The 72089-nt window shown below is 39.1% G+C and overlaps 5 protein-coding genes and 2 pseudogenes across 5 annotated transcripts; 2 read left to right on the top strand and 5 right to left on the bottom strand.

The window, feature by feature from the left end:
- Positions 1-11493: 11493 nt before the first annotated feature.
- Positions 11494-12429, bottom strand: LOC109260018 (olfactory receptor 51B2). Its single transcript, XM_019438005.2, has one exon. It carries the CDS (start codon positions 12427-12429, stop codon positions 11494-11496), a length of 936 nt encoding a protein of 311 aa, XP_019293550.2.
- A 7107-nt stretch (positions 12430-19536) lies between these two features.
- LOC109260020 (olfactory receptor 51B2-like) lies at positions 19537-20430 on the bottom strand (annotated as a pseudogene).
- A 9036-nt stretch (positions 20431-29466) lies between these two features.
- Positions 29467-30399, bottom strand: LOC109260017 (olfactory receptor 51B2-like). The gene has a single exon (XM_019438004.2). It carries the CDS (start codon positions 30397-30399, stop codon positions 29467-29469), a length of 933 nt encoding a protein of 310 aa, XP_019293549.2.
- A 6963-nt stretch (positions 30400-37362) lies between these two features.
- On the bottom strand, positions 37363-38331 carry LOC109259995 (olfactory receptor 51B5-like). The gene has a single exon (XM_019437988.2). It carries the CDS (start codon positions 38329-38331, stop codon positions 37363-37365), a length of 969 nt encoding a protein of 322 aa, XP_019293533.2.
- Positions 38332-54775: 16444 nt separating this feature from the next.
- On the top strand, positions 54776-55714 carry LOC109260019 (olfactory receptor 51B6). The gene has a single exon (XM_019438007.2). The coding sequence runs from the start codon at positions 54776-54778 to the stop codon at positions 55712-55714; it is 939 nt and encodes a 312-aa protein (XP_019293552.2).
- A 6497-nt stretch (positions 55715-62211) lies between these two features.
- LOC109259994 (olfactory receptor 51B6-like) lies at positions 62212-63185 on the top strand (annotated as a pseudogene).
- A 5611-nt stretch (positions 63186-68796) lies between these two features.
- On the bottom strand, positions 68797-69744 carry LOC109260037 (olfactory receptor 51Q1-like). The gene has a single exon (XM_019438024.2). It carries the CDS (start codon positions 69742-69744, stop codon positions 68797-68799), a length of 948 nt encoding a protein of 315 aa, XP_019293569.2.
- Positions 69745-72089: the final 2345 nt, after the last annotated feature.

Here is a 72089-nt window from a genome sequence, read left to right as displayed (position 1 = left end):
TCTAAAGAGGAATTGAGGAAGAATGAGGTGATAGTGATCTTTGGACTACCTCCATTTCACAAAAACCTATAAAAACGAGAACAGATTTTTTTTTTTTTAGAATTTGGCACATGGTGATATCTGTGACTGGGGCACCTGGGTGGCTCAGTCGGTTGTTGAGCATCTGACTTCGCGGTTCATGAGTTCGAGTCCCGCTTTGGGCTCTGTGCTGACAGCTCAGAGCCTGGAGCCTGCTTCACATTCTGTGTGTGTCTTTCTCTCTCTGCCCCTCCCTCACTCACACTCTGCCTCTCTCTCTCTCTCTGTCAAAAATAAATCAACATTAAAAAATAAAAAATAATATCTGTGATAATGAGCAGTGGATGGTGGAGGGAGATAAATAAAGAAAAGATGAATGTGCTGTGGAAGTGACCATCCCATCTGGGGGATACTGTCAGCGACAGAAAGGTTAATCTGGGCACCAAAGTGGCAGGTACTCTGTTAATGTGAATACTGATAAGATTGCTTAATAACTTGATCCACTGAACTATAACCGACGTGGGGCTCACTTTGCACTTATCTACCTCCACACAGGATGAGTGTGTATATCATTATAAATCATAATTCCTACCAGCCATATACCCTTAACCTTCCAGCACTGCCTTTCTAAATGGGGAGATAGAGACTGGATAAATGGTACAATTTATTATATGGTATAGGGACAAATGACCTCTTTGGACCAGCTGTCACCTAGAAAGTGGACCAGAGGGAGGAAGCAGGAGAAAATTCAAAGTTGTTTAAAATGTATGGTGTTGTAAAAGTCTGAGTTTGGATTTTGAGCGGGTTTTTGGAATTTGGGCTCAGCAGGCTTTAGGTTCCAAACCTGTGTGGTAATCCCTTTGTAAATGACTATTACAATTTACTAATATTTTTTATTAACCCAGTTTAGAAGTGTACCTTATTCATTATCTGTACTCCCTAGTGGCAGCCACAATGGCATTTAATTATGGCAAATTTCTCAGTGCCAGGAACCATCCACATCTCCCAAATATTTCAGGAGGAGAGCTGTCCAGTTAAAGGATTCTCTTGATATGCGCTACATGACATTAGTACCAGTGGTAACTTCAGTGGAAATTCTCATCACCATCAGGTGAGCCTACAAGCTCAATCAGGAATGCAGAGATGGCTGGGGTTCACTGTCTCCTCACCCCACTCTGAGGGTCTTCTTTGGATTGTTGCTCTGAAAGCAGCTAATCCTGAGTCCTCAGCAGTTTCCAAGGGTCACACAGATATATCACTCAGTGTCTGCAACTTGCCATACTGACAAGGGGCTGGGAACTGTTCCAGAAAACAACTATAAAGACCTTTTGAGAAGGGGAAGAAGAGAGCACATTAGGATCATATTGACAAAACAGGAAAATCTTCTCTTTTCTTCTGGATAATCTGCAAGCACCCCATACAACCAGTGTCTCCTGATTCCATTTCTTCACACTTAACTATTGCCTGACAATCTGTGCTTTATATACATACATATATATATATATATATATATATATATATATATATATATACATATATATATATACATATGTATATACATATATATATATAGCATACATATATGTTATGTGCTTATATATATGTGTATGTGTCACATATACACCCCTCACACACACACACACACACACACACACACACACACACACACATATATATATATATATATATATATAGTATATTATACACAGTGTATATAGTACTATACTTATAATGGGAAGCCATGGGCTGGAGGCAGCACTCAGAAAGGTTTTAGATTTTAAGTGATTGTTTAAATCTTACCTGAGGTATGAATTACTATATGAAAATAGATATGGAGAGAAAAGTTGTGAACCTAGAAAAGCCTCCATTTTAGGATAAAATAAAAAAGATCTCAAAGGATATGGACAAAGAAGTAAGCAGATATATAAAAGGACAATAAAGGTGATCTGTAATTATAAAAGCCAGTAACAAAGAAATTTTATAGAAGTAAGTAGTGCTGTAGTTTAACAGTGCAAAATGTCATAGAATTTCCAGGTAAGATAAAAATGGAAAATACCCATTGTTTTTGACAAATAGGCCCTTGATGCTCTTAACAATTTCAGTAGAATGGTAGGAATCAATGCCTAATGACTGTGAAATGGAAAGTAAATAACCAGAAAGTAATAAAAATATATTTTTCACATTCTTTGGATGAGAGCACCGGGCCTTCACGAGGTTAAATAATTTGTCTAAGGTCATACAATTAATATGTGACATATAGGAATTCAAACTCAGATTTATCTGACCTCCAACCTCAAGTCCTCAACTGACATCCGTTGATTATAAACGGTAGTTCTCCTGTCCAAGACTGTCTTTCCATAAGGTATCCCCTCTCGTTAATTTTTCATTTCATTAACAACAATGAAAACAATGAAAAGTAAATGCTTTCTTGTTCTTTACAGAACTGCATAAGCCAGGTAGAAGAGATACTTTCAAAGCATCCCTGCTGTGTTCGAATCCCTGTGCTTCCTCACCTGAGCCACAGCTTTGACTTTATGGGTCCTGAGCACCATTGAGGAGGGGTTTATGGCTGCTTCCTCAGTGTGTATTCAGAGTCCCAAGGAGAGATACATTTGTTAAAGAATCAACTCCCATGGGAGACATTCTAGCTCATTTCCATGTCCATTTGGGAATACTAAATAATCCTCTTTTCTTTACTAATCTGAGAAAGGTCTGGGCCACGGATGTTGTTCCCAGTGCACTCCATTTCCTCCCTGGATGGAAACTCTCTTAAGAGAATCACTGTCTCCAATGCCAGATGAAGCACGGCCTATCTAAGTCACTCTCAAGTGTTCTATGGGTCCCTGAATAGAAGGATCGGCCCCTGGTTCTTCTTAAATGTTGGCATTTGGGGAACAACATTCCATTCCTCTCTTTGTAAACTGTTCATGAATTATATTGTCACACAGCATAATGTTTTTAGAAATAACAATCTGAAAAGGCCATCCAATCCACCTTTTTACCAAATCCTTGAGCTAACATCTAATAATTTCATTAGACATTTATTTGTTGTTTCCATGATTGTAATGGAAATAATTATATAAAAATAAATATATGTATTTATTTATTATTATTTACTTATGTATTTTATATGATATATATTTATATATGAAATGTAAATCTACTTTTCTGAAATATCTACCCCTTATTTCTAGTCCTGATCTCCACAATCTGACTGATCAGATCTAAACAAACATACTCATATATTCTCTCTAAATGCTGTAAATACACCATAGGGGCCCAGGGCAGACTGCCCCCAAATGCACCATTTTGGCATTGCGATTATTTTAAATAAAGTTATTTAAGAAACAGCCAGTGCAAGGACACTCAGACCCTTCTCTGTGTCCCTGAGAGCAGAAAATGAAACTCCCCCGGGAAAAAATACTGTCCCTATACTAAGAAGAAAACACACATCCTTATCACTAGAGATAGAGATAGAACTCTAAGGTGGAGAAAGCTGTAGAAACACACTGTTACTTTTTTTCTAATCTATTATTTCAGCCCAAATTCTGCTTACGATTCCATAGTTTAATTAAAGCATCTGTTTCCTTTATTCTGTCAGTTTCTAACAATTTATTGTCTTTGTATAAAATGTATAAAAACTGCCTTTCCTCAGTCATTTCTTTAGGTTTAAATTTCATTATTCGGTCTCTGTGTGAATTTAATAAAGCTCTGTTTTTTTCTATTAGCCTGTGGGATATCAGTTTAATTCTTAGTCTAGCTGGAAGAAGAAGGGTAAAGGAAGACTTTTTCCTTCCCTTCCACATCTACATTAGTATTTCTGAGACTTTTTTCTTGATGGCTAAACACCCACTAGTATGTTAACCATTTACCACATAATGGCTCCTAGTCCTGATTTATTTCCAATCATCCTGCTCCTAATTAGACATCATAATCCAGGTGTTGACACATAAACCTCATAACACATAACAGAATTCAGCCTTCCAGTTTTAAAAAAAGTAATAAAATGTATATTCTATATAATATATATGTCCTTCCCACCAGGTTGTACTTTGTAACACCCTATAAACTACCACCTGCTTATATTAAGAGAGTAAAGAAAGACTAAATAACCTCTCATGTGTTCAGGTCAGATTTGACCACATTGTGATTTTAGGTCATATCAGATTTTGCCAATAAATACATTTCATAATTAATTTTCTAGAACCTTTTGGTTTCAGAATTATAGTTAAAGGGTTGTGACTTTTTAATAACTTTATTATCAAATCAATCCATATTGCACCCATAATAAACTAAAATCTCTGAAAGATATTTTTTAAGTTATTTATTTATTTATTTTTGAGAGAGAGAAAGAATGCGGGAGGGGCAGAGATAGAGGGAGAGAGACAGAATCCCAAGCAGGTTCTGCACTGTCAGTGCAGAGCCTAATGTGGGGCTCAAACTCACAAACCATGAGATCACGATCTGAGTGTAAGCCAAGTGTCAGACATTTAATGGACTAAACCATCCAGGTGCCCCGTAAAATCTCTGAAAGATTTTTAAAGGTTTGCATTTTCAGTGCATGCCAGAGAGATGAGCACGGTTGGTGCTCAGTTAAGTATTAGTCTAGTGAATGAATCCAAAATCATGTTATCAAGCATTAAGTTTTATGGCCAAATTATAGAGTTTTTACTCTTATTTGAAATAAGATAAAGAGTTTTAGATTCAGTCCCTTACTCCAGCATGTCAAATCATGATATCTCCTTTCCTTTATTGGTTATCATTTATGTATCTTCAATTTTTATATCAACCAAACTACAAAAGAAAATGCATAACATGACAGGATCAAGAAGTCTGTGTCTTTTTCCTTCTGAGCTCTTTGATCAGTGAGGCTTAAGGTAAGAATTTTCAACCACCTGTTCTAGAACTTATATTTCCATCCTGACTGAAAGTCTGCTTTGAAAAATGTTATGTGTAAATACACTAAGTCTGTAAGCCTACCTATTCATATAATCTACACAATTAAGTGACCGGACCAATACCCATGAAAGAGAGTTTTAGTTTCAATAAAGCACTCTACCCAGCTGATACTATGCCACACATTAAACTTATTTTCTTTCTCTTTCTATAATCTCTGTCACTGTCACCATATAGGTATAGTCATAAAGCCATAATTGAAATCACGAGTAGAGCCTCACATATGGGCCAGGTAACTGAGCCTAATGGTTCAGGGCCAAGGCTGAAAAGAGACATATCAGCGAGCTGAGGATCTAGCGTGTGGAGGATTTGTAAAGGTGATTTTCCTCTGGAGACAATGGTGAAAGATGGGGTTACAGTAGATCTGATCTGACTAGATTATGGAAGGTAGAACGAATAAACACTGCTCCTGCTGTTGGGATGATGTCCGGGAAACCTATCTCCATCATCTTATTTGTACCCAAGCTGAATAAGAATTTGTGTCAACTAAACACAATGCTAAGGAATTGTAATCTCAAAGAATCATTTTGAAAAAGTTCTTCTTCAGCACTAATCGTAACACCTGAAAGTAAGTACTCAATCTCTAACACAAAGTTTGGGGACAGCTTCACCAAAGAACTACACCTTCCTACAATCCTCTTCCTCCATCTTTCCCCTGTTTTGTCCAACAGTGAGAAGCCTTCTTTAACCTCTTCAGCAGCAAATACTGTCAGATAAACACAAGCCACTGTGTGCCCAACAAGCATACTAATGATGCTGGTCCACTATGGCTTGAGTCTTCCATTTTTCTCGGACATAAGTTATAGGTGATTGAATAAATTTTAAGTTGAAAGTCCATGCCACGTGGTTGAGATCTTTCTCACATAGCATGAAGGAACTAATAGTGTTTTAACTTGAAGGGCCTTGGCCAGTTTTACTGGGGTTCCTTCGATCAAATGTAACATTCTAAAAGAGGTAGCCCATCCCTAAAATTTAACTATCAGAGTTGGGTACAATATCACAGTAACTGGCTCACAGGAGCCATAGGTTTCCCACAGTTTTTGTGCTTCAAACATGACTTGCAAAGCCAGACTTTGCTCAGCCATAAAAACCTCTGCACCAAGGTCATCAAGTCAAGACGGGAACAATCTGGAGTGGGGTTTTCTAGTAAGACACTTATAAACGCTAAACGAGATTTAGGAGTTTGGTTTATATTCGACATATATAAATGGCTTGAGCAGGGCACTCAGGGGCACACGATTCATGGAAACTGTGGAGGAATAATTCAGTTTCATAATTAAATAAGAAAACAGTTTTCTTACATAGCCATACAGAAAACTTCTTCCCCAAACTATTTCTTACATGTTTCAAGGATTGGATTCTACTCCTCTCCACATTTTCCTATCTTCGCAAGATAGAGTTTTACCCAGAGTAGGCCAGAGCCAATATTGGTTGCATAGAAATCACCAGTTGTAACCTTTCTTCCTGACGATGTGCCTATAAAATGTGGAGGTATTATATTTCTAGTTTTAGAATAGTTGTATTTTCTTTTTTCTATGTTGCCTTGCCACACCGTTCTCAGTCAAGTGAAAAGTTTATTTAAATAATCTGAAATGCAAACATCTTTCTTCCAGGAAGCTTGTCTAGTTTTCTCAGTCAAGGGATGAGTTTGGACAGTATAATATTCAAAGTGAGAGGAGGTGGAGATGTACATTTAGGTAAATTTAGGGCATAAGTAAGGGAAAGCATGAGTAATTTACTAATGATTTTATGAAATAATCTGTTTGTGAGGGATTTATGTCTTCTTCAGGAAAACATGAAATGCAAAGTAGGGGTTCAAGGAGTCTCTAGACTCAGACTAGAGAAGTATTTAAAAGAACATTTGGAAACTCTGATTTAAAAATAATTCAGTAGACATTTCTCCAAAAAAGATACATAGGTGGTCAATACGCTTATGAAAAGATGTTAAATATGATTAGTCATTAGGAAAAAAGCAAATCAAAACTACAATGAGATACCATATCATACCTCTAAGACAGCTATAATCAAAATAACAGAAAACAACAAGTATTGTGAGAAATCGGAGCCCTTGTGCATCGCTGCTGGGAATGTAAAATGGTGCCAGTGCCGAGGACAACAGTTTGACAGTTCCTCAAAAAAATTAAATCTAAAATGATAATATGGCCTTAGCAATTCCATTCCTGGCTATAAATCCAAAATCAGTACAAGCAAATATTCAAACTGATTCTTACAGTCCAGTATCCATTGCAGCTTTATTTGTAGTAGCGGCAAGACAGAAATGATCCACCCCTTTCCTACCCCAGGTGTTCTCGACTATAGAGCTGATCCTAATTCCCCGGGCTCCTGGGGCGCATCCTCCCCTCTCTGCACCCGGTCCTCTCTGCCTGCCCCTCCAGGCGCCCCTGCCCTCTCCTCCCTCCCTGCCTCCATCTTGCCCACTACCTGGTCGGACTCTCACACTGCTCATGGGGTCAAGTGAGTACCCATGCCCCTTACCCTTCCCATCCTCCTCCAACCTCGATCACCTCTCCCCTTGGCCTTCCCCGTGGCCCACCATCAGGGAGATGGTGGAGCCCACAGGGGTTTCTGAGCCAGGGGGTGGTGGAGGGGGTCTATGGGCTTCCCAGGTAGTGAGCTACTCAGTGTGTCCAACTGGGGACTGAGCTGCCCCTGGGCTGCCCTGGTGGGGTGTTTAGGAAGGAGGCTGTTGGGATGGAATACACAATGCTGTAGGTCTGCCAGAATTTTTTTTAAATACAAGAATAATTCAGTGTCCCTCAGCAGGTGAATAAACATAATGTACTATATTGATATATGTAGAACAGAATATCATTCAGCCATAAAATAAATGAATTTCTGGTACCTGCCATGACATGGGCAAACCTTGAAAACATTGTGCTAAGTGAAAGAAGCCAGACACAGAAGGGCAAATATTATATAGAATTGAAGTCTATATGATAGGCATATTCATTGAGACATAAAGTAGATTAGACGTTATCAGGGGCTAGAAGGATGGTAGAACGGGGAGTTATCAATGAATGGATGAGGAGTTTCTGTTGGGATAATGAAAAATTTTGGAAATAGTGGTGTTGGCTGAACCACATTGTGAATGTAATTAATTTCACAGAACTGTATACTTAAAAATGGTAAAATGGCGAATTTTCGTAAGATAGATGTATCATAATACATGTAAGCCATATATAAACCACAAAAAAATAATTCAGTACACTTATTTCACCTCATTAAATTTACTGAGACAATTACAACAGGCAAGTTTTAAGGTCAGAAATAATAATATAAAACACTAAAAGATTTATCATTGTTTTATACGCATGTGCACATACACAAGTACACAAGTTCACAGCTGTAGAAAGTCTCCCATCCTAGAGATGACTTGAGTTCACCAAAAAGAGGCGGAGCTAACATAAAACAAGCATTTGTTTGGGGTCTCAGAATTGCAGTTCAGGGAGCACAGATCTGGGCAGCAACCCAGTGTCCCTCCAGGGGAACAAAAGTCAAGGATTTTTAAAGACAAAAGGGAATGCTTGTAAATGTTGTTTAGAAAGAAATCTGATTGTTGATGGTGGCAGAAAACTAATCTTGGCTGAACATAATTGGTTGTCAAGGCTATCTCGTACCGTAGCAAGTTACAGGTATTCAGACTGAGTCCTTGGAATACTTTGGTTTGGCCCAGTTCAGAAGTGCTTGGTTCCACCTGGTGAGGACCTTTCACAGTTAACTTTGCTTTTATACATTGAAAAGGGTGATTCAGTTAACAAGTTCATTTGAGAGAAAGAATTAAGTGTGGCCTTTTTAAAACTGTACATGTTTCTTCTCAGAGACTGGTGGCTGGGAATCTGTGAAGCTATGGTGTAACTGTGCAGTAATTTACATAACCCATTATGGAAGAACTTCATTTTCTAATATATCATTATTTGCTCAGAGAGTAATCCGGGTTTCAGTTCTCCATGCCATCTTCACATTTAAAGTTGTATCAGACCTTCTGTCTCTAACCCATTGTATCACCTCATAATTTATGTACATCTCATATCTGGAAGTATGTTTTCACTGCTTTGTTAGAATTGGCTCCACTCCAGTAAAAATCCCCATGAAAGTTCTGGTCTGTCCTGTTTTCTCCCTGGATAGGAACCAGGTCTTCATTTGACATCATTAGCTTCAGTCTGTTTCTCGAATATTCTCACACATGCCTGGCTTTCACCATGACTCTTAATGATTGGGCAAAATGAACAGTGTACTAAATGTGACATCAGTGAATGACTATTTAATTAATGTTTTGTTTTAAAAAGTCCAGTCCTACAGCCTGGCGTATTTCCTTTGGTCATTTTATTGAATCACAACCTCATCATTTGGGTTCATTCCCCAAATCCCAGATTTTTAAAAAACATATTACTATTCTTATTTATAAACTGTAACAGAACCAAAAATTGCTTTCCCATTGGTACTGCCATTCTTCAGATAGCATAAGATAGAACTTAAGGTTATCTTTGCTTGCTCCCAAGCCTTCCTTCTTTCTGCTTTTCTAAAAAACCTATTAATCTCATTAAATGTAGATTACAAATATGTCTCATATCATTCCATTACCTTACATCTCCACTTTCTTAAAATGAACTATTATCTCTTCTTCAAACTCCTCTAATATCCTCCTGTTGGTTCTTCTGTTTGTCTCCTGCTACTTCAAATCCATTTCATACATAATGCTGCAATGATGACTTTAAAACCTCAATGAAATCATGCTACTTCCTTAAGTAGATTTTCACATCTCTTTGAGTAGCTACTCAAACCCTCACTATGAGCAACAGGTGCTTTGAGATCTGGCCTCCTCTTCTATCTTCAACTTTCCTTCAAAGTAATCACCCTCTTCAAATAGCCATGCTATCAGTCTGGTTTATTCCATAATCTATCCCACCAGAAGTCTCCACACATACTATCACCTTCTTAGAATATTCTCACTCCTGTTTTCACTAGTCATTTTCTAACTTTTTTTTTTTTGAAATCTCAACTGATGGCTACTTTCTCAGGGAAACTTACTTTGACCTCAAGCCTGAATGTGGTCTCTTTTGAGACCCACAGTTTCAAAGCGCTTTCTTATTAGTCACAAAATTTATTTCCAATTTGGGTTTATTTGAATTTTGACTCTCCAATTGTTTAAAAAGTCTAGGAGTGAAAGCGTTTTATATGTCTATTTTGTTGCTATTACATCAGTTTTGCTTAGCAAAGTTCCTGTCCCATACTCATGCCTTTAAAAAAATCAGCCAAATAAATAATTCAATATTACCGTTACTCCCATGAAAACAGACAAATGAGGACTGATTTAAATTCTGTACCCTCCTCCAAACACAAATCTTTCATATAAGGTCTGTGAAAATAAATTATGTAAAAGTATAAGAACAGATATAAGTAAACCTGGAAACAGGAAGACTCCTGGAAGTATGGCCCTTATATTTCAAGAGATAAAGTAAGTTATAGAATTATTTACACATAAGCTTTTAAATTATGTACCTGAAAGACAAACAAAACTGGAAAAATATTTATAATATAAATAAAACATTGGGGGATAATACACAATGAACTCCTACAAATCAATGAGAAAAAGTGAAAATTAGCCAAAAAAAATTTGGATCTGACAAGTCTAAAATGAGACTCCCAAATGGCTGCAGCAAACCAAAAATTTTTGTGTTTTATAACAATAAAAAAACTAATTGAAAACACAAAATCTATAATACCAGACTATATTAAGATTATCAGACTGATCAAAAGTGTTTTCATTTATCCAGTATTTAGAGAAAACACTAGATAAAAAGAAAACAGATCATTTCATGAAATTAATTAATGGTGAATTCATGAACTCAGGGAGAGTCTAGGGCAAAGCTTCATAAATGACACATTATCACTCGAAAAGCAAATCATGCTCTGCAATATAGTAATTATGAGGTATAGTAGAGTTCTATGGTCCTCAATCCATATGTCCAGTTTATTTTTGTGTCAGGCCACAAAATGGAGCTCCAAATGAAGACCTTCCTTGTATAGGCTATGGTTGATCCAGGCTGGACATTTAATTTGACCTTGCCTGAAATACAACTTGTACTTGTTATTGGTATAGAATTGGAGTTACCCTATATTCTCTGCTTATTAGAGTATTTGTCTAAATTTTTACTTACAAATTATACTACCTTATATTCTTTCGCCATATCTATACCTGTAGAAATATAGATATATAGATTAGATATATAGATATAGATGTAGATATACAGATATATAAATATATAGATATATATATAGATATATATATGTATACGTATATATGTATACATATATACTTTTATTACTCTCTCTATATATATATTCATTGCATTCCTGCTCAACTAAGTTTGTAGCTTTATGTAATAATTAAAATTTCATGTAACACTGATAAAAGAAGATTAGGTATAAAATTCAGGTCCCTTCTAATTATGAAAAGGTCCAGGAGTCCTGGAGTTCCCAAGATTCCGAAATAAAACCTCAAGTTCTCCTATGCATAGAAAATAAGCAAATGATGTTTCTCTGAATTTGCTTGGTCTTGATGCTATATATAATGGGGTTCATGAATGGAGGAAAGAGAAAGTAGACATAGCTCATGGTAATGTGGATCACACGTGGTGCATGTTTCCCAAACCTGTGGATGAAGGTCAGGCCAATCACAGTAATATAAAAGACCAGAACACAGCTAATATGGGAGACACAGGTGTTAAGGGCCTTAGCTCGCTCTTCTCCAGAGGCGATGCCCATAACTGTCTTCAAGATTAAAATATAAGAGAAGAGAATAATCAGAGCATCTAAGAAGAAAGTCAAAACAACCAGAATAACTGGATATACACGATTAAATGTAATATCAGCACAAGCGAGTTTCATGACATCTTGGTGGAGGCAAAAGGCATGGGAAAGAACATGGGAACGGCAATATGGGAACCAATAGAGTGGCACGATTGGGGGCACAAGGGATAAAAAGCCCCTCATTAGTACCCCCAGGCCTACCTTCATCACCCGGGAATTGGTAAGAATGGAGTTATACCTCAGAGGGGTGCGGATGGCGATGAATCGGTCATAGGCCATGGCAAGCAAGACACCAGATTCCACAATGGAAAGGGAGTGAATGAAGTAGGCCTGTAGGAAGCAGGCTCCATGGCTCATCTGCCGGTGATTCATCCACAAGACACCCATCACAGTTGGCATCGTGGTCAATGTCACCATCAGATCTGTGCCTGCCAGCATGGCAAGGAAATAATACATGGGTTCATGGAGGCTGTGGTCATCCTTGATGAGGTAGAGGAGAGTACCATTGCCAAGAAGCACAGAGATGTAGACAGCAAAGAAGGGGATGGAGATCCAGTGATGAGCAGCTTCCAGACCTGGGAAGCCAGTCAGCAAAAAGGGGGCAGCACTAATATTGGGCCACATAGTATGTCCACAGTTAGCAAATTTATGGAAGCTATGAACCCAGAATTCCAGATTTTTTAGTTTTCACTACCTCCTCATGGGAATATATTACAGCAGCCTCAATCACAATCTTTACACTTAGGATAATTAATTTGTATATATATGTTTTTACAATGATTTTCTCTTAGCAGAGTACTAGAGATTTCTAGGCTATACTAAAGGAGAAGAATCTACTTTTTTCTTAACTTATATATAATAGTAGGTTAATGCTTAACATTTTCTCAATTAAAAAATGTTTAACACATTAGGCCACACCATATGCATATGCTAGAAAATGTTTGACGCAATAAAGGTTAAAAAAAAGGAAGAAGAAGCAGAAGGTAAACGTATACATATGGATAATCACATTGCTTAGTTACACAGCCTCTTGGTTTTATTGTAAATACATTGATATACTTGATATATTTAAACTTGATTTAATTTTATATTTGCAATTATGATGGAGTCTTTTTTTTGTTATTAGAAAACTTTGTTCTGTTTTGAAATTGAAATTCAGCATTCTATGGAATTCTTACAAAAGTCAGAAGCCCCTTGTTGGAAAAAAATGGCCAAGAGCAGACAATGTCACACTTTGTCTAAACACATTCAGTTTCCTGCAGCCCATCCATGGGTCCCCCATTAAAAACTTCAAACCTGCTGTGATACATTTGTCCAAAGGGAGTCTCTGCTATTTTGTTGCTCACCCCAGGTGGGATATGTCCTTGATGCAGGCCCCTGCAAATTCTTTCTATCTTCTCTAGACCGCATCTAACATCAGAAGGGCAAGAATTCATTCCATATTTCTGTTCCTGGCACTCACACACTACACACTCTAACTGCTGGAATGGTTACTTCTTTCTGTCTTATTTGAGGGCTTATTCCAGACTTACCTTCTCAGAAAACCTTTGAAGAGGCCAGGTTAAAGACTTTCTGTTTGTAGAAATCATCTCCCCAGAGTTTCACCTTTTCAGCCCCTTGGGAGATTCTTTGATTTTTTTCCTTGTTCCTTTCTTCTTCTTTTTTTTTTTTTTTTTTGATAGTAGCTGGGCCATTCTACTTGTCCCCAGCGAGGCTTTTCATGCATTTCCCCAAGGGTGTGTTAGGAAAACTGGAAACTTAAATACTGCCCTTGTGGGGATACCAGGGCTTGGTTATATGACCCCAACATCCCAAACACCAGCATTTATGCATGTCCTCCTATTGTCTATCTCAAAAGTCAAAGGAGTCATAAGTGCCTTTGTTACTCCTAGAATTTGTGAATTCCAATTGCATTTTTCTCTCTTTTTTTTTTTTTTTTTTTTTTTTTTTGTCTCTTTGGAGAAATCAGTTCTAATTCACAGGAACCTCAACAGATTTGGGAACAGCAAGGTGAATGAAAGATGTTTTATATTTTATTTTAAAATTACTGCACTTACCATTGCTCATTTTGTGATGGGGCTAAGGTGACGAACATGTTCTTTTCATTAACAGAACTTAAAAATCTAGCGAGGACAAGAAAGAAAATATGTGCCACAAATTTACAAAACACTATCATTACCGTATCAATGTAACTGTGCTAGGGAGAGCACATAGAAGGTTATCTTAAGGATCTGGGGAAAGTTCTTAGAAGTGGTATTTAAGCTGAGAATTGAATAATAGAAGAGTAAGGAATATAGTATTTTTATAAGATAGAACACTAATTCCATGCAGAGAAAGAAACAAAAACCAAACCAACCAAAGAAAAACATGAGCACTAGTCATGGGCTAAGAAAAAATATGATGAATTTAAGCAAAAAAAAATTATATTAAATTTATACTAAGAAGTATAGCATCTCTGGAACAATTCATGAAAGAAAGCTTAACACAAAATGAATCTGTGGTAGCAGGTTCTGATCACATAGGGTCTTACAATTCATGTAAGGAGTTTCAACTTTACCCAAATGACATGAGTATGAAATAAGTGATAGGGCCACACTTATAATCAGGTAATCTGGTTAAAGGTATGAGGAGCATATTAGAAAAGAGGTAGAACAAGTAAGGAGAATCAAGCTACAGTAATCCATGTGATAAATGTGTTGGTGTGGATGTTATGGGGTGTTATCAGTAGAGCTGGATAAAAGTGGATGAGAGGGAGATTCTGTGACTTAGAAGGAATAGAGGGGCACCTGGATGACTCAGTTGATGGTCCAACTTTGGCTCTGGTCATGATCTTGCGGTTCATGGGTTTGAGCCCCACATCAGGCTTTGTGCTGACAGTTCAGAACCTGGAGCCTGCTTCACAATCTGTGCCTCCCTCTCCCTCTCCCTCTGCCCCTCCCCTGCTCATGCTCTATCTCTCTCTCAAAAATAAATAAACATTAAAAAAAAAAGACTAGAACTTAGTGATCAGTTGTATGTGTTATACTGTATGTGGTAGGTTAAGGAGAAAGAATAGTGAATAATGACCTCTGCATTTCTGATTTTAGCTGCTAAAGGGTGATTTCATTTACTAACAGGGATCACAGAAATAGAATGATTCTGTTCATTAATCAACAGTTGTTTTTTGATTGATTCTTTTGTGCTAAACAATGTTTTACACACTAGATTTGGAAAAGGGATAAAAGGAATCCATCCAGTTTAGGGCATTCTGTGTCTGTAAGCAGTGAGGCAGAGATGTCTCCTAGGCAGTTATATATGTCCCTACTCAGGACCTTAGCTTCCTCACTGTAGAATGAGGATGATAGGCCTGTGAAAAGAATTGTTGTGAAAATTTAATAAATATACCTAAGAATATTAAATGAGTTACTTTACATTGATGTTTAGCACAAATCATGGCAAATATTAAGACCTTGATAAAAGGTAGTTTTATTTTTTTTTCCCTTTCCAGAAGGGTGAAGAGCCTGGCATGGATTGAAAATGAGGCAAAAGAATATACAATATTGACAAGAGAGTCTCTGAAGAGCCAGACCATAGACTCAAGCTAAGGTACGAAGTAAATGAAAATAGAAGGTATGGGAAAAGAAAAGATAATGTTCTGGAGGTCTCAATTTTTTCAGGGGAATGCTATATTGGGAATAATCAAAAGAGAAAGCTGGAAGGAGTGTCATCATTTTCAAAGGTATTTCACATTCTTTGTAATAATCTCCTTATTAGCTACATACTGCATCACATAACAGAATCATATTTGATAATCTCCCACTTTCTGATTATTCTTCTTTCTAAATTTTGAGTAATAATTGTCCAAATAATTGTTATTCATTTTTGTTAATGTCAATAATGTTAATAGTAATAAAACTGTCTTATATTTATTATATATGATAAAATTAAAATACATATACATGTGCATGCCAATAGCATGATATACTTTCTGAAATCCTTGGAGAAAAACTCTTAGGAGGTGCATTTTGTTATTCCTAATGGCTAAATGACGTAACCATGGCTCAGAGATTCAGTGATTGGCTCAAGGTCACAAACATTGTCAAAGAAGGAGACATGAGTAAAGCTGCTGTTTTATCAAAGGCCACGCTATCAACCATAGCGTACCATTTTTTAAATAAGTTTTCTCTATTCTTTTTGTTTGTTTATTTTTGAAAGAGAGACAGAGACAGAGAGACAGAGGTTGAGCAGGGGAGGGGAAGAGAGAGGGAGACACAGAATCCGAAGCAGGCTCCAGGCTCGGAGCTGTCAGCACAGAGTCCGACAGGGGGCTCAAACTCTTGAACTGTGAGATCATGATCCGAGCTGAAGTTGGACGCTTAACTGACTGAGCCACCCAGATGCCCCGTTTTCTTTATTCTTAAAGATAAATTGGCATAAGTAAAATGACGATATCAAAAAGAATGATAAAGGTTAAACTTTTAGCCTTTTTTTAAAAAGTTTTTTTAACGTTTATTTATTTTTGAAAGAGAGGGAGAGAGAGAGAGAGAGAGAGAGAGAGAAAGTGAACAGGGGGAGGGGCAGAGACAGGGGCATCTGAAGAGACAGAGAATCTGAAGCAGGTTCTGCACTGACAGCAGACAGCCTGATGCAAGGCTTGAACTCAGGAACCATGAGACTATGACCGGAGCCAAAGTCAGACGCTCAAACTGGTTTATATATACACAGTGGAATATTATTCAGCCATTAAAAAAGAATAAAATCTTTCCATTTGCAACAACACGGATGGATCTAGAGAGTATAAGGCTAAGTGCAATAAGCCAGTAGGATAAAGACAAATACCCTATCATCTCATTCATATATGGAATTTAAGAAACTAAACAAATAAGCAAAGGGAAAAAAAAGAGAGAAATGAAGAAACGGGCTCTTAACTATAGGTAACAAAGTGATGGTTACCAGAGGGGAGGTGGGTGGGAAGATGAGGGTAATAGGGGATGGGGATTAAAGAGTACACTTATCATGATGAAAAAAATAATAGGGCACCTGCGTGGTCCATTCAGTTGAGCTTCCAACGCTTGATTTCGGCTCAGGTCATAGTCTCACGGTCTCATGGTTTGTGGGATCGAGCCCCACATCGAGCCCTGTGCTGACTGCTTGGGATTCAACCTCTCTCTCTCTCTCTTTCTCTCTGCTCCTCCCTTGCTCGTGCTCTGCCTCTCTCAAAATAAACTTAAAAAAAGGAAAAAAATAATGAAATGATAAAAAATTAAAAAATAAAGTTAGAAAAAAATGATTTTTTGCACTTGTTCTTAAAATCTAACTCGAGGAGCTAATCTCCAGGTGCATTTAAGTGTCAACATTTTCAGTTCCAGTGGTCCCCTAAAGAAATCTGTGGCCAGAAATATGAGAAACTATGCCCCAACCCTATGGTAACTTATTTAAGCCCTTGTAAAAACAAAACCAAACACACTTTTCATTTTCTAATGTATCCTTGCTGTTGGCTCCCAGAGGTATCAATTCTTGATTTTCATGTTTGTATCTGCATCTGATTCTCCATCTCTAACCCACTGTTTCCTATCGTAACTTATGTATTATCTCATCTTGATTATTTTGTCTGGGCTATTGATTTGGAAATGGCTCGTATTTTTCTTCTTGGGCACACTCCAGTGAACATCACTGGGTAGAAATGCTGAGCTATCATTTTTTTTCTCCCTGGGTGAGAATGCAAAGACCCATGTGTTCTATGAGCTTCTTCTATGTGTCAACTGCTTCGGTTTGTTTTTATTGTCCTGTATCTTCTTACCTTTCAGCAAATGCTCATACAGGCCTACCTTTTAGTGTGATAATTTGCAATTAAGCAAAAAGATACACATATTAAAAATTGTTTTGGGGCACCAAAACAATTTGGGGCTCAGTCGGTTGAGCGTCCGACTTCGGCTCAGGTCATGATCTCACAGTTTATGGGTTTGAGCCCCTTGTGGGGCTCTGTGCTGACAGCTCAGATTCTGTGTCTCCCTCTCTCTCTGTGTGTGTCTCCTACTGTCCTCTCTTAAAAGCTCAGTGCTACAACATAGAATATTTCCTTTGGTTGTTTTAATAGGTCAAACTTCATTATTTGGATTTCTACTCATCCTCAAATTCCCACAATATTTTTCAAAGATGGATTTTATGCAGAATCAGCAATCATTTTGGGAGTTAATGACACTCACAGATTTTATATTTGTTTCTTCCCAAACTTTTCTTTCATACGTTTTTCTAAAATTCTACTAATTTTAGATCCTAAATATATCTTATATTTATCCACTAAATTTATCTTCACTTTAATAATTTTAACTGCTGGTATCTCTCCCTCTCTGAAATTGTCACAGTATCTTTTTTATTTTCTTGTGCGCCTCTTGCCTTACTGAAATCTACATCATACCTGAGTATATAAGTTGCAAACATCACTGAAATCATGTCACACTCTCACTTAGATATATTCAGTAGCTTCTTGTAACTCTCTGAGTAGACACCCAAATCCTAGCCATTGCCAACAGGATGCTACTGATTTGACCTTTTCTCTCTCTGCCCTCTCACTAGAGCTATTGCTCTCTTCGAGTCAGCTACATTCCCAGAAGGTTCCATGATCCATTCCAATGACAGCCTCCTCACATACTATTTCCTGTCTATTTTCACAAGCTAATTTCTAACCCACCCTCAAGTCTCAGTTGAAGACACACTCCTCAGGGAACCTTTCCTTTAGCTCAGTCTGGATGTGATCCTTTTTGGGACACACACTCTCAAAATAATTCTTCCTTTACATGTTCTCACTAGTCACAGAGATAATCTTAAATTTAGGTTTCTTTGACTTTTGACCCCCCCCAGTGGGTTGGATCTAGATCAGGCAATGTTCTGTATTGATTTCCTTGCAGTTAAACCATTTTTGTTTAGCATCATTCCTGTCTCATGCCTTAAAATATCAGCCAAACAAATGACTGAATATTACTGTTACCACCTTGAAAACAGAATCAATGAGGACTGATTTAAACTTCTTAATTTTCTCCAAATATTAACCTATTATAAAACATAATATACAAAAAAAAAACCTATGCAAAAAATGAGAAAACATATTTAAAAACCTGGAATCAAGGAGGTCTTTATCATATGGCCCCGAAATCTCAATAAAGTGAATAAAAATGAAGTTATTTGTGTATATAAAATTTTAAATTCTATACATAAAAAGACAAATAGAAACTGGGATATATTTGCAATATAAATGGCTCACTAGGTTCATTTATAATTAGTTCCCACAAATAAATTACAAAATTATGAACTCCCTAATAGGAAAATGACAAAAGAAATGATCAGAGAAGTCCAAAGTAAGCCATGCAAATGGCTACCACAAATTGTTGATGCTTTTTAACATGAAAATTAATTTCATGTACAAAAACCACAATATCAGAACTGTACTTAATTTTCCAGACAGATTAAAACTTTTTCTATCCTCTACTTAGAACTTAAAGAGAAGAACACAGAATGACAAGGAAACAAATCAACTCCTAAACTTAACAAGTGGCAAATCTATAAATTCAAGGGCTGATAAGCTTCATAAATGGCATTGAATCTTTAAAGAAATGGAGGCTTTTAAGACTTAGTGGAATTCCACAGCTTTCTGTTCAGAGAAACGTCAGATCCCTACCATCTGCTCTGGGCAATCACCCACCTCAGAGTTTAACTTCCAAATCTATGTTTGGATAGAAGACAGAGAAAACCATATTAAATTTGCTTGGTCTTGATGCTATAGATGACAGAATTCATTAAAGGAGGGAAGAGGAAGTAGAAATAGCTCATTATTACGTGGACCACTAGTGGCACATTCTTCCCAAACCTGTGGATGAATGATGGACCAACCACAGTGACATAGAAGATGAGAACACAGCCAATGTGGGAGATACAAGTATTGAGGGCCTTGGTTCTCTCTTAACCAGAGGCTATGCCCATTACAGTCTTAAGAATTAGGATATAGGAAAAAAGGGTGATCAGAGAATCTAGGAAGATTGTTAAAAGAACCAAAATTACAGAGTAAAGTCTATTGGAAGTTATGTCAGCACAGGCCAGTTTCATGACTTCTTGATGAAGACAGAAAGCATGGGAGAGAACATGAGAGTGGCAATATGGAAATGAGAAAAAGCTGCAGGATTACAGGGATGATGGATATGAAACCCCTCATAAAAGCTCCCATCCCTAAAGTTACAGCACGAGTATTGGTGAGAATGGAAGTGTATTTCAAGGGATTGTGGAGGGCAATAAAATGGCCATAGGCCATGGCAAGTAAGATACCTGATTCCATGATGGAAAGGGAGTGAATGAAGTAGGCCTGCAGAAAGCAGGCTCCGTGGCTCATCTTCTGGTGATTCATCCACAAGACACCCATCACAGTTGGCATCGTGATCAATGTCACCATCAGATCTGTGCCTGCCAGCATGGCAAGGAAATAATACATGGGTTCCTAGAGTCTGTGGTCATCCTCGATGAGGCAGAGGAGGGTGTCATTGCCAAGAAGCACAGAGATGTAGACAGCAAAGAAGGGGATGGAGATCCAGTGATGAGCAGCTTCCAGACCTGGGGAGCCAGTCAGCAAAAGGGGCCAGCACTAATATTGGGCCACATAGTATGTCCACAGATGGAGAGCAACTTTCTAGAAACCTTTAAACTAGGAACCTGGACATTTTAGTGGTATTTTATTACAGAAGCCTCAGTCACAATCTTCATACTTGGAGGTAATTAATCGGTGTGATAAATGTAACTCCACAGGTATTTTCCTTTTCCTCCACATGAATAGTGGAGGTTTGCAGGTTATAGTTAGATAAGGAATGTTAGTCTGTCTCTAATTAGAAAAAAAAATTAGGTTAATAGTTAAAATTTTATCAAATTAAAAGAAACATTTTCATTCATTTTTCTTACAATATCAGGTCCTACTATTGTGTGTATGCTTAATATTTTCCTCCAGTAACAGTGTATAACAACAACAAAAAGGTAAGTAAGTACAAGTGGCCAAAAATCTTACTTAGTGGCTTTCTTGCTATGTTTGCTAAGTTTCTGGACACATTTAACTTTGATTTTGCATTTATCTTCCAAAGTCATGATAAATACATACTTTTTTTTTTCCAGAAAAGCTTGGCTTTGTTTGTTTTTGAAATTGAACGTTCACACATTTCCTTCACACACAGTCACCACCATCACTTCTGATTGCTTTCTTGCTTGAACAGATATCCCTTTTTGGAGGTTGACTACCAGAAGCTTGGTCCACAGACCAGCCACAACTAACAAGCACAGGGACTTGTTAGACATGTGGCCTTAGACTGACTGTACCTCCAACCCACTGAACCAAAATTTGCATTTGATCACCATCCCTAAGTGATTCAGGTGCACTGTAATATCTGAGAATCACTGCTCTCAACATTTCATATTTATTCCATCTTTGGAGACATGTGTTTTTGGATTCTTCTACCTGGCTGGTTTCTTTGTTCCTTCCAAATACCCTCATACATTTTTTTCATAGCTCCTTAATTCACTGGTTCTCTTGTTTTTCCAAAATATTTTGACATAAGTGAATGTTCATATTCTTTCTCTATGTCTCCTCTTACTTCTTAGCTCCTGTTTCGTTGACACTTAATATCTGATGAGCTGTTGCTCATGGGACCGGTCACATTACAATGTTCCTACAGCCTAAAGGTGTCAGTCATTTCTACTACATCCACTTTCTTGGTGGACACAGCCCCAGATAAAGCACCTATTATGTTTTATCCTGCAGTCTTCCTTTACCAAAAATTCAGAAGTGGAATACTTCCTCATAAAATGTCCTTAGTATCAAAAATAAATCAGAATCAGGACTATTCACAAAGAACATAACTCTTGTATAAAAAAATGCTCTGAAGTTACATTTGTGTCGGCTTGGTACTCATTGAGATAGAAATCACCAACCCTAGGTGTTCCCTAAAATTAAAGCACATAAAGTCATACAGAGGTTTATATTACTATTATTGTACCAATGCTCTACTCCTGAAAGTTTGCTGAGGTTTGAAAACAGGGATGAGAAACCAATATATAAGAGGCAGAGAAAAGTAGTTGCAAAAGAGGTAGTAAATTAGAGATACCTGTTCTACAGGGAAAAAAAACAACAAAAACAAAAACAAAAACCCATAAAGTCCTGAATTTATTTAAGGAAAGGAATTCAGAATGATTAAACTGTATTTCCAGACTGCAAGCTTCTCCTTGAAAATTAATTAGGTCTTCTCAAAGATGGATAATGAAATGTCCAAGACCAACAAGGACATAAGTTCTTACTATTTTTATGATCAGAAAAATTTTTGAGAAACAAGGAGACTGTATTTCTCTCAATAGCTAGGCTTGGATCAGAAAAATAACAAGATATAAAGAAATCTGTGATAGCTCTAAGAACTTAAAAAGCAGGACTTGTTCCTGAGCCTTTGGAATAAAGAGAAAATCTGCCCAGGATGAAAAGAGGACTCTGATACTTATCCAGGAGCAGGTTGGGGGGAGGGTTCTAGAAGCACAAGATATAGTCATCAAACTGAAGCCACTATAGACAGTTTCCTCAGGGCTGGCACCATACTGCATGCACCTTCCCAAGCCTACATTATGTAGCAAAATTTCCAAAATCATGGCTTGGCTGCATATGGGTTTATTTATTGACAAATGTTGAGAAAATTACATCAGATGCAGAAGAACTGGATAGAGATAGGAAAGCTATGGTCTTGAAATTGAGCAGCAGTTCCCAACTCAGAACATGTATTTTCTTTAGTGACTTCCTAAGGTTCTGGAGGACCTGTCTTATCCATATCTGATGAATTGTCACTCAAAGGGCACCATACATATGAAGGTATAGACAGCCAGTAGAAGCACCATTCCTTAGCATCATCTGGGACGAGTGGAAAGATGAGTGTTTTGAATGTGCACAGAATTAGTAATCACACACCACATGATCATTGACTGTACCTATGTTGAATGCTGAGAAAATCATTAAATAAGTACAGTCCCTGTCCTGAAGAATCTAAAAATACACACCAGCAGAGTGTATAACTGGACTTGATCTCTGTGCGGTGTTATGCAAAGTATTGCCAATTAATGTTTCAACAGGGTCCATAATGATGAAAAGATATAGATAATCTACCAACCTGATTTTCAGGTTATGATGTTTTTCTAGGTAAATAGGATTCCTAGACTTGTAACAACACACACACACACACACACACACACACACCCATAGAAACAGCCCAAAGTGCTCAGTCTGAGAGCATAACTTGATTCTAAGTGGATATAGGGGAGGGAAAGAAGCAGAGAGGGCTCAGGTGCAGGAGAAAACAATGGAGAGGAAAGATATGTGGACCTCAAAAGGAAATAATGAAGGGAGAATACATCACAAAGTCCAAAGGCACAGGTAAACAGAGAGGACAGTGTTATTCCTCCTCCCCTTGGTCCGCTCTTCCCATCTACGACCTTCCTCCTGAATGGGATGAGGAATAGGCCCCAATAGGCACAAGGCCAGTTTCTCAGGTTTTTTATTCTCCCTAGTGAGTCTTACCTGCCATTTCTAAGACAGCAGTTCCCACAGTGTGAACACACACACACATACACACACACACACACACACACACACACACACATGTGCTATTAGGATCTAATCAAAAACTATAAAATTGTACCCAGAAAAATGGGTAAGAGCACAATACAATGTCACATTTAATTTAGGGCATTCATGGCTATGGTGATGTGAACCTGAGGGTTCCAGACTAGAAAAGCCAAATCTACCATAGTTCTTTTAATACACTTATTGAAAAAAAAAAAGGAAGGAATCTACGAAGTAGATGTTTCCTACCTCAGCTAGGATTTTCCCTCTATGAAAGCCTCTGGAAAACATTCTTAAGTGTTTTTCTAGACTGCATATAACATCAGAAAGGAGAGGAGTCATTCCATATTTCTGTTCCTGGCACTCACCCACTCATCTTATTGCTGTAATGGGGACCTGCTCCTGCCCTATTTGAAGACCAGGTTTAGATGATTCCTCACATCGCTTCCTCAGGAGGCCCCATCAGAATGCTTATAAATATAGAAATCACTTCCCCAGAGTTAGCTTAAAGCCACTAGGAGACCCCTTGATCTCTCTTCCCTCTCTCCTCTCTGAGAGTGGCACAGCTACTTTGATCTTATTTGCTTAACCTGTGCCACTTAATCAACGTCCCCAGGTCATTCATGCTCCCAAATGATGTGGGAGGAAGACGGGAAACTCAGATACGAGCAAAGGTGGAGTATCAGGACTTGGCTACATAGCCCCCTCCCCCCATCCTCAGCTTCAGGGTTTAAGAAATCCATGCATGTCCTTCTTACTGTCCACCTCAACTGCCATAAGTACCCCAGTTTCTCTCAGGGGTCATAGGTACCATTGTTGATCGTAGAGCTTATGAATTCCAGTTGCATTTTTGTCTTTTCTATGTCTTTGGGGAAATAAGTTCTGATTCAGAAGAACATGAGTGAATTTCTTAATATCCATGTTTATGGGGCCAGCCAACTTTGTCTTAAAAAATTACCTTATTTTTAGACCAGTAGCCTTTTTATGTCAGCTTAACAATGAACAGAGTGTAACATTATAGTGGGTGCCAGAAAGAAAATATTTACTGCAAATTTTCATCACTACTGCATAGATGATAGCATGCTAAAGGGAGCACATAGAGAATATCTCTTGGATCAGGGAAAACTTCCCAGAGGAAATGTGATTTCAGCTGAGAACCAAACAATGAGGATGGTAAGAAACATAGTAGTTGCAAGGATAAAACATAGTAGTTGCAAGGATAGAGTTTAGTGCCAAAGAGAGAGAAAAAAAGTGCACAAGCCTAAGGTAGTAAAGAAATATGATGAATTCATGGGCACCTGGGTGACTCAGTCACTTCAGCATCTGACTCCTGATTTTGGCTCAGGTCATAATCATGCGGTTCATGGGATTGAGCCCCACATGGGGCTCTGCACCTACATTGCATCAGGTTCTAATCATGTAGGGTCTTACAAATCATGTAAGGAGTTGTGACTTCACCCTGAGAGCAATGAGTGTCAAATAAAGGGGAAGGGGTCAAGATCAGATAATCTCTCTTGTAATTGTACTTTGGTTAAAGTATGAAGGACACATTGAAAAGGAGAAAGAGTGAGTGAGGAGAGTGTAGGATACAACTACAATAATCCAGGAGAGAAACAGTGTTGGTGTGGATGTGATGAGGTATTGTCAGTAGGGCTGCATAGAAGTAGAAGGGAGAAGGATTGTATGGCTTAGAAAGAGGAAATGTTGGTGGGGTGCCAGAGTGGCTCAGTAGGGTAAGCGCCTGACTTTGGCTCAGGTCATGATCTCATGGTTTGTGAGTTTGAGTTCTGCATTGGGTTTTGTGCTAACAGCTCAAAGCCTGGAGCCTGCTTCAGATTCTGTCTCCCTCTCTCTCTGCCGCTCCCCTGCTCATACTCTGTCTCTCTCTCTCTCTCTCTCTCTCTCTCTCAAAAATAAATAAACATTAAAAGAATTTTTTTTAAAGAAAGAGGAGAGGTTGGTGACTGAAGGCAGTAGATTAAGGAGAGAGAATTGTTAAAGATGGCATCTGCATTTCTGATTTTATCTGGGTGGAGATATTAAAATAGGGATCACAGAAGAGACCGGCTTTATTTAGTAATCAACAGTTATTTGTTATTTGACTCTTTTGCACTAAGCACTGTTTTACATACTGGATTTGGAGAAAGAATGAAGAGAATCATTCAGTTGAGGGCTTTCTGTGTCTATAAGCAGTCAGGTAAAAATGTCTCCTAAGCAGTTATACACGTGTGTCTTGAGTTTAAAAAACAAATATGAGAGTAGGAGGAAGGACCTTAGAGTGATCAATAATCAGATCAGATTGGAAACTGTTTCAAGTTGCTAGAAGTAGTGATTAAGAGCATGGGCCCTGAAGCATGAGCATAGGTATGAGCCCAAAGCTACTTCTTACAAGTTGTGTGTCTTTAACACTGGAGCTTCCTCATCTGTAAAATGGGGATGGTGGACATAGTTGAAACAGTTTTCGTGAATGTTAGTAAAGAATGATGGTCAAAACTGTGTAAGTTAACTTATATATATATTGGCACAAGTCCTGGAAAATGTTCAGATCTACATAAGGGGTAATTCTGCTTTGTTTTGTTAAGTTTTCTCAGAAGAGTATAAAAGAATGAAATGTCTAGGATCAATTTAAAATAAATCCAAACAGGGACACCTATGTGGCTCAGTCAGTTAGGCTTCTGACTTTAGTTCAGGTCATGATCTCACAGTTCATGAGTTCAAGCCCCAAGTCAGACTCTGTGCTGACAGCTCAGAGCCTGGAGCCTGCTTTGGATTCTGTGTTTCTCTCTCTGCCCCTCCCCTGCTCATGCTCTATCTCTCTCTGTCTCCCCAAAATAGATAAACATTAAAAACATAGATTAATTAAATTAAATTAAATAAACCCAAGCAAACAAACAAACAAAACATATAGGATAGTGATATAAGAGCCTCCAAAGAACTGAAAATAAAACCATTTAGGTTGTCAAGGCAAATGAAGACAAGAAGGAATCAGAAATAAAAGTGTCAGTGGACTGGATACCCTGTGTCGTCCCAGGAGAAAATGACATTGGGAGTGACCCAGGGAAAAGCTTGAAGGAGCATCATTTCCAAAAGCTATTTAAAACATATAATTATTATTCTTATTAGCTATGTATTTCATCATATGAAAGAATCATTATATATTTAATGATTTCCTACTCGCTGAAGTGTTCTTCCCTCCTATTTGAGTGTTGACAGGTCAAAATTTTCAGATGTTTGGCTTTGGCAAACTAATATAATTAATACTAACATAATTAATTATTGATACTAATACTAAGATAATACTAATAAAATTAATAGGACATATGAGTGCCAATAGCCTGCATTTTGTTATTCTTAACTGACAGATAATGAGGCTCAGAGATTAAATGACTTGTTTAAGATCACGAAGGTTGTAAGTGAAGGAGGCAAGAAGAGAGGTGCTTTTTTTTCTTCAAAGACCACATTCTTTCTGCCATACTGTGCTTTTTTAATTTCAACAAATTTTCCATACTTCCTAAGAATAAACTGATGCCAATAAATAAACTTACTAAATTCAAAGGTATTACATGATTACAGTTTTAGCATTTTTAAATGTAATAGTGTGTTCCATACCTCTAGATATACTCCATCCATGTTATCTGAGAAAGTTTGAGAACAAGTATATATTGTAAAAGTTAGAATATAATTTTATACATAATAATAAGGTGAAGTAAAATTGGTAACTATTTCTATGAAATGTTAAATTTTTAAGATGTTTTTGCTTAGATAGATGATAAAAATAAAGATCATGCTTATTATATCTTGTTTACATAGTGTATAAATATGGAATTACTTTGTCTATTTCATTGTTTTTATTTGAATTCATTTCTAGGCATCACTCTATTAGAGATACTTATTATGTTAGACTTACTTATGTCACCATTGTCTTGATTTTTTTAAATGTATCTTTTCCCTTGCTTTTAAATTCTTGTTTTATATTTTTATTTTTAATTTTTGAACTGCTTGGACTACACAGACTTATTATTCTTTTCTCTTTCATGGAATTAATGGGAAAAACCTAGTTAAAATGAAGAAAAAAGCTAGGTGAATTAAGAATGAGAGCAAAATGGGATGCCTGGGTGGCTCAGTCAGCTAAGCATCCGACTTCAGCTCAGGCCATGATCTCACAGATTGTGAGTTCAAGCCCCATGTCGGGCTCTGTGCTGACAGCTCGGAGCCTGGAGCCTCCTTCAGATTCTGGGTCTCCCTCTCTCTCTACTCCTCCCCCACTCACACTCTATCTCTGTGTCCCTCAAGAATAAATAAACATTAAAGAAATTTTAAAAAGGAGAGCAAACAATGATAGAAGATCTAAATCAATGATTTTCTTTTTTGTTGTTTATTTATTTATTTATAGAGAGAGCACACACAGGGAAGGGGCAGAGAGAGAGGGAGAGAGAGAATCCCAAGCAGGCTCTGCCACGGTCAACACAAAGCCCAAGGCAAGGCTTGATCCCATGACTGTGAGATGATGACCTGAGCTGAAATCAAGAGTTGGACACTAGGGGTGCCTGGGTAGCTCAGTCGGTTAAGCGTCCGACTTTGGCTCAGGTCATGATCTCACGGTCCGTGAGTTCGAGCCCCGCGTCGGGCTCTGTGCTGACCACTCAGAGCCTGGAGCCTGTTTTAGATTCTGTGTCTCCCTCTCTCTCTGCCCCTCCCCTGTTCATGCTCTGTCTCTCTCTGTCTCAAAAATAAATAAACATTAAAAAAAATTAAAAAAAAGAGTTGGACACTTAAGTGAAGTGACTGAATCACCCAAGTGCCCCTAAGTCAATGATTTTTCAAAGGTTATTTTATAAATAGCCATCTTCAAGGGAGAAATAAATTCTTTTACAAGAGAATCTGTTGGTTACAGGAAATTACTCTGGGGATCCTGACAATTCCTTTTCCAGTAAATAAATAAATAAATAAATAAATAAACAAATAAATGTATGTCATGGACTAATTATTGATTGAATACATTAGCATTTTATTTGCCAACACAATTTTCTATAATTTTGCTGAATGTACACCATTCTCCCTAGCCCTCTTTACCTCATGATGAGCTAATAAAATATAGCTTCTCTTCCTGTATTGCTCATGGACAGATTCTCATCATGTTTACCCCTGTATGGAATAAAATGCCTGGGAAGCCCTGGGAGAGCTTTCCTTAAATATCTTAAGTGTTTTAAGTCTGGAAAATTACAATATTTCCTGAAAATAGTTCATTTCACTACCATCCCCTCAATCCAGAAAAAAAAAGACAAAATGTTGCCCCTGCATACATATTGGAATGCTTCCTTGACTAGTATCCCTTTTCCATTAGGCATATGTTGAAGTTCTGAAGTGTATATCACAGAACAAAACTTCAGGTGTCCAAGAAATGGAACTTTATTTTATTGCAGTGGTTTGAATTCCTCAGCCCATAAGTTTGAAGACACCACATATTATCAACTCAGAGCCTTCTCATTAATCCATGGTGGGCATCTAGCTATGCTGACACTGCTGGAATCCAAGCGCTTGTTTGGCCATGGGTTGTTTTGGTGGCAAGACCTCTCTTGGTCTGAATATCTTATTCTCATTTCCTTCCGATCCACTTTAGTGCCATGCAGTACCGTTAGGGTTTTCTAAGACCCTCTGTCATCTCTGATGCACTCTCAAGCACACAAGAAATTTTTAACTGTTTTCCACAAAGTGTTGGGAAACTCTTTCAAGCTATTTTATTCCCCTATCATCGTATAGACTCTGCAGCCAATTCAAATATCATTGACCTCAGTTGACCATGAAGACAAATAATTCTGACAGACTAAAAAATGACAGTATACAGCAAACCAATTTACCAAACAAAGCACCAGGACTAAGGTCAATGTCCCTGGGAGTATGATGGGGGCAAGGGGTGAAGAATCAGCATGATGAGTCTGTGTCATTTAAATGCCAGGAATGCCGGTCCCTTTGACTGTGAGCCACATTGGCTTTGTATAGTCCATGCTCCCAAGAAACACATCCCACAGTGGGAACAGACTCCAAGGTAAACAGAATCAAATTCTATGCAAAGAGAGAAGGCGATTGATGCCATTCCTTATCTGCTTGGTCTTAATACTATAGATGATTGGATTCATAAATGGGGGGAAGAGGAAGTAAATATAGCTCATGATAATATGAACTACATGTGGCACATATTTCCCAAATCGATGAATAAGGGTCAACCCAGTAACAGTGACATAAAAAACCAGAACACAGCTAATATGGGAGACACAAGTGTTTAGAGCCTTAGCCTGCTCCTTACCTGAGGCAATCCCCATGACAGTATTAAGGATTAGAATATAAGAGATCAGGATAAGCACAGAGTCCAAGAAGCCAGTTAATGAGACCAGCACTATAGGATAGAGTCTATTGAAGGTGATGTCAGCACAGGCCAGTTTGATCACATCCTGGTGTAGGCAGAAAGCATGAGAGAGAACATGGGATCCGCAGTAGGGAAATCCAGAGAGGGTGATGATTACAGGCACAATAAGTATAAATCCCCTCATTAGAACCCCCAGACCTATCTTCACCACCCTAGCATTGGTGAGGATGGAGGTGTATCTCAGGGGACTGTGGATGGCAATGAAACGATCATAGGCCATAACAAGCAAGACTCCAGACTCCACAATAGAGAGTGAATGGATTAGATAGGCCTGAAAGTAGCAGGCTCCTTGGCTGATTGCCCTGTGGCCAAGCCACAGAACACCAAGCACGGTGGGCATTGTTGTCAAAGTCACTCCAAGGTCTGTGGCTGCCAACAGAGCCACAAAGTAGTACATCGGCTGGTGGAGAGTGTGGTCTTCTCTGATAAGGTAGAGGATGGTGCCATTGCCAAGGAGCATGGAGACATAAATGACGAAGAAAGAGATGGAAATCCAAGGATCAAATATCCCCAGACCTGGAAAGCCAGTCAGTAGAAAAGGGGCAGCACTGATGTTGAACCACATGGTGGATCCCTGAGAAGAAACAAAAAAGCTCTCTCTAGACCAACCCTGTGCAGTAGGAATATAATTTGAGCCACATGTGTGATTTTACATATTCCAGTAGCCACATTAAAAAGAATAAAAAAAGGGGCGCCTGGGTGGCTCGGTCGGTTAAGCGTCCGACTTCAGCTCAGGTCACGATCTCGCAGTCCATGAGTTCGAGCCCCGCGTCGGGCTCTGTGCTGACAGCTCAGAGCCTGGAGCCTGTTTCAGATTCTGTGTCTCCCTCTCTCTCTGCCCCTCCCCTGTTCATGCTCAGTTTCTCTCTGTCTCAAAAATAAATAAACGTTAAAAAAATTTAAAACAAAATAAAAAGGAAAAAGTTAAAAGTAATTTTAATACAACATTGTATTTAATCCACCATCTCTAAAATACAGTCCATCTATATCTGTATCTTTGTCCATCTCTGTTTCTGTCATCTAGTTTATTCTCCTCTCTATGGTGAACATATTTTATACTGTAGGAAAGAAGTCAGTCTTTTCATTTTGGATCCACTATTCACAATATGTGTCCACTGATTCTCCAAATAGGAATTGGTGACACCTACCTATATGAGGGACTTGACTTGGCATTAAGGACACAAACCTCATAGTCTTGTCACAAAAATAAGCTCTCTTTCGATGATACCATATATACTTGAATTATAGCTCACACTATAATAATTTGTGTGGGTAAGTATATTATGCAACCACACAGGACCAACTCACTCAGGAAACCCCTGAGTGGGGTGCCTGAAGCTTGTCCAGGTACCTCCTAACCCCATGGGACTGTTATATTACTAAACTTTTTGCTTCAAGGAAGCATTGCTTTTGGTGCTGAAGACAACAGATGGAAACTTAGAAGTGACTATTTCTTTTCAATTCCTAAATTCTACCTGAGGTAATCATATTTAGCTCATTAAAATGAAATAAGCTGTTATTAAAAGAAGATGCAGGGTGGACCTAATCTAATCATACCCTTAAAAGCAAAGATTTTTCACAGACTAGTGGTGGAATGAAAACCCAAGTATTTCAAAGTTTGAGAAGAATGTGACAGATAGTTGCTAGTTGGAAGATATAAGGGACCACATAGGAAGGAATTCAGGCAGCTTCTAGGAGCAGAGAGAGATCCCAGCTGACAGCCTGTAAAAAATTAGGGACATCAGACTTATCGCCATAAGGAAATATATTCTGCCAACAACATGAATTAGTTTGGAAGTGGATTCTTCCCTAGAACCTTCATACAAGACCCCAGCCCGGCCACTGCCTTGACTATAGCTTCATGACACCCTAACAGAGACCCAGGCAAGCCTAACAGACTGTGATGTACAGGACTGTGGTATTATAAACAAGTCTTGTGTTAAGCAGCTGTTTGTGGGAATTTGCTGCACAGCGATAGAAAATGAAAACAGTAGCATTAAATATTAAACTAATATATAAAATCTATGAAAGTTACTTAATGTGTCAATTAGACAATCTAAAACAAATTGCCCCGTGGCAAAGTCCTATAAAGCCTCAGTGGCTAACATTACACAGTTACTTTTCCACTCATATACGTGGTTCAGTTCATTTCATTTGGCTGTGGTTGGGCACATCTGGTGATTTCTGCCTCTCTTGCACTTGCACCTAACATTCAGCTGGATGTAATCTCCTGTCATCTTCCTATTCCCTCCTTCTTATGTCCATTACAGTTTGTGCGTGTGTGTGTTTAAATCTTATTCCTCACTTTGCTCTCTCCCTGTAGCTAAGTCCCATATGTCTCTTCTGCATCACCCAGGCTCCTGCACAAAACTTAATGCAAAATGTTTTGTCTTTTACATCATATTACTAGCGTCTCAGACCTAGGGGCTCTAATTAACTCACCCAATTGAAACATGGATGTATTTTCAATCCAGTGCTAACACTGCTTTCTTTATTGACTGCTATGGGAATGCATCAGCCTTCCTGGAAGCAAAGACACATTTTGACATAGATTATCAGGTCATTAATGAAATTTTAGTAGTCTTATTTGTAACACAGTGATGCAACAACTGGCCGGTAAGCTGACATTAAACTGAGTTATGTATTGACATTGACTTCCAAATACTACTTAATGATATACTAATTGGCTAATGTGTAAGCTCGAAGATCTTACACTGATATACTGATATACTGATATACTAATTGGCTAATGTGTAAGATCGAAGTACAGCCTTTACCAAACAAATGTCCAATTAAGAGTGACCAATAACTCACCAACACCCTGCATATGTGGTCACCCTCAGGCCCTCCAAACGCTAATGTTTTCTCAAAGGTGGATATTCCTGACCAGTCCTGACTGGGTCTTACCCCCAGTGGAGCTCTTACACTGTGACCACCCCAAATCTTAAAGGAATGGCAACTCTTAAGGTTAGGCATAGAGGTAAGAACACACACACACAGAGTTTTGTCCTATAACTGAAACTTCATCAAATTACTGAAGGCAAAAAGCACAAAGAAGAGGAAGGGGAGGACAGAAAGGCAACATAGGGAGATATGAGAGAAAGAAAACTGAACATAGAGAATAGCATGAAGAGGAGGAAAAGATGTGATGTCAGAACCTGTATATGTCATGATGGCCCTGCCCTGCACCTGTACTCCCAACAGCAGCCTCTTCCTCTTCCCACCTCTTCCAAAGAATATTTCTGTTGTAGGAAAAATAATATTGATAGCCCTGGGCTACCAAAAAGGTCTAGGCAGCAACCTGGATCTCTTGATTATGCATATATGCACCCACGATTTAAAAATAAAACAAGGGGCGCCTGGATGGCTCAGTCGGTTAATACTCCGACTTCGGCTCAGGTCATGATCTCGCGGTCCGTGAGTTTGAGCCCCGCGTCGGGCTCTGGGCTGATGGCTCAGAGCCTGGAGCCTGTTTCAGATTCTGTGTCTCCCTCTCTCTCTGACCCTCCCCTGTTCATGCTCTGTCTCTCTCTGTTTCAAAAATAAATAAACGTTAAAAAAGAAAAAAAAATTAAAAAAAAAAGAAAAAAATAAAAAAAAACAAGACAAAACAAAAAAAGCACTGCATATCTCAGAGAGTCAGTATTTTCTAGGGAGTTTTTCTTTTTAGGGAACATTTCTGTTAGAATCTGTTACGCTGGACACAATCCATGGATACACATAGCTTTCCTCAGTTCTCTATTCACCATCTTGTAACATCTACGTGAAGGAAGAATATTCCAAGAAGAGCAATCTTTATTTTCTTCCCTATTCTCTCCCTCTCATTCTCTCATGGTCACCCCAGCCTTACCTGGGGCACCAGGAATTAAGGGCAGAGGCAACTGTGGTCTTAATATAGAACCTGATGCAAATGTTATCTTTGAAGAGTGCTATTAAGATTAATTGGTAAAGTTATTTGTATAGGAAAACGCTTCCCCAGGGTCCCTTTGGCTGCTGAATAATTAGGCTTCTGAGATATCTTCCTCTGGCCTCCTCTGGGGAAGTAGGAGGACCCACAGAGCTGTGTCCTGTAACCCCACATTTTTACTACAGACAGAAAGCAGGATTATAGCTTCTTCTAGCAGATGGAAGTCGTGCTGTCAAATCACCTTTGTCCTTTCTGATCTCTACCTGAACAGAGAAGATACCAACAAAACTGCATTTGCCTTTGTCATTCCTGAATCCAGGAACAAGGAATTTCCTGAAAATTTAAGTGAAGTTTGATAATTCCCTGACAATTACCTCCCCTTGGTTTCAAATGAGATGACTTATTATACAGTATTTCACACATGTATTCTTTTCTTATGTTTATTATTTTTTTCTTTTAGAGAGAGAGGGAGAGAGTGAGCATAAGTGGGGAAGAGACAGAGAGAGAAAGGCAGACACAGAATCCGAAGCAGGCTCTAGGCTCTGGGCTGTCAGCACAGAGTGGGATGTGGGGCTCGAACTGACCAACTGCGAGATCATGACCTGAGTCAAAGTTGGATGCTTAACCAATTGAGCCACTTAGGTGCCCTTCACACGTGCATTCTTAAAGTGATATCATTTCACAAATGAGTGCAGTTACTGATGAATTCTTTTAAACAGTAGGCTTTTTATCTTTCTCTTAGTAAGTCTTATCCAGAGATAATAGTTCTTGCCTTCGGAATATAAGTCAAATAAAAAAAAAATCTTCTTTTACTTTAAGTAATAAGGAGTTTTACTTAAAATAAATTTTACTTTAAGTAATAATGAATAGTAATAATAATTAATAATAATGAACGGAAGTAGTGGAGATGGAGAAGGTGTTCTTTCCATCCTTAACTTCCTCTGATAATTTGTACTTGAGTAGAAAGGGCTGTAGTCACATTCTGGCATGGATAAGGATCTGATGAGCTCTCTTGTCTTGTCTTAGCCTCGTCTCCTAAATTTGTCCTGGAGTCTAGCCCAACTGCGAGAAATTAAAATGAGAACGGGTGCAATGTAGTGAACCATACGAGTCACAATTTAGCTTCTGACATTTCAGATTCAGTTAAGTTCCTCTTGAACTCTCCTCAGCCCATAAGTCTTTCTCAAAGTCAGTAGGATCTGAGAAGTCACAATTAGTAGGAGTCAGCCTCTGAGAATGATTTGAGTCTGAATTCCCTTTCCCTGAAAACTCTTTGCCAAGTGCAAACTTAAGGGTGACTTGCTTTGGAAAATCATATTTTGAGCTGAAAATGAGGTAAAATAATGAGAACGTAAGACAAACAACAAGAATTCCAGCATTCTCTCTGTTTCATCAGTAGGAAGATTTACCCTCTCATCCACAGAACTTCACATCGCTTGTGTATAACTATTTCTGGAAGCACCACTTTCTCTAGAACAGATGGAAGTCATTTGCTGAAAGACACCCCAGTCAGGATAACTTCCAACATGAGGCATAGGACAAGTCATTGGAGAATGGGAGCAGCTGTTAGCCTTTATCAACCAACACTCCAAACAGCCAGGTTTGAGGGCACTGGGAGGAAGTGGGTGGGGCACCATTTCCTTAAGTGGCCATTATGGCTCTGCTCTGCATGTGTTTTCCAAACCTTATTCATTCCTTTCATATTCCCTGCAATACTGCCAGTGAAGTACAGAATCCCAGAGGCATAATCTCTCTGATTTGGGAAGACTTCCCATTTCAGGTAATGAAAGCCTTTCTTTGACATAGAGTTTCCCAACAAAGGTCACACCCTCAGTGCCTGTCTCTTGTGGGTCACAGAGCTCAATCTTCATGAGACTATGTGTTTTGAAGATATTGAGACAGCTTCATTAGTAAAAATATCTAACTTTCTGAGTTAAAATATTTTCCTCTGGCCTTACCTGGCAATGGATCTCAGCTCTGGCGTCATGCAGTTTTTAAGTCCTATTCCTACCCCATAATATTCATGATATATATGAAGGTAACATTCAAGCATTCTAGGTACCTTCATTACAGATTCAGAGAAGTCTTTTTCTTGGGAATTTTTTACTATTTGTTGATCAAGGAGCAAGAGGAAATAAAAGGGTAGGCATGGCAAGGAGATAATCAAAGACATAGTTCCAGCTGGAGTTTAGCTTTAGAAAGGAAAGAGTTGGTATTTGCCTGTGGTCTGCTTCCTGGGGAGCAGGGGCCATAATCTTGGTGAAGCAGTTCCAATTGACTTGAGAATAATAACCTGAAGTAAGCAGCAAATGTGAGTGATGAGTAGCTAACACTCATAAGGGGCAAAGAGTAGGTACACAGTTCTGTAAAGTGATATGGACAAAGCACCAATCACATCAATAGCATCTTCTGTATATTCTTTCTCCTGACTCATCTACTTCCTTCTTTGCCCCAGTTGTAATGTAATGTAATGTAATGTAATGCAATGCAGACACAGCGTCCACCCTGGGAGGATATTTTGACTTGAGTCACATTCTCTTCCCAACTCATCAGAAAATCTCAAACAAAATGTGCAAATCTATTCCTTCAATCCCTCAAGTTTTGTTTATAATAAAAGGAGGGAGGAAAAAAACATTTCTTCCATTCAGACAGACCAGTTAGCCATTGGTAGATGTTCTGGAGATGGTACCAACATCAGAGCTAACAGTGGAATAGTAGGATATGAATGAGGGCAAAGAAGGAAGGGAACACTGACTATGTCTATTTCCTCTTTTTTATCCATTGTTCCTCTTATCACAAACTAGTTTTTCACAAGTTAGCAGTGTCTTGGGAAATAAATACAAGCTTATTTTTTTAATATTTTTTTAAATATTTATTTTTGAGAGACAGAACACAAGCAGGGAGGGGCAGAGAGAGAGGGAGACACAGAATTCAAAGCAGGCTCCAGGCTATGGGCTGTCAGCACACAGCCTGACATGGGGCTCGAACCCACAGACTGTGAGATCATGGCCTAAGCCGAAGTCAGACACTTAACTGACTAAGCCACCCAGGTTCCCCAAGCTTATAATTCTTGAGACAAATTCATGGTCATTTGATGGAGAGGGGAGGAATCAATGATATGGTTGGGATGATAAGTGATTACAGCACTGAGTGAGGAAGAATTCATACTTCTTTACTGGAAAGTTACAGAACATCAGTGGTCAGACATACAGGTTCCCACAATTTGTGTGAATTCTGTGGAGCAATTCATGGGAATGGCATTGTATATAAACAGACCAAACTTTATTTCATGCAAACCAACTCATTATTTTATATCCTTATAACTCCGTTCCTATCTGCCACCTTTCTAAACCCTCAAGATACGTATTATAAATACATTATAGACACAACTATAAACACCCATGGTGTTGTTATCACAAAAATTGAGTGGCAAACAGATATTAAATATACAATAATTTTCTTTAAGAAGAATTGCACAAACTAGATTAGACCAAAGACCTGAGCTTACAGAGGTACTACAGGGAAATTTTTAGCTCTACTTTGACAATTATTTTACCAAGAGATTTGATCATGGGTGTTTGATATGAGATTTCTTTGCTCCACTGCCAAAACCCAGATTTCTTACATTCTGTGTGAGGGACTATGATGGTTAGTAAAAAGGTGAAGAAAGCCACTCCGGATCTGCTTGGTCTTGACACTATAGATTATAGGATTCATTAGTGGAGGGAAAAGAAAATATACATAGCTCATAGTGAGGTGGACAATATGTGGAACCTGCTTCCCAAACCGATGAATCAGAGACAATCCAATGACTGTGACATAGAAAACCAGGACACAGCAGATATGGGAGACACAGGTGTTGAAGGCCTTGGCCCTCTCTTCTTTGGAGGCAATTCTCAGGACACTCTTGAGTATCAATACATAGGAGATGAGGATGATCAGAGAATCCAGCACAAATATAAAGACTACAAGCACAACTGGATACAGTCGATTGAAGGTGGTGTCAGCACAGGCCAGTTTGATGACATCCTGGTGAAGGCAGAATGCATGAGAGAGGACATGGGAATGGCAATAGGGAAAAAAATAAAGGGGTACAATTGGAGGGATAACAGATACAAACCCCCTCAGCAGAACTCCCAGTCCAATTTTCAGCACTTGAGTATAAGTGAGTATGGAGGTATATCTAAGGGGGTTGCGAATGGCAATAAAACGATCATAAGCCATAGCCAGCAAAACACCAGACTCTACAAAGGCAAGTGAGTGTGTAAAGTAGGCTTGAGAAAAACAGGCTACTTTCCCAATCTCCCTGTGATCCAACCAGAGGACTCTGAGCACCGTAGGCATCGTGGTCAAGGTCAGCCCTAAGTCTGTGGCTGCTAGCATGGCCAGGAAATAGTACATAGGTTCATGAAGATTGTGATCTTCCTTAATGAGAAGGAGGAGGGTGCTGTTGCCTAAAAGGACAGAGATGTAGATGAAAAAGAAGGGTGTGGAAATCCAGTGGTGAGCTGCCTCCAAGCCTGGAAAACCAGTCAACAGGAAGGAACTGGAATTGCCGTTCGGCCTCTCGTCGGGTTTATCCAAAGACATGTCTTTTTTTTCTGTTATTACTACAGAAATACAGCTCCACTTTCAAAGTATCCCTCCAACTATATCGTCTCAGAATTCTTTCTTAAATTAGGTAATAATGACATCAATATAAGCTATTGTTTCTCAAAACATATTCTCAAAACAAGTTGTATCTTCTGTGTTCTTAACTGCATATTCCTGGGACCATCCCTTACCTACTTAATTAAATCCTTGGTGTTTCATATGGTCATCTGCATTTTAACAATGTCCCCATGAAATGTTTAAGCCATACTACCTTTAGAAACCATCTATATCAACTATTCAGACTTCACAGAAAAAACCCTATTTGGTGGATTTCAAGGAACCCAACCTTGACCTAACTATACTTGTCTTCATGGTGATTCCTAACTCACATTATCCTGTATATGTGTGACTTTGAATTCTCAACAAAAGTTCCAGGGGTCTAAGAGAAAAAAAAAGGCATGGAAAGAAAAGCTGGACCACTACCACTGTTGCTAAGGAGCAGACAGATATGAGGAAGAGGTGCTGTGCCTTCCCAATTCATGGACCTGTGTTGGAAAAACAAACATTACATTTTAATTAGCCTTCCCCTGGATACTACATAACTTTTAAATATCACTACAACAGCCTAATTTTAAGTTAGATAATTATAGACCCTGGAGCTGGAATAAATGCTTAGGCAAGCCAAGGACATGGCTCATCATTGACTTTATCCTTCAGTTTGAAAAAAAAATTATCTTATTTCCATGTAATTTCTTTCTCCTTCCCCATTATTTTTCTGTAGACCCACCCTAGTAACTCCCTAAAATCTGATTTGTCCGCTTTAAAGCTCTCCATTTGTGTTAAACATCCACCTTCTTGATCTCCTTCCTTCATATCCAGCCGTGGGCTTCTGAACCTGTCCTACCCATAATAAATGAGAGCCCTTCTGCTGCTTAAACAGAGTTGCCTGTTAGTGGAAGGAAGAGTTATGTCCCTTAAGAAGGTTTCATTGTCTCTTCTGCTACTAGATTATGGACTACTTGAATATAGAAACTATGTTTTATTTGCCTTACTCAACACCTAGTGAAGTACCAAACATGTTGTGTATACATACACACATATTACATACATACATCAATTATATGTAAATACATGTATACATACACATATACATGCATACACATACATTTATACAATTATACATATATACATTAAGTCACCCAATATGTTTTCAGCATCCACTATGTGATAGGGATGGCATATTAAGTACTGGGATTAAATGCTAATAAGACAAAGTCATGGATTTTATAAGCCATAAATTAGGTTAGAAAATAAATAAGAAATATCTAGATAAATATAAGTGCAATTTTAAAATAAAACAGCACTATTTAATAGAGATTGATTGGGATGATATTGCATACAGTTTATTAATTTGGATGATCTGTCTCTGAGGAGGTGACATTTGAGCTAAGACCTGAATAACAATGAAGGTTGGCCATATGAAGATCTGGAGGAAGACTCTTCCATTTAAAAGGGAAAATTAGCATGTCTGGAGCTTGGTGAGCAAACAAGACAGAGGCAATAGGTACTTTCAGAGACCCAGGCGGTGGTCAAGGGCCTTATAGATAACATAGGGCCTTATAGACAACACTGGAACTCTATTTTACTACAAATGTGACGAAAACACATTGAACAATGTAAAAATCACAGTGGAGGAGGGCATAGTGACATACTGAAATCTGCATTCTTAAATTATCAGTTGGACTGCTTTGTGAGGAATGGATAATCAAGCAAGATCCAAGAAAGGATAGTAGTTAGAATGCTATCAAAATAGTCCAAGCTGGGGATGGTGATTATGACTAGGAAAGCAGTGGAAATAAAGAAAATTTAAACAGATATAGATACATTTTTTAGGTGGTACCAAGATTTGCTGATATATTGGAAATGGGAATGAGGGAGAAACAAAATAAGACTGGCTCATTTCTTTGTGTGTGTGATTTATGGCTTGAGCAAATAGGAGGATGGGGAAGTCATTTCCTCAATGGAGTAAGTCTGAAAGACATATATTTACTCACAAGGAAATCAAGAGTCATCAGTAAATATGGTTGAATGGGAGCAAATGGATGTCCTTTTTTTTTTTTTCTTTTTACATACCAGCACAGTTTATTCAAGCTTTTTTCCTAACTTAAAAAAAGATATTCTCATTCAAGTATGCTTCTTTGAAGTTATTTTGCCAGTGGAAACCACCACCCTTAAGATGTTCTCAAAGAAAACCATCCTCTTACCTTGTACCTGTACAGATGAGATTGAACTGCAAGCTTCTAGCAATGAAGTGGTGCCAGACAACTGGGCATGAGATGTTGATTTAGCCCTTTGGGGCTGACACTAAGCAACATAAAATTGGCAGAATCATTTCTCATTCTCCACACTCTGTCTTCAGGATTAAGATACATAAATTTAGAGTTTATTGAAAATATAATGAGTATTGTTTATTTTTCAGTCACTGGATACAAAGATAATCCCATATAGGTGTTCCTCTTCTTAGGTATTCTAAATACAACCTCATTCCCCTTCTCTGACTCTTAAGCAATGATCTTAACCCAATGTCTTAAGGCAATTTTGTGAAGAATCCTCATTGTAAAAGAATATGTAACACAGTAATATAAATCACAATAAAGCTACTCAAAATGGAGGAGAACCATTCTATTTTTCCAATAACCTTCAATTCAGTTTCCTCTTCTCTATTTCGAAGAATTCCATTCAGATCTAACTTGTACTTGGTGCTATGAGAAATTCACATGTCTTCAGCTAGGAGCTTCTCTTAGTTTCTGAGAAGAACATTGAGGAATGATTCAAAAGCTGAGTAAAGATCATAGGGGAGGAAAGAGGTTATGAAAATTTGGAATAGCACTAAGAAGAAGAATATATAGTTGACTAAATTCAGGCAGTCTTCTACCATTTACAGCTATAACCATTCTCTACCTCATTTCAATATAGTGTGGGATTAGAAGTGCCTCTGTGATCATCCCCTAGAAAGGACAGGAGACATGTGAGAGGGCCAACCATATTCATACCATGGAGCACGGCAGGTGTCTCATATGCCCAGATATCTTTCCAAGTGCTACCAAATTCACTGAGATCTGTGCACTCATAGAGAGCCATGAGCTATAAAAATCCTTTCCTTCTTCTTCCCTCTGTTTTCTCTCTAGATAAGCTTATAGAGGAGTGCCCTAGTACCCTTTCCTATATATGCTGGGTGTTTGCCCATACTCACATGCTGCCTCGCTTGGATGTTAGGGATAAAGAAAGGGGTTCTTGGGTCCTGCCTGGGGACTCAGATCACATGGCTCCTTCTCAAAGTCAGTTAAGAGATGCAGTCAGTTGAGGCTATTAATGAAGAAAGCACCTCCCCCAGAGTTTTCCCTTTTCCAGCCACTGTAGCTCTTAAAAAGCATTTTCTCTATCTTAACCCCTCCTGCGAAGGAAGTGGAACATTTAACTAATCTCTCCAAGGTCTTAAAGCATCTTCTCCCAATCAGGTAAGGGGTTAACAGAACCTCAGGTGGCAGCTTTATGTGTTAGAAATCAGAGTGCTTGTCTTTGTGGCCCCAGCAGACCTTGGTATCACCTATGGGAGACCACTTATCCTCCAAATCTACCTCAAAGGTCAAATCTTTCCCAGTTGATTTCAGGAGAAAACTTAATGCATCTTATTAGCCTAAGGCTTTTGAATTAATTCTATTTTCTGCTTGGTTTATCTCAAAGCTAGCTTGAAAGTGGAAAATTAGGTAGACTGGAGTCAATATATAAAAGTCAGTCAGCCTCCTCTAGTAACTAACATGAATCTTCAGTCCTCATTTTTCCCTGATTGGCTTCACATCGCCAGAATTTTTGTTTGCTGGAAATGACATGAACATACCTATAACACAGTGCATGCCTCATCACTTTAGCCCCAAGGATGATAATATCTGTGGTTTCTCCTTTGACCATGCATGGCAGGAACCATCTTTCCTGTTACTGGTTTTAGAGGAAAAGAAACATATAGTACTCATGAACAAATTCCCTGTCCCTAAAGATCTGTTTGGGTTTCTACCATGTTTTGTTAGGATTAAAGCAATGTTTAATGCAAATCTGAGATGCAAATGACTACTCTTAGAATCATCAGCTGGCTACTAACTGTGATAGGCTGAATTGTGTCAACTTGAAAATATTCGTATGTTGAAGTCCTAACTCTCAGTACCTCAGAATGTGACTGCATTTAGAGCTATGCCTTTAGGGAGGTTATTAAGTTAAAATGAGACTGTTAGACTGGGCCCTACTGCAATCTGACTTGTGTCCTCAGAGGAAGAGGAAATTTGGGCATGGAGACAGACAACAGAGTGCACAGAGGAAAAGCCTTGTGAAGACACGGGGAGAAGATGGCCATCTACGAGGCAAGAGAGGCCTCAGATGAAACCAACCTTGCCAATGCCTTGATCCAGGACGTCGAGCTTCCAGAACTCTGAGACAATAAATTTTTGTTGTCTAAGCCATGCAGTCTGTGGTACTTGGTTATTGCAGCTCCAGAAAACCAAGACACCAGTAATGTAAACATGGACAAATTACACAACCAACCTGTTTAATACTGAATGTATATTTAGGTATAAACTTAATAAAAATTATACAAGACTGGATGCTAAAAGTTACAAAATTCCAATCAACAATATCAAAGACCTGTGTGAATGGAGAGATGTACTTCATGGATCAGAAAACTCAATATAGTAAGCAGGTCAATTTTCCCTGCTTACCAATTTCCCTGCTTTCCAATTGATCCATAGGTTTAGTACGATTCCTGGCAGTCACAGCAAAGTTTTTTTTGTTTTTTACAGACATAGACAGGTTTATTCCAAAATATATATGGGAGACAAGAGATCTAAATAGCTAAAACAATTTTGAAAAATAATAAATGGGAAGAATAATTCTGTTCAATGTTAAGGCCTAGTATATAGCTCTCGTAATCAAGGTGGTAATGGTATTGATGGAGGGACAGATATATAGAAATATGGAACAGAATAGGAAACCCAGAAATCAACTGACCTAGATATACTCAAATGATTTTTTAATTTTCTTTTAGTTTTTATTTTTAAAAAATTTCCCCAGCTTTATGGAAATATAACTGACATAACAACATTGTGTGAGTTTTAAGATATACAATGTGATAAATTATATGCATATATATTGTACAATGATTAACACAATAATGGTAATAAACACCTCCATCACCTCACATAATTACCACTCGTGTGTGTGTGTGTGAGATGGGAACATTTAAGATTTACTCTATCAGCAATTTTCAAGTACATAATACAGTATTGTTAACTATAGTCACTGTGCTGTGCATTGATCCCCCAAATTTACTCATCTTAAAACTGCAAGTTAGGTCCTTGTGGTCAAAATCAGCCCATTCCTGACCGTCAACTCCCAGCCCCTATCAACCACCATTTTACTCTTTTTCTGAGTTTGATTTTTTTAGATTCCACGTATAAGTGAGATCATCCAATATTTTTCTTTCTCTATTTGACCTTATCATAATTTCACTTAGCAGAATGCCTTCAAAGTTTATCCATGTTGCCAGGATATCTTTTAATGACTAAATAATATTCCATTATATGTGTATGTATACACATAAATGTATGTGTATACAGTAGCTGTTAAGCAACTGACTCTTGATTTCAGCTCAGATAATGATCTCATGGTTCGTGGGTTGGAACCCCATGTCAGGCTCTACACCAACAGTATGGAGCCTGCTTTGCATTCTCTCTCTCTCCCTCTCTCTCTTGCCCCTCCCCTGCACATGCTATCTCTTTCAAAATTAATTAATTAATTAATTAATTAATTAACTTAAAAAAAGAAAACCTGATATATATTTTTTTCTTTATCCATTCATCTGTTGATAGTCACTTAGGTTGTTTCCATGTCTTGGTTACTGCATATAATGTTACAATGAACTTGGAGGTTTAGATATCTCTTGAGATAGTGATTTCATTTCCTTCAGCTATATACCCAGAAGTTAAATGCTGGATAATATGTTAGGTCTATTTTTAATTTTTTTTAAAGTAACCTCCATTGTGTTTTCCATAGTGGCTGTACCAATTGACATTTCCATCAACAGCACACAAGGGTTCCCTTTTCTCCACATCCTTACCAACATTTGTTATCTCTTGTCTTCTTGATAAAAACCATTCTAACAGGTGTAAGGAGATATCTCATTGTGGTTTTCATCTGAATTGCCCAGATGATGAGGGATGTTGGGCATATTTTCATGTACCTGTTGGCCATTCATATGTCTTCTTTGGGAAAATGTCTATGTAGGTCTTCTGCCCATTTATTAATTGAACTGTTTGGTTTTTTGTTTTGTTTTGCTTTGCAAAAAACTGTTTGCTTTTTTCTGCTTTGTTTGCTACTGAGTTGTATGAGTTCCTAAAATATTTTAGATATTAAGCTCTTATCAGATGTGTGGTTTGCAGATATTTTCTCCCATTCTATAGGTTGCCTTTTCATTCTGTTGGTTGTTTTTTGTTTTGTTTTGCTGTACAGAAGCTTTTTAGTTTGATGTAGTCTCATCTCACTTAATTTTGCTTTTGTTACTTGATCTTTTGGTGTCATATCCAAAATACTGTCACTGAGAACAATGTCAAGGAGCTTTTCTCCCATGTTCTCTTTCAGCAGTTTTATGCTTTTAGGTCTTACATTTAAGTCTAATTCATTTTGAGTTACTTTGTGTGAGTGTGTAAGATGGGGATTTAACTTCATTATTTTGCATGTGATTATCAAGTAGTCCCATCACCACTTCTTGAAGAGACTTTCCACTCTCCCCATTGAATATTCTTGCCTTTCTTGTCAAATACTAGTTGGCCATATATGTGTGAGTTTATTTCTGGGCTGTTGATTCTGTTCTATTGGTCTATATGTCTGTTTTCATGCCAGTAAAACTTTTTTGATTGCCCTAGCTTTGTAATAAAGTTTGAAATCATAAAGTGTGATGCTTTAGGTTTTATTCTTCTTTCTCAAGATTTCTTTGGTTATCTGGGGATTTTAGTGGTGCCACATGAGCAGTTAGGCAAGAAAAGTGTTTAAAAGACATCCAAATTAGAAATATAAAAATAAAATTATCTCTGTTTGCAGATGATATGATCTTATATAGAGAAAATCCTAAATACTCCATTACAAAAACTATTAGAAATAATAAGCAAATTCAATCAGGTTTCAGGGTACAAAATCAATGTAATAAACTGAGTTTCATTTCTCCATACTAACAATGAACTATCTGAAAAAAATCCAAGAGAGAAAAAAATACCATTTACAATAGCATCCAAAACCATGAAATACTTAGCAATAAAGTTAACCATGGAAGTAAAAGATTTGTACACTGAAATTTATAAGGCATTGATGAAATAAATTGAATAAGATACAAATAAATGGAAGGATATTTCATGTTCATGGGTAGGAAGAATTAATATTTTTAAAATGTCCATACTACCCAAAGGCCTCAAAATTCCAATGGCATTTGTTTTTTCTTTTTTAGAGAGAGAACACAGCAGGGGAGAGAGGCAGAGGGAGGGAGGGAGGGAGGGAGGGAGGGAGAGGGGGAGAGAGAGAGAGAGAGAGAGAGAGAGAGAGAGAATCTCAAGCAGGTTCCACGCTCAGTGAAGAGTCTGATGCAGGGCTTGATCCCAAAACGGTAGGATCATGACCTGAGTTGAAATCAAGATTCAGATGCTCAACCAACTGAGCCACCCAAGCACCCCTCCAATGGCATTTTTGAATTGATTTCTGACAAACTTGCAAAAGTAATTCAATGGAGTAATGATAGCTTCATCTAAAAATAGTGTTGGAGTAATTAGCCATCTCTGGGGGCCGGGGGTGGAGGGAGAAATACTCCCACTTTATACAGAATTAACTCAAAATTAATATGGACCATAAATTTAAGTGTAAAATACGATACTCTAAAACTTTTAGAAAAATACAAGGGCAAATCTTTGGGGCCTAGGGCAAAGTGAAGAGTTATGTTTGACATGGAAAGACTCTGTTAAGAGAATGGAAAGATGAGCTACAAACTTCGAGAAAATATTTACAAACAACATATCTGACAAAGACCTAGTATATGGAATGTTTTAAGAACTCTCAAAACTTCACAATATAGAAAAATCTAACAGTAAAATCAGAAAATAAGCAGAAGACATGAAGAAGCGTCTCACTGAAGGGAATGCATAAATGGCATATAAATTCATGAAAAGATGCCAACATCATTAATTATTAGTAAAATGCAAAGTAGAACCGCAATCAGATATATGCTACAGCATTTCAGAATGGCTTACATGAAAAATGGCACCAAATGCTGTCAAAGATACAGAGAATCGGGAGCATTCAGACACCGCTGGTGGGAGCAGAAAGTGGTACGGCCACTCTGGCAAACACTTAGCAGTTTCTTGTAAAACTAACCATGACTTACCTTATGGTCTAGCAGTTGTACTTTTGTGTATTCATCTCAGAAAAAATAAAAACATACACCAACCCAAAAACTTGTGCACAAATGTTTACAGCAGCTTTTTAAAAATAATTGCTAAAAACTGCAAATAACCTAAATGCTCTCCAGTCACAGAATACTTAAACAAACTGACAAATCCATACAATGAATTGCTGCTCAGCAAAGAAAGGAAACAAACTATTAATACATGCAACCAGTGGATACTTTCAAGAGAATTTTGCTGAGGAAAAGGAAAGAAAGAAACAAAGAAAGAGAGAGAGAGAGAGAAAGTAAGAGAGAAAGAAGGAGAAAGAAAGAAAGAAAGAAAGAAAGAAAGAAAGAAAGAAAGAGAAAGAAAGAAAGAAAGAAAGAAAGAAAGAAAGAAAGAAAGGGAAAAAAAGAAAGAAAGGGAAATAAAGAAAGAAAGGGAGAGAGAGAGGAAAGAGAAAGAAAGAAAGAAAGAAAGAAAGAAAGAAAGAAAGAAAGAAAGAAAGAAAGGGATAGAGGGAGAGGGAGAGAGAGAAAGGGAAGGAAGGAGGGAAGGAAGGAGCAGAGAGAGAAAAAGGGAGGGAGGACGGAGAGAGGGAGGGAAGCAAGAAAGCCAATTGAGTCTATTTATGTAATTTTCTTGAAACGACAAAATTTTAGATACAGAACACAGATTAGTAGCTGGCCAAGGTTAAGAACAAGGGGAGGGGGGAAGGAAGAGAAGTGAGTATGTCTATAAAGGAGTAGCATTAGGTAGCTTCATACAGATGAGTCAGATTTCTATTTTGGCTGTGGTGGTATTTACAAGAATCTGCAATGTGACACAGTTGCATCAAACTGTATGCACGTACATAAAAGTTGAGTGTATATAAAAATAAGTGCAGATTTAAATAATCTCTGTGGATCATACCACTGTCGATCTGTGGTTTTTGACATTATACTATATTTATGCTAGACGTTTTTATTGGAGAAAACTGTGTAAAACTTCCACAGGTTCTCCCGATATATATTTTTGCAACTTCTTACGAGTTAATAATTATTTAAAAATAAAAAGATAAGAAAACACTCACCCTTAAATATAAGGTGTGTTTTGTTTGTTTTAATGTTGAACTTGCAATGAAACACTCTACGTATATACTCCTGTGAAACTTAAGAACCCACACGTGCTGCTGTCACGTGTCTTGACAATCTGTGAAAGTATAAATTTCACTGCCCCACAAGAATGTAAGTGTTCTGGATAGAGAGCTACTGGAGGTGATAATCATGACTTTCTGCTGACAAAGCCATGCTGTGACTATGTGAAAGGGTGCAAGAAGGTACATCAAACTACAGGTCATTCTGGGATCAGAACAGAATGTGGCCTAATCAAAGGCACAGAATTAATATGGACACCAAAATGGTTCTTGATCCCAACTTTATACCATAGAAAAAATTCAGTTTGTGGTAAACTTAAAACAAAGCTATTGTAAAACAACAGAGGGATTTTTATTCACCAATTTGGGATTTAAATTTTCTTACATATTACACACAAATAAGAACCATAAATAAATCTGCATTAAAAATAACTTATTTTGTGAAAAAATTATAATAAAGAGAATCTTAAAAACGAGCTGTAGAGTAGCAGAGATAATTGCCATACTTATATTTGATACAAGACTCATATCAATAATTTATAAATAACACCTGAAAATCAATAAGAAAATGATAGCCCTCTTTTTAGAATGGGCAAAAGACTAAAACAGGTCCTTCACAGAAGCAACTGACCAATAAATATATAAAAATGCGTGGACATTATTGGTCCTCAGGGAAGTGTGAATTAAAACCACAGTGAGATACCACAATACACTCAGTAGACTGACTTACAAAAACCCTGAAAATACCCAGTGTGATTAAAGATGTGAACCAGTTGAGACTCATGAACTGCTAGTGGAATATAAAATTATGTAATCGCTTCAGAAAATACCTGACAGAATCTATTACCATTGGTGAACATAGTCTTTCCAAAGACTTGTATCCCTAATTAGTCTAACAGAAATTCATATGTACGTGTGCACAACGATCAATTGAACATGTACCAGAATGATCAGAGTAGTGTATCTGCAATAGCCAAGCTATCACTATTCTATTTTACTATTAAGAGTAGAAAAGTAAATATGGGCTATATACATACAATGGGGTGCTATACAGAAATAAAAATGAACACTCTACTGCTCCATGCAAACACATGGATATTTGTCACAAACCTAATGAGGAGCATAGATGCCAAACACAAGGAGCACAGAGTATGATTCCACTTACATAAAGGTCACAACTGGGTAAAATAATCAAGTAGCTGGACTGCATAAGGGCACAAAAGGGGCTTTGCTGTGCTGGTAAAGGTGTGTTTCTCATTATGGGTGGTAATTACCATGGTGAATTTACTTTGCAACGAATTCATTGAGTTAGACCTTTATACTTCAGCTATATTTCTTGATGTAAATTTACTTCAATAAGTTTTTTACTAAAACAAATGCTCATTGAATTATTTTCTGATTGTCTATTTAGGTTTATACATTTTCCCCAATACTGTTTTCATTGTAGCAATAATTACATGATCAAATAAATGTAAGTTAGTCTGTAATTAAATTAAATCGAATCTCTTAATTTGCTTAATAAAAAAAAGAATACATCTGTGTGTTTATCTGTATATCTTCTATATATACATCTATGACTAAAATCTAACACAGTAAATTTTTTAAAACTTTTTTCTAAGTAGAATGGTGTGTGTTGAGTTTGTGGTTTTAATTTGGAAATGAGAATTACTCTTCATCAGGGACACATCATTAAATTGCCTGTGACATCATCTACCTCCAGTAGCAGAAACTGGGGAATATGACATTGATTCTATAGTATAATCACTTGGATATCGATATACCATTAAATTGCAAAGATTAAATTTACTTCTCAAATAATTCACTGTTCAGTGGGGGAATATAATCCAAAATATAAATAATTAAAATAAGTGCAATTATGACAGAGGTAGTAATAGCTGACATTGACTGAGTGCTTATTATATGTCAAGTACTATTCTAAGTGATTTATATTTAGACCTCACAATAACTTTATGCAGTGGTGATTATCATTACATGCATTTTAGAGATATGGAACATAAGGTGCACTGCGGTTATTTTCTCAAAGTGTCAAAGCAGCACAGCAAGAGTCAGAGTCACAGTGTAAACCAAGTGCTCAAGTTCCAGCATTCAAGATGTTTTAAAATATTATCTATTTATTTTGAGAGAGAGAGAGAGCAGCAGAGAGGCAGAGGGAGAGAATCCATGCTGTCAGCACAGGACTCAACATGGGGCTTGATCCCATGACTGCAAGATCATGACCTGAGCCCAGATCAAGAATCAGGCACTAAACCAACTAAGCCACCCAGGTGCCCCAGCATTCATGCTTTTAATCACATGTATACTGTATTGCCACTTTTTGCATGAGAAAAGACATTAAGACTTTTGGCTTCCAGATAATTGACGTTATGGTTCCTGTCCTCCATATCTGAACTCATAATTTGATTACAAGTGACTCCCATCCTTGTTTTGTCTTCTTATGGGGAACATGGGGATGGAGGATGTAGATGGAGGGAAAAGAGGAAGTCGGGGACTGGAGAGGGCAGCTCCCTTCTCTGAGACAGGGCTCTAGGCCAGACATCAAGATTAGGGGAAAGACAACGAGATGGGAAGAACTCTCACTTCACCAAAGTGATGTCCTGTTCTCCTCTAGTTTGAACTCAATCCTCATTTCAGCGAGAAGGGTTGGGAGTTCCCACATACAAGTGGGGAAAATGCTTTCTCAAGAACTCTGTTTCAGTCCTCATTCCTAGCTGGTCTGCTTGTCCTTCCATATGCCTACACATATAAACAACCAATCAGTCTCATAGCAACAGAGCTTAAGTAAAAGCCATGACATAGACAGAGACCTTGGGGACTGCTGTTCAAAGCCCCAGATCCCCCACGTCAAGGATTCAAATAAAGATAATAAAGATAAAAAAGATGAAAAAAGGGAGGCACAAAGGGAGGAACAGTGAGTGACCTAAATCAGGAACGGACCCTGAGGACAAGCTTCTGAAGTCAATGTTCCTACCTGCCAGAATTTTGTGCAGACCATGAAAAGAACGGCATTATGACTAAATCCTTAATAAGGCTCAGGGTTGCAGATTCATGCCTGTGGAATGAAGAATGAAAGAGAAAAAAATTCAGGTCAGTGAGGGTATGTAATGAATTTTCTCTCTGATATCTCACTGCAGGTATCAAAGTAGAGAGGACAGGAAATAGGGAGCTGATTTCTTGGCAAAGAGAACCTGAGAGTATTCTCTGTCAAGGGTATGTGGAAAAGAGACACGGGTCTTTAAGACTCTCCAACATCTATAAAATCTGATTTCTTTAAGGATTACCTCCTCAGATGTATCTAAGAAGGCCAAGAATCCAGACAGATTATGGAACACACGAGGCAAAGAAGATTTATGGGAACAAACCAAATGGTAGGTGTAAGCTTGGGGATAAATTACGCATTTCTAATTCTTGTTCTCCCCATGCCTGCACCTGTAGCCTCTCTGGCCTCTGTTCTAGCCCTGTGATTTTCTGCATGGACTTTTCCCCTAGAAATCCAGAAAACTGACGGGGTTAGAATCTCTTGAAAAGTGTGAGAAAGGGTAGCTTTGTAATTATAAGAGCTTCAGACACTTCCTGGAGAATAGTCTCTACCATGCAAGACTGTTAAACCAAGTCAAAGTTAATCTTGGATGGAGTGTGGGCAGTGTGTGCCATTAGATTAGAGATGGCTGTTTGCATAGCTGTGTATCTTCAGCACCTGGAAAAGTCCAGTGCAATAGGCATTCAATTGAGGATAGGGTACAGTTTTTTCTCTCCATATCCCTTATAACAAACAACCTTCAGGTCATCTCGCTGGGGATACACAACGATGTATTCAGAATCAATCAACCACTTGGAGGGCGTACCAAGCAATCCACATGCTTTGATGATTTGATACCCTGCTCAAAATCAGGCATGTAAGATGGTCAGAAAATCAATTTGTTTGTGTCAGCAAACCAATCATTCAGTGACTAGAAAAGAAAACAAATCGTGTGCAAGGCATTCTGCTAAGAAGTATGTATTGAGAACGGAGCCCTGCAGATAGAATAAAGAGAAGAATGGATTATAAATGTGAACTATTCAGAAAAGAATGGTAACAGAGAAAGGTTAGGAGATTTTAAAAAAAGGAGGAGAGATTAAGTATTTATGATAGAGGAAGTGTCAGGAAAAGGGGAGGAAAAGAGTCTAAGGGAAATTGAGAGAGCATGTGAAAGATAAAAATCTGAGCAGGATCTCTGGGGTGTCTGTACAGAGCTCACAGTTCATGTATCAGGGTTTGAGACTTTGGGAATTAGCTTCTCATCAAGGAAAACCCAGGTCCACTCTAAGATTCTGGGAGATGATAGGTGGCTGCAGGGATGAGGCAAAAGTCTAAGATTTTTAACCCCCCAACATTTACAGATAACCTCGTGTCCAACAAAAATAACTCAGAAAATTAAGTAAAAATGTTCAGATTTTCAGTATGAATACATAATACAGAGGCAGTAAGCTTGGTTGTACTCGAAATTACTACATAGATTTCACCATTCCTAGAGTCTTTCTAATTAATCCACAGTGCATAAACAGGACTGTGCCACTGGCTGACTGTATCACCTTGGACACGTAACCAATATGACTATAGACTGGGGAAAGAGACTGCTATAAAGATTCTACTCCCCCACTCCCCCCAAAATGAGGCACATGTAGTGTCCTAGTGTCTTGATACATAACGGAAACTCAGCAATGATTTATTCCTTACATTCCCTTTTTGAAGCTATCTCCCCTGTCTGGTGCCCCCACTCCTGCTTCTTTAACGTCACATAAGCTGAGTATTGTCCAAGCCTTTCACTCACAGGCAGCAGTCAGCTATTCCTCCTCCTACCCCTATGAAGACAGAGTTGCTTTTCCCTCAACCTACTCCAGTCCCTGGGCTCCAGGCTTTTGCAGCTTGCAGAAGTCCCCACCCTCACTCACCACCCTCCTTCTCTCCTCTCTCTCTCCACCCCAAACACCATCTTTTATCTACTGTTCAAGTGAACTCTAGTTTAGTATTTTCAGATACAGCCATACCCAGCCTCCTCAAAACCCCCATCATCTTATATTGGTTCCCCAGTCTTGTTAAGAAAGCTTGACACGTCTCAGAGTAAGTGGATAATCAGAGTGGATAATCATGGTGCGTAGCCACCAGGAAGAGAGTGAAGAGGCTCTTCTCCATAATAACACCAGAACTTCAAAAGTGAAGAACAATTTACCCCTTGCAAAGCACTTTCTCACTGGCAATCCCATTCCATTTTCACAACCTGTGTCAAGAGCATCACTGGGCAAGGCAGAAATTGCCAGTACCATTTAAATTTTTTTTAACATTTATTTATTTTTGAGACAGAGAGAGACAGAGCATGAACGGGGGAGGGTCAGAGAGAGAGGGAGACACAGAATCCAAAACAGGCTCCAGGCTCTGAGTGGTCAGCACAGAGCCCACTGCGGGGCTTGAACTCACGGACCGTGAGATCATGACCTGAGCGGAAGTCGGACGCTTAACCGACTGAGCCACCCAGGCGCCCCGCCAGTACCATTTAAAGATTATGAAACCACAGCCCAAGATTAAATAACTTTCCCAATATTATTATTGTTACAAAGTAGCAGAGCTGGAATAACAAATGCTTCTGGAGGTAAAAACTCAATAATCTTATACACCTTTTTTCATGGGCAAAAAGATGTCCTAGGATTCATATATCAAATTCACACCAAGATGTTCTTTTCAAAGCATGTGAGATACACAGTCCCTACCAACCAGAGTACAAGGTGGCTCTCCTTTTCTCTGAATGATGCCACCAATGCATATTTGTTTGTTTTTTACTCCTAGAATTTGGCTACGTATACCAGGTGATGCCTGAAATTTGAATGTCACAGAGCCTTCTCACTTTTGTTAAATCTCATCACACTCCACAGTTTGTAAAAAATTTTCTTCTTGAACTTGCCTAGATAACGGATTTCTATCTTTGTACCTCCAGACAGGTGATATGTTAACAGTAATCTGTGCTGTTAACAAATAGTGCTCTCAAATGTTTGTCATTAAATCCCCTTTTTATTGCTCATTTTTGTATCTACACTATAAAATTTTGAATTCTTTGAGGCACATCACATCAATAACCAAAGAATTATGATGCTAAGCAACATGGATTTTGATGTCTATGTGTTGTGGAGATAAACACATATAATTTGCTCATATCGTTTTTGTGATAAATGTGATATATGATATCATATCATTTTTCAAAAGTCTCTAGAGCTTCAGGTTTTTTCCTCCAGACATAATGAGTATTGATCATTCCCTCAAATCAACTAAGTCTATTTGATTGACTGATTGATTGATTGATTATTTATTTGTTTGTTTTGCTATTGATGTTCATACTTGCTCGTCTTGGAATTAATTCTCTACTGATCTTTCAGGTTTCATACCTTCTGAGAAATATCACAAGTGAAGATAAAGAGCACATTGAAAAATACACTGTAAGTTCCAACACTATCATAGCACTATTCAAATATACTGATGTCTTGCATTTTGCCTTTATTTTCTCGGTTATATAATTTATAAGGACATCAACTAGGTCTATTCTGTCGACATTGCTGTGTTTCCTGTATGTTGTACAGTAGCAATGAATAATACGTAGAGTTCCTTATACACTCTATTCTCCCATACCTAGAAATCTCCAAATAATGACTAAATTATCATCCTTGCTATCACTGGAAGTCAAGACTGATAAACATCTTATGAACAGGTAGCACACTCAAGGGCAACTTCTACAGAAGAGCTTCTACTGCATTACCTGAAGGGAGTATCTTCTTCTTTGCAAGGCTTGCAATGTGGCTCAACACCACTACTTCCCTGTTTCTGCTTACTGGTTTCCCAGGCATGGAGAAGGCACACCACTGGATCTCCATCCCATTATTAGGGGTTTACATCTCCATACTTCTTGGTAATGGCACTCTTCTCTTTCTTATCAGGGATGATCATAACCTTCACGAGCCCATGTACTATTTCTTAGCTATGCTGGCAGCCACAGACCTTGGAGTGACTTTGACCACAATGCCCACAGTTCTGGGCGTTCTATGGTTGAATCACAGAGAGATTGGCCATCAGGCCTGCTTCTCTCAGGCCTACTTTATCCACACTCTTTCTATCGTAGAGTCTGGTGTTTTGCTTGCCATGGCCTATGACCGTTTCATTGCCATCCGCAACCCCTTGAGATATACTTCCATCCTTACCAACACCAAGGTAATGAAGATTGGGATGGGGGTATTGACAAGGGCTGGTCTGTCAATCATGCCAATAATTATCCGCCTTCACTGGTTTCCCTATTGTCGATCCCATGTACTCTCTCATGCTTTCTGTCTACACCAAGATGTCATCACGTTAGCTTGTGCTGACATCACCTTCAATCGTCTCTATCCAGTTGTGGTTGTATTTGTAATGGTCTTGTTGGACTTTCTTATCATCTTTTTCTCCTACTTTTTGATCCTTAAGACTGTCATGGGCATTGCTTCCGGAGAAGAAAGGGCCAAGGCCCTCAATACGTGCATTTCTCACATCTGCTGCATCCTGGTCTTCTATGTCACTGTAGTTGGTCTAACATTTATTCATAGGTTTGGAAAACATGCTCCTCGTGTGGTCCACATCACAATGAGCTACATCTACTTCCTTTTCCCCCCTTTTATGAACCCTGTTATATATAGCATTAAAACCAAGCAGATCCAGAGTGGTATAATTCGTTTATTCTCTCTGCCTAATTCTAGAGCATAAATTTGACTCACTGCTCTCCAAGAATAACTCAGGGAACCTGGACAAACTGGCAGCTTTGTTGTTAGGAGCAACTAGGGAAAGACATGTCAGTGGAAACCTACCTCTCTCTGATATTCAGAATATCATTTCACATAGCCCATTTATTGCTAGATAGCAAATGGCATAGTATATGTACATGATTAAGCACATCTCTCAGGTGTCCAACTGATTTATTCTTTTCAGAAGTAACTCACCCTGTTTAGTGGGCATAAGACACCTGATCACACAATACTTGGATCTAGACTATTGGTCTCTAACTGAGTCAAAGCCCATTGTTTTTCCAAATGTTCTGCATGTCTTGGCTCTGATATACTTAGCAATGAGACTCCTAATCTCAAACATTCATCTATTTTTTTTGCTAATATGGAAATAGTTGCTATTTCTAGAGAACTGCACTAAGTGAAATGATGAGCCTTACCCAATCCTCAGTTCAATATGGCAACTCTAGAGAACCTATATGTAAGTCTGTCCAGTTAAATGTTTGATAAATATTTATTAGATGCTATTATTAATAATAACATATATGTAAACATATGTAAAAATATAATAACACAGAGATAATTCCTAACCCAGATGACCATTATCTTGATGAGCTAGTTCTAGATACAGGGGAATAGAGATATATATTTTCAAATAGTAAAATAGTATTAAAGTTCCAGCTTGGCAATATACCACAGATAAGACTAGACTGAAGGAATGTTAAAAATACCAGAATTGACAAATAGTTGGTCATACGTGTGAATGGGGGGGAGGGAGGCAATGCCTGTGACAAGAAGAAAAATGACCTTTCCTGGTTCCAAATAGCTATGAAAGTTTATTTTGGTCACAGTCTAGACATGGGGAAGAGTTCATGGTCCTATGGCCAGCTGAAGAGTAGTACACATGACTCAGGTGACAGGTTTTAAAGTGAATCAGAGAAGATGTTCTTATGAACACAAGATTGAATACAAAATGCTAGGATCATACAAGGTGCCACCCAGTGACTAGTCACTTCCCTTCACATAGAGGGAGCCTATCACTGGGCTTTGTCATGCTGGCATTCAAAGTGGTCTCGGACTCCTGCCCCTACTCTTGCTCATACGAAGGTAAGAATTTTCCAGAACTCCTGGGATTTCTGAGTAGCATGGAAAAAACAAACATGAAACCAGACCTTTAGAGCAGCTTCCAGGTTCATAAATAATCTCTACCAGATCAGCTCAATGGACTGTTTCTTTGTTCATTCATTCATTCATTCATTCATTTATTTTTATTCAATTCAGCTGTGTATCTGAACTGTATAACATTTGTGTCTCTCCTTTCATATTTTATAGACAGTGTGCTCCAGGAGGACAATGATATTATAGGTCTTATTTCTTACTCTATTATAGAAACTGCCACATGGAAAATCCTTAATAAAATACAAGTTTTTGATCAAATGAATAAAACTTAAAGTGACCTATGTTTCTATGTGTCTGTTGGTTTGCTGGTTCTTCTTCTATTTTTTTAATGTTTATTTATTTATTTTGAGAGAGATAGTATGTGTGCATGGGAGGAGTGAGGGGCAAAGAGAGAGGGAGATCGAGAATCCTAAGCAGGCTCGATGCTGTCAGCACAGGGGCTCAAACCTACGAACCTGAACTGTGAGATCATGACCTGAGTTGAAATCAAGAGTTGGATGCTCAGTCGACTGAGCCACCCAGGCACCCCGGCTTTTCTGATTATTTTTCTGAATCTGCATGTCCTCTGAATGTCTCTGTTATTATGCCCTGTAATGTCTTCCAATATTTGGGCATCTAAGTTGTATTCTCATGGAACACCCTCAAAAATATAAATAAGCTCACAACTCTATGCCACGATGCATCCTTTCTCTGTACTCTCGGGAATCAACTCAGAGGGATCTAAACTCCATCAAAGGAAATCTTTCTTGACTTTCTCTCTAGGCCCAATGATCCTGGGGCCTTCCATAGCAGACTAATATAAAGGGCATTAGGATAACAATATCTTTTAGAAAGTCTTCAAATGGCTGCATTTGATTGACACCTCCAAAAGTTTCTCTCTTCCCTTTCTGTCCTTCCTTACGTTGCAGAGATGGTATGGAGAGATCTGAGAAAGAGTTCATAAGAAATACAGGACTGGGAAGTCAGTTTCTTTTTGATGGAGGTGAGTTCTATGAAACAGAGCAGAGTTCTGGGATCACGATGGTCCCAGTTGAACACCTCAGCCAAGGGAGTTAGGGTGGGGAAATTTTCCTAATAGAGCAATTTAATGTCCTGCTCTGGTCCTTTTATCCACATATGTTTCACCATAAAGGCAAAGTCAGTCCTGGGAGTTCTCCAAAAAAAAAAAAAAAAAGCAAAAAGACCATCCTCTCTAACTTTTCTTCCCTACTAGTATGTGATGCTTAAAATTAATCACCTTTCTGGTGACAAGGCTAAACCCAAAAAAGGATACAGCTTGAGACCTTGGAGCACCACTGTTCCAAAGCTCCAAAGCTGGGAGAACAAAGAAGGGAGGAGGCAGAAATGGGCCTTGGGGAGGACCTTCTGAAACAAATGCTCCTTGAAACTTGGCTTCTGGGTATGATCTAAAGAGGAGGTGTTGAAGCCAAGACTTTGGCCAGGCTTAGGGTTCTAGGGTCACATCTATGGCACCGATGGACAAAAAACTCGTGAACAGGTCAATAAGAAGCTCCAGTGTTTCTTGTCCTGGAAGGCTCAACATAGGGAACAGGTCATGGGTAGGGTATAGAGAGTTGGTTTAATGAAACTTACAGAGAAAGGCAGCAATATGTCAGTCAAGAGGTGATGAGGCATAAGAATATATCCCAAAGACTCCCCTCAAAACTGGGCTCCCAAATAATCTTTTCTTACAGATTTTTGGAATAGGGAAAAGCCAAAATCTGTCTTCCTTACTAGGCAGATGTAATTTGGAAGAAAAAAGCAAAAGACCTGTGGAATAGAGGCAGATAGCTCTAGAATAATTCAGGACTCTGGGATAGATTATCTATTTCCCTTGTTGCTCTCTTCAGCTATTCGTATGAGCTTCCTCTTGACCCCTGTCAGTGCCACCAGGTATTTACCACTGCCCCCCACCCCGCCACCCAGAGCCTAAATCAGGTTGAGGAGGGGAGGCACTATAATGACCATGGGTATAGACTAACAGAACAACAACAAAAAAAAAACAGAACAGAAACTTTTGGAGGTGTCAATCAAATGCAGCCATTTGAAGACTTTCTAAAAGATATTGTTATCCTAATGCCCTTTATATTAGTCTGCCAAATAGACCAGCCTCAGATTAAAGCAGAGGCAGACTTTACAGAATCTGACATTAGACACTTTACTTTAAATTGCTGCGTATTCCCAGAAGTGGGCCTATTATCCATCAGGAACTAAGTGTGCAAATTCTGTAACTAAAGGCAGAGTAGAGCTTCTTTGTTCATTCCCTTCTTTATGAGCTATAGGCACTGTAGATTTGCAGGATCTCAAACCCCACACAGATAGAGAGCTATAGTGGATCTGGTGCTGGGGTGGTGTGGGTAGGGGAAGGTGGTCACCATTTTTATCAGCAAGGGATGCTGGTAAAAAGGGAAAAAGCTGGATGATTTGGGTAGAAAGCCATTCAGAGCCAGTATTCACTGGTATGAAAGTCAAGAATTTCAGTTCATGGCTTGGGAAAATAGAACTATTATGCACTGAGCCATATAATGAGAATTTGGTGATTAATTTGCATCTACTACTACACACCATGTATGAGAACAGATGGTATCGCTTGGTCTAAATTACATTGTCAGACAGTAGAGAGGATGTCAGAAAATCGGATGATAATAAGAAAGGTTACAAAGCAGACAGGGATTGGGGAAATGAAACAAAAGGGAGAAGGATCCAAAAGCAAGGCAAATGTGAAGTCTGTTATGTGAATGTCTGGGTGGTGTTCCTCCGTGAGAAGTCACATGAGAGAAGACAGACTCAGAGTGTCTTCTTGAAGCCGCCACATTTTTGGATTAGAATGATTAGTTTGGGGAAACAGTATTTCATCAATCCAAGATCTTAAGGGCTCCCCAGGAGTGGACACCCCCGTGAGTTGATGTATAAACTTTTCAAGGTCATGAGGCAAGAGTTGTAGAGTTACAGTTCTTTGCAGTGGTAAAAATGATTAAAGAAGACCATGTAGGGGACACAAACTTTATTTAACACGTCAGGAAGTGGAGTCTCCACCTGGAGAAATGCAATATGGGAGGGGAGGTGGGAAAGCAGAAGCATTTTATAGGATGAAGAATAGAGAACAAAGAATAAAGAAGAGACAAATATCTTGAGAAAATATCTTGTCTGCAGTCACCTAGGCAGCCTTGTGTGGAGTGAGAAAGCTCAAAGTTGGCTTGGAGTTTGGGGCCTGCCTGACTGGATACACTGCATGTATGGTCAAATGCAGTGTTTACAGGGACTGAAAGTTGTCTAAGTTTGGTGTTACTGATGTGGCACCACTGGGCAGGAGAGCTCCATCTTGTGCCTGGAAAATTATTTCAACAGCACGAAACTATGTCATTGAGTACATATCCTAATTACCAATTAATTGAAAAATGGGGAAAGTAAGATGTTTGTGGACATTCTATTAAAAAATAGGGCACACTGGCCACACATCCAGGCCATGTCTGCTGTATAATAGGTAGGAAGCAGTTATGCTCTCCAGCTGGGTCTTCCCCAGCTGTCTGGCTCCCCCACCCATCTGGGTCTCAGCATGTCAGAGGAAAGAGACCTGGCTAGACTTGTGACAATAGGCAACTCAGACCCATCCCTGCCAAAACCAAGTTTCTTTTTTTGTGTTTTGTTTTTCACATTCTGCTTCTCCCAGCTCTACCGGGACGAAGTTCGCCTCACCCCCACTCCCATGTGAAGCCCAAGGTTGCAGGCTTCCCTCAGCCTGGTTGGTGCTTACCAAAGTGCTCCTCCCCTTTTCCTACCCCCGCCCCCCATCCTGTCCCAGACACCAGGAACCTTCACTAGCCTCTAACTATTCTCAGTCACTGTCATCTTAAGGCTTCTTAAATCCCTATTATCTTATACCTCTTCTCCAAATGTTTTGAGCAAATTGAAATGACTCAGCATATCTGAGTGTGAGTGACGCTGGCCTTCCTCTGCCAAACAAATTCAGAAGGGCCTTCTGATTAAGCGTAGCCCAAACCCATCACAGAGGCACAGTGTCACCCCACTGACAAAGTCCACTCCCGGATGATACTGCGTTTAGTCCTCACAGGTCAAGGGACACTTAATTCTCATTTATTTTTCAGAGGAGGATCACAGGCTGAGGGAGTAGAAGGAGTCTGCCCAAATTTACATGGCTAAAGATTGGAGGAGCTGGAATGTCAGCTAAGGAATTACCTGAAAGTGAGTCTGGAGGTCTCAGAAGCTTCATACAAATATGAGATGAACTCACTCTAGAATATTCTTCTTAATGCTCGTGGTGATATACTGGTATTTACCCATGTCCTAGCTTATCCCAACACTGATAGAAGTATTTACAAAGCATAGATGCTTAAATGTTTTTGAGCTTTACTTTGTGGCAAGAAGGCCACCAGGGTAGCCCTTTGGTATGACTTTTTGAAACCAATAAAACCTCTACAGTCTAATCATTTGTTACTCGCATCTTGAGTTCTCTAACTGCACTGAGCACAAATTATTTCTTCAAGCCCATTCTTGCCTCAGGAATTTCTCCTCTGCTTTTCCCTCAGGGTGAAAATACCCTTCCTTTTTACCTGATTCCCATGTACCTGTCAGATGTTACATGTTCTGGGAAGCTTTCTTTGACCATGCCCAAACCTTGCCAGATTTAATAAAGTAAGCCATGCTCCCACAGAGTTCTGTAAATCTTCTATTATAATTTTCATATTGCTGTTATTCCTCTTTCATTCTCTGAATCTATTTTTTAATATAATTTATTGTCAAATTTGCTTACATACAACACCCAGTGCTCATCCCCACAAGTGCCCTCCTCAATGCCCATCATCCATTTTCCCCTCTCCCCCACCCCTCTATCTACCCTCAGTTTGTTCTTTGTATTTAAGAGTCTCTAATGGTTTGCCTGCCTCCCTCTCTGTTTGTAGCTATTTTCCCCCTTCCCCTCCCCCATGGTCTTCTGTAAAGTTTCTCAAGATCCACATATAAGTGAAAACATATGACCTCTGAATCTACTTCAAGCTATAAGGAAAAGAACCAGTTCTATCTCATAAACTACTATATCCATGCTGCCTAGTACATTGCCTGGCACATATGTTAAACACTGATTTGCAGTCGTTGATCGGATTACTTCCCCCCCCCCCCCATCTCTAAGGCTTTCCTAAGAAAGAATGTTTTATTTCTCTGGAGTCACTACAGTTTAGGGAAGAGCTACAGGAAGTAAAAAAGTAGAAGTGGTTAAAGAAGAATGTCTGAAGACCTAACGTGGTCTTTCCTAAACAGAAGACTCATCCTACTGTAATGCCCATTATGGAACTCAACACCAGGGCCCCAACCTTTCTGCTAACCAGCTTCATGGGCCTGGAAAAGGCTCACCACTGGATCTCTATCCCGTTATCTGTCATCCAGATTGCCATACTTCATGGCAATGGCATTCTCCTATTTCTCATCAGGGTTGACCATAACCTCCACGAGCCCATGTACTATTTCTTAGCCATGCTGGCAACCACAGACCTCGGGATGACCCTGGTTACAATGCCTACAGTGCTGTGTGCAATGTGGACAAATCATAGGGAAATCAGCCATGGCTCCTGCTTTTGCCAAGCCTGCTTCATCCACACTTTCTCTGTCATAGAGTCTGGGATTTTGCTTGCCAAGGCCTATGATCAGTTTGTTGCCATCCACAACCCACTGAGATATACTTCCATTCTTACCAACACCCAAATGATAAAGATTGGAGTGGGGGTTTTCATGAAGGGATTTACAGTCATCTTGCCTCCAATATTCCCTCTCGATTGGTTTTCCTATTGCAGATCCCATTTCCTCTCTCATGCATTCTGCCTCCACCAGGATGTCATCAAATTAGCCTGTGCTGACATCACCTTCAATTGCCTATATCCTATTGTGATGGTATTTTCTATGGTCCTAATGGACTGCCTGATAATCTTTTGCTTCTATATTTTGATTCTCAAAACTGTCATGAGTACTGCATCTGGAGAGGAGGAGTCCAAGGCCCTCAACAAATGTGCCTCCCACATCTGCTGTATCTTGGTCTTCTATGTCACTGTTTTGGTTTGACATTCATCTACCGATTTGGGAAGAAATGTTCCCCATCTAGTACACATCACAAATAGCTACATCTACTTCCTTTCCCTTCTTTTATGAACCCTGTCATCTGTAGTACTAAAACTAAGCAGATTCGCAGTAGTATTCTCCAGTTCCCATCAAGAACATGGTATTTACTTTCTCCTGTCTGGAAAAGGACTGAGAGATTAAAAACATAATTTGACAGTCATAAATTTCTAAGGAAGACATTAAAATAAATGTACAAATGCCAGAAAAAAAGTATTTCAGATACAACTGGTTTTTTTCTGCCACTCCCCTTTTTTTCCCCATGAGGATGAAAGGAAATAAGTCATGTAAAACACTAAACACAGAGCAAGGTGCTTAGCATAGCTCAATTGATATTCATTTTGTACTTAACTCTCATTCAACTTGCAGCAGCTCTGATGTGACTCTGGGTTCATGGACTCTGAGTGGCATGGTCCAACAAATTGAACACAGATTCCGTTCTTGGTTGTTTTTTCATATGGACTGGACATCCTTACAACCTTGCAACCATTAACTTTTATCTATTGTGTCCCATGTGTGCACCACCTGCCTTTTCTAGAACTTGTCATCAGTGAAGCAGAGTCTTTCTGAGCTAATTTCCAAATGGTTGCTATTGAACACAGTACACCAAGAAGGCAACTGCACAAGTAAAATAGGAATGCTCTATTTTTACTTAGTGAAATGAATTCACATCAGCAAGTAAATCAATTCCTGATCTATGGGAAGAAGTTTTATTATGATGATCCTGATGAAAGGAAAAGGTGCTAGTCAGAAATTATATATAATCAGAGCCTCAAGAGGAAATTAATTCAGAGTAGAACTGGACTTGATTGGTACTTGGTATGTATTCCTCACGTGTGCAAAACCAAGGTAACAAAGGGTAGGTTATATGTGTGTAATTATGTAGGAAGAAAGACAAAGAGGAAACACATGTGTTAGGAGCAGGAGAAGGCCTGGGGTGTTGAAAAGGGTTTCATGGCAGGCTGTAGGGATGTTTCACGCACATATCGGGTAAGGAAGGATTCAGATAAGGTCTCATTCTTAATGGTGGCAGGAAGGGTAGTTATAGATTCAATATAAGAAGAAGAAGGAATACATTTGCCAGAGTTCAACAAGCCTTATACAGGCAACCTGTATAGAGTAAGATTATTTCCCTAAAGACTGATGAAATCGGGGCCAAATATAAATGAACTTCTGTCTTCTGCACATTCCCTTGCCCTTGATCGCCAAAGAAGAACTTCCCAGAATCCCTGGAATTTTGGGTAATATGGAGGCAAGCCAAATGTGCAAATGTGGGACTCTGGCAAATGCTCTGGTGCAATTTACAAGCTATGTAATGTGCCATGTGTGTGTATCAGGCACATGGATGAGCATACCTTCGTATTTAGGAGCACCTGCCACACTTGAAATTTCCTCCTTCTTCCTCCTCCCTTACTGGACTATGAAAACCACTGTAACCTAGCTTTAAGCACAATGCTTTGAGTAGAGTAGGAGCTTAATAAAATGTTCTTTATTAAATTGAATAATAAACGAGGAGTGGATGATGTTCTTGTGTCTCTCTGGTTTTTTTTAATCCTGCATCATTATATATAGACAGTTTACATGTAGAGGTACAGATAGAAGTTTCTGTATTTGGGGCATCCCACTAAGCTGTTTGCACACCACTATGTGACAGGAGACTCCTGAAAGTGAATAATCAAAGTCTCCTGTGTACAAGGTCTGCCCGTTCCTTCCCGGGCACATTGTCTGAGTACACTGAGGCCAACCTCATAGGACACCTTTCTCAACTTCCCTAACTTTCCATTGATGAATTTTCTTTTGAATGTAGATATATGAAATGTTGATTTTTAGTGAACAATTTTCAATCATTGGGGTCTCCATGTTTTCCTAAGAGTTGCAGGATACCCAAGGGGAGAAAAAAGAGGAAAAAAATACAGAAGAGGAGTCTATAAGGGGTTTCTCAAGCTATGGCTGGTTCTTCACCTCCTTGTCATAGCAGCCTACTCAAAACCAATTACAAAAATGATGTATTTTTAATAACCTTGAATTCCAGCCACAGTTGATTACATCTGACAAGGAATATTTTTTTTTCTTTTTATTCTTTGAAGGAGAGAAAGAGTGAGCAGAGGAGGGAAAGCAAGAGAGGGAGAGAGGGAGACAGGGAAAATCCCAAGCAGGTCTGCATTATCAGCGCAGAGCCCGATGTGGGCCTTGAACTCACAAACCATGAGATCATGACCTGAGCCGAAATCAAGAGTCAGACACTTAACCAACTGAGCCACGCAGGTGCCGCAGAACATTTCTTTTTTATCTGGGAAGGAGTTATATAGACATTTAGTTCATTAGTGACAGGAACTGAGCCACAATTGAAAATAAAGTCTTTACTATGTATCAGAAGTCCATGGAAGTATCTAGCTAACTGAAGGACTGGTGGTCACTGAGTAACAGGTCCTGCGCCTTGAGAGCCGTGTTATTAGAGTATCATTGGTGTTTACCAGCTATGGAAACCATGAAATTAGAGCGTAGGGTAATGCCAAAGACAAAACTATGCCAGGCTGGTTCCATCCCAGCAATAAGTTGCCAGCATTATCTTATCCACCCACCCACCCCCCGCCTTGGGGAATAAGGAAGAATAAGATCAAGCATGTGGTAGAAAATACTGTGAAGAGATGCATTTAGATAGAGATAGAACAACCCAGTCAGTATTCTGCGGTACCAGTCAGCAAACTTCTTCTCCTTTATACACAGCCATGGATATGGTTTTACTACCCCAAAGACGTTCTCCCATAAAGAATATTCACACATTAAACCATAGTGAGATACACACGTCACCCTGTCGCCTGACAGGGCTCTAGGTGTGATGGACTACTGTCTTCACACTATTCTGGGTACATTAAGGCACTGGTGAGGCTGAACATTGCAATAAAATGCACTCATGTGAATTTAACACAACCTGATACATTATGCAGTAATGTTTTTAAAAATCTTTAGATAGAAGCTTTGAGTATCAGGGTTTGGTGCAGATATCACCTCCACTTCAAACGACATTCTCAACAGTGTCATAGATGTCATTCATCTAACGTCATATACTGTCATACCTACTGGCTTGAAGGCAGGATGAAGATTATGTCCCTAGCCATTCTTAGAGGGTCTCTGCCTGCCTCTCAGGGGATGTGAAAACCTGACTGTGGCCAGAGAGGCATGACTGTAAGCTGGAGAGGGGGGCCCAGGCTCATCAATAGCACTGGGAATCACACACCTTGAAGCACCAGCAAGTGCCAGTTAGAGAGGGACTTAGGGTCAGTCATCCAGCCACGGAGGAGCCAGGCAATCAGTTATTTGTGAGGGCTGGCTGGTGACGCAAGGGCCCCTGAGGGACACACGTTGTTCGTCCAGCTTTATGCTTAGGATCGAGTGACTTAGAGGTGAGCCCAAGTGGACAAGATGAGGAGAGACAAGCCTCCAGTAGGAAGAGAAGGTTGGTGGAACAGATAGGAAAGAAAATGAGCGAAAGATAGGTAGAAGACAAAGGAGAGAGGGCCAGGGAGACAGGGGTGAGGGTCAGAAAGGGAACCCAAGGGGAGGTCTCAAAGGAAACCAGGGTGTTCCCCTGGGACCCTAGTTCAGGGAAATCATTCTTCATCAGTGACTCATCCTTACCTGTCCCCAGGCAGGAGTCCCCATGCATGCAGGGTTGAGAGGTCTGAGGTGGGGGTACTATCTGAGCCATGAGACAACAGGAATCAATTGCTCAGCCCCTCCCTGGACTTGGAGTCTTATCTCTCAGGCACAAGCCTGCTCTCCAACCATTCCCCTCCCAAGCTTTGCAAATACTGCCTCCTGCCCCTATAGTGAAAGACCCAGGATACAGCCTCTAGGAACGGGGCAAAGGGCTGTCCCTCAAGGCTCCTTACAGCTCAGATGGAAGAGAAGCTCTGCCACATGCACCTTGCAAAGTCACGTAACCCTGAGTCTTAGTTATTTCACTGTTAGCTAGAATAAAACCATTTTCAACACACGGTGTTTTTTTTTTTTAAATTTTTTAATGTTTATTTATTTTTGAGAGAGAGAGAGAGAAAGAGACAGAGTGCAAGCAGGGAGGGGCAGAGAGAGAGGGAGACACAGAATCCAAAGCAGGCTCCAGGCTCTGAGCTGTCAGCATGGAGCCCAATGCGGGGCTTGAACTCATGAACCCTGAGATCATGACCCAAGCTGAAGCTGGACACTTAACCAACTGAACCATACAGGTGCCCTGATTTTTTTTAACATTTATTCATTTTTGAGAGACAGAGAGACAGAGCAAGAGTGAGGAAGGGGCAGAGCGAGAGGGAGACACAAAATCAGAAGTGGGGTCTAGGCTCTGACCTGTCAGCACGGAGCCTGACACGGGGCTCAAACTTAGGAACCATGAGATCATGACCTGAGTGGAAGTCAGACACTTAACCGACTGAGCCACCCAGACGCCCCTCGACAGAGGTTTTGGAAGTTACAATGAAAAAAAATTCTTCTGACATCCTGGTACATCAGAATAGAGACACTGGCACAATATATGCATTTAAATATATGTAAGCATTCTGCCATCTTGACAAAGACAAGGCATTTCCTAGTCCTTACTCAGCAGTTAGAAAGAAGTCACACATTTCCCAAAGTTTTACTTCACCAAGGAGAAACTGCCCCTCTTTCAATTACACCTCACAAGTAACCCAAGCTTCACTTGGGCCCTTTGCTCCCAAGGGAGCCCCCAGCTCACTCACAGCTCCCATGGCTCTTCAAAGGGAGGTCTGGAATCACATTAGTGCATAATCTGTATGTCCAGAATAGTGGACTAAGCATTACAATTATTGTAAATTTCAGGTGTGTAATAAACACAATAAAAACTACAGATGTTGGGAAAGCTCTTGACTTTCCAGTTATATCCTGCTCACTTTTTTCAACATGTTCAATGGCAAGAATTTGTTCTTAGCTACATTATTTTCATCAGGGACCAGAACCAATGATATAAACCTTATATGAAAACAATCAGGCTAGAAGAAATTGTAAATGACTCATTCCACCAAAGCCTAAGAGAGTCTTTCAGGAGCATTGATCATATTATCACCTCCCAAACAATGTGATCCAGGGAGATGAGATTTAATTATAAAGAATCTTTTTACCCAGAGAGAGCAGAAGATGATAAAGCCAGAAGCAGTGAAAAACATGTCTGACAGAGGACTCTATGGTTACAATCAGGGAAGACATGAACTCATGTTAACTGATAGATAAAAATACTATCGGTTAAATAGAATTAAGAATTTAAATATTTCATGAGTAAACTCAAGCAAAGAGAAGAAGCTAAGAATTACAGCTTTGAGGAATTGGCAGGCAAAAATCTCATGTAAATGGGGCAGCTACATAATGGGTAGATGTTTCAGCTTAGTTTAAGTTACAAATTCAGGGAGCATAATAATTTATGTACCTCAATTCCTGCTTCGTGATTCATGCACGACTGGACACCCAAACCAAAAAACTTTCCAAGTTTCCCAAGTTCTTTTTCTTTTTAATTTTTAAAAATAATTATTTTAGAGAGAGCAAGAGAGCAGGGGAGAAGGGCAGAGGGGAGAGAGAGAATCTCAAGCAGGCTCCATGCTCAGTGCAGAGCCCCATATCAGGGCTCGATCCCATGACCTTGGCATCATGATCGGAGCCAAAATCAAGAGTCAGATGCTCAACTGACTGAGCCACCCAGGTGCCTCACCCAAGTTCTCTTTTATAAGCGATAATACCCAAAACCTACTTCTCAACACTCTAGTGCAATTGTCTATGAGAAACGAGGTGAAAAATTCTTTGACGGATCTGTTTTGTTTTAATACTATAGATAATAGGGTTCATCACAGGAGGTGCTAGTAGATAGATGTTGGCCAGGATGACATGTACAATTGGAGGGGCATGCTTGGCAAAGCGGTGAGTCATGGAAAGTCCCACCAAGGGCACATAGAGGACCAGAACAGCCAGAATGTGGGACAGACAGTTATTGAGAGCCTGGAAACTTTCACCCTGGGAGCTGATTCTCAAGACACTTCTCAGAATGAGTGCATAGGAGACCACAATGAGCAGGGGGTCCAATGTAGTAAAGACCAGAGCTATAGCAAATCCATACCAATTATTGATAGTGGTATCAGCACACACCAGGCGAATCATGTCTTGATGAAGGCAGTAGGAGTGGGAAAGATGGTGGGAGCCACAAAATGGAAGCCGTTTCAGTAGGAATAATGCAGGAAGAACAGTCAGAACACAGCGGAAAATGATGGCTATCCCTATTCTGCTGATGACCCGGTTGGTAAGGATGGAGACATAATGGAGGGGGCGGCAGATGGCCACATAGCGGTCAAAGGACATGGCCAACAACATGGAAGATTCCATAAAAGAGAATCCATGGAGGAAGAAGAACTGGGCAAAACAAGCCTCAAAGCTGATCTCTGAGGCATTAAACCAGAGGAGTCCCATGACTGTAGGCAAAGTGGTGAGGGTAAGCCCCAGGTCTGTTAGAGCCAAAATAGAGAGGAACAAGTACATGGGCTCTTGTAGGGAGGGCTCTATCCTGATGACAGCCAGGATGGTGACATTGCCCACAATGGAGACCGTGTAGAGACAACAGAAGGGGATGGAAATCCAGCCATGGGAAACCTCAAAGCCAGGGATGCCCATGAGGATGAAGAAGAAGGGGACTTGAGTGGAGTTAGTAACCCGAAACATGACTGGAAGAGGCAGCCTCAAGACCAGAGCTCTTTCCCAAATCTGTGAAAAGTGGACAACATAAGGATTGAAATAAATAGTCTATGACTATCCGAAGTCACTCTGTGATAGATCATCAAGTAAGACCTGGGGAAAGAGAGTTATCTGGGCAATGAGTTTACAAATGTTTTATCAGTTTTGCTTGTTTTAGCTCTTACTTTGCCATCTCTTGTCAACCACTGAGTTGACAGCATGAAGTTCTCATTAGTTTTAACCCAAAGACTTCTTTATATGTCCAGAAGGCAGTTATGCCTTCGCAGCAGAAGGTATAAGGGTACATTATGGCCATTGGAAAGAATAACTGTGGAGAAGAGATTACTGTAGGACACCTTTGGATGGCATGGGGCTAGGAGAAAAAAAGAGAGAGCCGAGACCAGTAAATGTAAAAAAATGATTCCAATATGCTTATTGACTCTTTTGAACCAAGTGAACAATAAAGAGAGACTTGAACTGAGGTAACAGAGTGGGGAAAGATAATGCCTGTCTTCAGAGCCTAGGATTCCTGAGACAGAACTTTTAGAGGCCATATGGTGCAAGGACTCTGTTGGAAAGGACCTTCCATGAGCGAAATGGGTAAAACTTGGGTGCTCAGATATCTGTCAAAAGAACCTATATTAGAAGACTAGGCCTAGGAAGCACTTTCTTGGAAAGAATACAACAATAATAGTAGGAACATCTCCACAGGAACAGCCTAATAGCATTGGAATAAGACAAAATACCCTCTTGGTGCATAAAGCAGTTGGATCCATTGGATCAGCCAGTAGATTTCTGGGAAGCTGTTTAGGTTCATATTGATGGATGTGAAAGGGAGCAGAATCTGCCACCCCCAAAATATGCCTGTTTGGCTTAACGATTATCTTGAGTTGATTATTTCTAAGAAACAGCAGACCTAGAACAAAAGCTGAGTAGGTGTTACCTTTCTGATCCTTACGCTGACCAGTAAGAGACATTTGCATTTATAGTGGAGATCTGGAAGAGGAGGAGGAGTAAATCTTTGGAAATTCTTAACAATCTCTTCTCCACAACTATTCTTTCCAATGGCTATAACACACCCTTACACTTTCCTGCTGCAAAGACATACTGTTATGCATGACAACCATTCCCTTCTTTACTGTGCTTTTCCTGGGAACTTCCCACTAGAAGCCCTCCTTCCTACCCATCCAGCCCCCAACGTTTTTCTTCATCTTTATCCTAAGAAGGCATTCAAGGTGATGGTTTGGACCATTTCAAGGAGTTACTCACTTTTATTGGGTATGTCCCAGGTAGACTGGAGGTATATATGTTATTAAAATTTTAATCATTTGTCTCCAATTAATCTTTTATTATAGGGAGTCCTCAGCCAAAAACCTAGAAAGGTAAAGGAAAATTATTTTTCCTCTCTTACAGTGGTTTGGATAAGCTATTTCATCTTTTTGTTGTTGTTTTGTTTTGTTTGTTTTTAACATTGCTGTATGGTGAACCTTCCTTGTGCTTTCTCTAACTTTGCTCTTAATAAACTCAAAATATCTTGCTCTTTTTGTCCACCACCAAAAAATGGAAACCATTACTTGGGAATCCTCTTGCGACTGAGGGTGATCATAGGTGTTATCTTATCCATTGGGAAGACTGACAGATTGAGGAAGCAGAAGAGAATAGGAATGGAGGAAATCCTGGGCTATGGAAACCAGAATCTCTTCCTATTGATCTATCACTACCCTGCCTCCATAATGGCTTCAGAGCTCTGGCAGCTTTTTCATCATTCATGATGAGGGAGCATAAGGCAAGCTGAAGGCAAAGTAGAAGCTAACAACACGTCCCACACACACCCAGGTGGGATGTGTGTGACATGCCTCAGGCACTCCTGGCTGCCCAAGAACAAAGGAAAGGACAGAAAACAAATGGTTCAACTGATAAAGTTTCCATCAGTTTACAAACATCTTAGTAAATTACAAGAAAAAGGCAATCTTATCAATAGCCTAATCTCCAGGAACTCCCTACTGTGTTAATGATAATGATTTGCTAGAGGGGAAAAAAAAACAACAACCTTAGCTTAACAAAAGCTAGGCCTCCAGTAATCTGTGAGTCTTCTTTAGCATATGAAAATCGCTTTGGAAACTTCCCCTTGAATTTATCTCCCCCAGCTCCATATTATATAACCAGGCACCCTTCACAACCTCAGTACAGCTTTTTCTGCCCACAGGTCCTATCCCATGCTTTAATAAAATCACCCTGTGTGCACCAAAGACATCTCAAGAATTCTTTCTTGGCTGTCAGCTCTGGACCCCACTATCACTCGGAGAGCCATCATTAAGAGACTCTTTTTTTGG

The sequence above is a fragment of the Panthera pardus genome, unplaced genomic scaffold (assembly GCF_024362965.1).
Source record: "Panthera pardus isolate Hobbes unplaced genomic scaffold, ASM2436296v1 HiC_scaffold_12, whole genome shotgun sequence".
Lineage (NCBI taxonomy): Eukaryota > Metazoa > Chordata > Mammalia > Carnivora > Felidae > Panthera > Panthera pardus.
Note: the sequence above shows the minus strand (reverse complement) of the source record. Positions and strands in the feature narration are given on the sequence as shown.

Bases quoted from the DNA above. Each gene is read 5' to 3' on its own strand.
- LOC109260018 (XM_019438005.2), bottom strand. From the start codon at position 12,429: ATGTGGCCCAATATTAGTGCTGCCCCCTTTTTGCTGACTGGCTTCCCA.
- LOC109260017 (XM_019438004.2), bottom strand. From the start codon at position 30,399: ATGTGGTTCAACATCAGTGCTGCCCCTTTTCTACTGACTGGCTTTCCA.
- LOC109259995 (XM_019437988.2), bottom strand. From the start codon at position 38,331: ATGTCTTTGGATAAACCCGACGAGAGGCCGAACGGCAATTCCAGTTCC.
- LOC109260019 (XM_019438007.2), top strand. From the start codon at position 54,776: ATGTGGCTCAACACCACTACTTCCCTGTTTCTGCTTACTGGTTTCCCA.
- LOC109260037 (XM_019438024.2), bottom strand. From the start codon at position 69,744: ATGTTTCGGGTTACTAACTCCACTCAAGTCCCCTTCTTCTTCATCCTC.